Source organism: Nyctereutes procyonoides, unplaced genomic scaffold, assembly GCF_905146905.1.
Source record: "Nyctereutes procyonoides isolate TBG_1078 unplaced genomic scaffold, NYPRO_anot_genome, whole genome shotgun sequence".
Lineage (NCBI taxonomy): Eukaryota > Metazoa > Chordata > Mammalia > Carnivora > Canidae > Nyctereutes > Nyctereutes procyonoides.
In genome coordinates, this window is record NW_026575145.1 from 9,473,363 (window position 1) to 9,545,451 (window position 72,089).

General features: G+C 39.0%; 2 pseudogenes; both read right to left on the minus strand.

Annotated features, from left to right (window-relative positions):
* Nucleotides 1–16,257: 16,257 nt before the first annotated feature.
* LOC129499376 (40S ribosomal protein S6-like) lies at nt 16,258–28,786 on the minus strand (annotated as a pseudogene).
* Nucleotides 28,787–29,638: 852 nt separating this feature from the next.
* Nucleotides 29,639–30,575, minus strand: LOC129499420 (heterogeneous nuclear ribonucleoprotein A1-like; annotated as a pseudogene).
* Nucleotides 30,576–72,089: the final 41,514 nt, after the last annotated feature.

Here is a 72,089-nt window from a genome sequence, read left to right on the forward strand (position 1 = left end):
GATGGTCACTTAAATTTGAAACCATTCTTTACCCCTCTCAACCCACATTTTATATATATGGTGTCATACCTTATATCCTTGTTTTATAAATACCTTGGTTGATTTTGTTTTATAAATACCTTGGTTGATTTTATAGATATACTTATTTTTTACTGCTTTTGTGCCTAGTTTTCTTACTTCTGCTTATAGTGTTTCCTTTCCACTCAGAGTGCCCTTTAACATTTATTGTAGGACTGATTTAATGGTCATGAATTCCTTTAACTTTTGTTTGTCTGGAAAACTCCTTATCTCTCCTTATATTCTGAATGATAGTCTTGTTGGATACAAAGATCTTGGTGCAGATTTTTTCCCCTTTCAGCACTTTGAATATATCATGCTACTCTCTTCCAGCCTACACAGTTACTGGAAACTCCCTATGGAGTTTTCCCTTGTATGCGACTGCTTTCTTTTCTCTTGCTGCTTTTAAAATTCTCTTTTTATGACTACCTTTTTGCCATTTAAATTACGATGTGTCTTGGTGTGGACCTCCTTAGGTTGATTTTCTTGGTGGCTTCCTGTACCTCCTGGATCTGGATTTCTGTTTCCTGAAGATTCAGGAAGTTTTTAGTTGTTATTTCTTCAAATAAATTTTCTGTCTTCTCCTTCTCCCTCTCCCTTCCCCCTCCCCCTCGCCCTTCTCCTTCATCTTTGATGGGCCAGCTGGGAAACCGGGGCTCCAAAATGGCGGATCACCCCGCCAACCCTCTCCAAGATGGCGGACTTTCCTGACACCTTCACTGCGGCCTCCAGGTCACCATCAGGAAACTAAAACTTTCCACCTGGGAACTTCCCAATTGGGAACTGTCCATCACGGGCTTCTCCCACCCATGCCCTCCAGACCTTACCTTATCTGGACACAAGCCTATGCCCTGCTTCAACCCGATAAAAGGACCCTGCCAACTCCCTCCCAGAGCGACTTCCCCGACTCTCTCTCTCTCTCTCTCCCTCCCCCCCCCCCCGTGAGTCGTGGAACCTCGCCCAAGGGTGCTTGCAATAAAGTTCATCTCTTGGATACACTTGCCTCCTTTCTTACCACCGTCGGCGGGAGGAACTATACATTTGGTGCCGAAACCTGGGAGGTAGGTCAAGCCCTTGCCAGGCACAGAGGCTCCCTCCTCCTCACCGGCAGACTGCAATCTCCCGCTGCCCACCTCGGGAAGGCTTACTTCAGAACCGCGTGTGGAGAGTGCTCCCTGGCCCCTGATCCACTTCCGGGTTGCCCTGTCCTAGTCTGGGCAAACCCCCAGCCACCTGGTGGCCCCGTCAGTCCCAAGGAATCAGGAGACGTCGTCATTCCACGGGAACTACTGTCCCTCCGGTGACCCAGTGCACGGACGAGGGGATGCTCTCCTCTGTAATCTGAGTCGGTTGGTAAAGGGGACCATGGGAGCCTCCCAATCCAAATTCGACTCCAGAACGCCCTTGGGCTGCCTTCTGGCCAACCTCCGTACATTAGAGTTGTACCAGGACTTACATAGGCGAGGCCTTATACATTATTGTACCGTTGCCTGGCCTCAATACAAATTAGACAACCAATCGCAATGGCCTCCCGAGGACATATTTGACTATCAGGTGCTCACAGATCTCGACAATCTATGCAGGCATCAGGGCAAGTGCTCCGAAATTCCCTATGTCCAAGCTTTCTGGACCCTACGGTCTCAGCTGTCCTTGTGCTCCCAGTGTTCAACCTCTCAAGTCCTCCTTGCTCGGGCTCCTCCCCCCACTCTGCGCTCTTCCTCTACCGCACCTGCAGAACCAGACTCTCCTCTTCAGTCCTCTCCTTCTGAACCACGGGAAAACTTTTCCGTACCCCCTTCTCGAGCTCCCACCTTACCGCCTCCTCCTCCTTATCAGCTCCCTCCTCAACCCACGGCGCCCCCTGAGCCCTCCGAGAATCGGCAACCCCAGCACCGCTGCAGGCCCCAAGAGCCGTTTCCGAGGTCGAGCCTCCACCCTTGACAGGGGCCGAGTCTCTGTCGGACTTCCCATCTTCCCCTCCCATTTCGGCCTGGACGGGTTCCCAAAACCCTCCGTCCAGCTTAGTCTGCCCCTTAAGGGAGGTGGCTGGAGCCAAAGGGGTCGTTCGAGTGCACGCGCCCTTCTCCCTACAGGACCTCTCCCAAATTGAGAAACGCCTGGGTTCCTTCTCCGCCAACCCATACAATTTCATAAAAGAGTTCCAATATCTGGCCCAAACCTATGATCTTACCTGGCATGACTTACACATGGTTCAGACCACTACCCTCACCACTGAGGAGAGGGAAAGCATCCAGGCCGCCACCCGAGAACATGCCGAGCAAGTCCATCTCACCGACGCCACCTTGCGGGTAGGCGCTCAGGCGGTCCCCACTATAGAGCCCGGATGGGACTATCAGAATGGCCAAGATGGCCGCCGCCGGCGAGACCGCATGGTTCAATGCCTTATCGCCGGCATGAGGGCAGCTTCCAATAAAGCAGTTAACTATGATAAGATCAGGGAGGTTATCCAAGCCCCAGATGAAAACCCTGCCCTGTTTCTAAACCAGTTGACCGAGGCTCTAGCACAGTATACTAGATTAGACCTGGCTTCCCCGGGGGGGGGGGGGGCACAGTCCTGGTGATCCACTTCATTTCCCAATCAGCGCCGGACATCAGAAAGAACTAAAAAAGGCAGAGGAGGGCCCTCAGACCCCCATCTCTGACCTGGTGAAAATGGCCTTTAAGGTTTTCAACTCCCAAGAGGAGGCAGCTGAACTCAAACGGCAAGCCAGGCTCCAGCAGAAGGTCCAACTACAAACCCAGGCCCTGGTGGCGGCCCTGCGGGCGGCTGTTTCCAAGAAACAGCGACGAGGGGCAACCGGACGACCCCTCTGGGGGCATGCTTTAAACGTGGTGCCGAAGGGCACCGGGCCGTCAGTGTCCTAACCCAAAGGCACCCACAAAGCCGTGCCCTCAGTGTCACCTGATGGGACACTGGAAGTTGGACTGTCCTAGCCTCGGGGGATTCTCGGCGCCTCTACGCGGGGGAAACCCTGAACCGGCAAGTCCTGTTCTTCAGCTACTCGGGCTGGAGGACGACTGACGGAGCCCGGACTCGGACACCCCCCTCACCCAAGCCGAGCCCAGGGTAACGCTCCAGGTAGTGGGTAAGTCCATCTCCTTTCTGCTGGACATGGGGGCTACCTACTCAGTCCTGCCATCCTACTCGGGACCCACATATGCCTCACTGGTCGCAGCCATGGATATCCATGGTACCTCCTCTTCCCCTAGAATAACCCGACCTCTTACTTGCAGCCTGGATGGTTTTCCTTTCTCTCATTCATTCCTCATAATCCCCACCTGCCCAGTGCCTCTCTTGGGAAGAGATACCCTCCAAAAACTGCGGGCCACCATCCATCTCTCTCCTTCTCCTTCAGCCTCAGAGTGTCTTCTACTGCCACTCCTCCCTTCTCCTCCAACCCCCATCCCTACAAATCTGCCCACCGTTAATCCCCAAGTTTGGGACACATCCAAACCCACCATTGCCTCCCACCACAGTCCTGTTCATATCCAGTTAAAGAATAACTCCATATACCCTTCTAGGGCTCAGTTCCCCATCTCCCTTACCCATCGAAGGGGTCTCAAACCTATAATAGACCGCCTAAAGCAGCGGGGCCTTCTCATTCCTATCAACTCCCCCTGCAATACCCCCATCCTGCCTGTATGAAAGCCATCAGGGGCTTATCGGCTGGTACAGGACCTACGGCTCATTAATGAAGCTGTTGTCCTACTCCACCCTGTTGTCCCCAACCCCTATACCCTACTGTCTCACATCCCTCCCAGCACGTCTCATTTCATGGTTCTGACCTAAAGGATGCATTCTTTACTATTCCTCTGCATCCTGACTCCTATTTCCTGTTTGCTTTTACCTGGGAAGACCCAGACACCCGTGTTTCTGGACAACTTACCTCGACAGTCCTACCACAAGGGTTTGTTTCGTGACAGCCCTCACATTTTCGGCCAGGCCCTGGCGGCTGACCTCCAGGAATGCATCCTGGAGGCCAGTACCCTGCTGCAGTATGTAGATGACCTGCTTCTCTGTAGACCTTCCCTCGTCACCTCCCAGGAAGATACCTCTACCCTACTAAACTTCCTGGGAGCTATAGGGTATAGAGTCAACCCATCTAAGGCCCAGCTATGTATCCCATTGGTCATGTATCTAGGGATCACTCTGACCCCTACCTCTAAATCCCTTACTGGGGACCCTATTCACCTCCTCCAAGAACTGCAACCCCTCAGAGTGCAGATGAGATACTCTCCTTCCTAGGACTCGTGGGGTTTTTTAGACACTGGATTCCAAACTTCTCTATCCTGGCCTGGCCTTTATCCCTTAACTGATCTTGCCTCAATCCAGCATGGATTTTCAAGGCTCCGAGACTGCCTCATTAAGGAACCAGTTCTGGCCCTCCCGGACCATACTAAACCATTCCATCTCTTCACTGATGAACAATCTGGGTCGGCCACCGGCCTTCTAGCCCAGCCCACCAGGCCTACATATAGGGCAGTAGCCTATCTGTCCAGTTAGACCCCACCACCCGGGGTTGGCAACCCTGTCTCAGGGCGCTGGCTGCTGTGGCCTCCCTCAAAACTGTCCTTAGGACAGCCTCTTACAATCAACTCCCCCCACCGACTCACGGACCTCCTTGGCCATCAGTCTCTGGCCCAGCTGACTCCCTCCCGGGTGCAGTTATTCCATTTGTTATTCATCGAAAACCCTCAGATATTTCTGTCTGGACATGGTTAAACTTTGCGACTTTACTGCCTGCACCCTAGCCTACCCCTGACCCTTCTCACTCTTGCCCTCAACTTCTGGAGGACTTTACCCCCTCTTACCCTGGACTCTCTGATCAACCTCTGGCTAACCCTGATCGCATCCTGTTTGTAGATGGCAGCTCCCTTCTGACCTCAGATGGCCTGCACCATGCTGCCTACACCGTAGTTACCTCTGAGGTGGTTGTTGAAGCAGCCCCCCTTCCTCTTGGGACTACTTCCCATAAAGCGGAGCTGATAGCTCTAACCTGGGCGCTCCACCTGTCCAAGGGACAACGAGTCACCATTTACACTGACTCCAAATATGCTTACCTCATATCCCAAATTCATTCGGTTATTTGGCAAGAAAGGGGATTCCTGACTACCAAAGGTACCCGTATCGTAAATAGGCTGCTCATTGCCAGGCTCCTCGAGGCCTTACGCCTACCCACTGAGGTCACCATCGTCCAATGCCGGGGACACCAAACTACCCCTGACCCGGTGTTCCTAGGCAACAATAAAGCTGATACGGTGGCCAGGCAGACGGCCCTTAGCGCCACTTCTGCCCCTGTACTCTTCCTCAACACTGCACATCAACCTTGTTACACCGAGGAAGAGACACTAGCACTCCAAAAGTTGGGGGGCAAACTAGGGAACAAAGGGTGGATCCACATGCAGAACTGCATTGCCATACCTGAAAACCTGGCTCACACCCTGGTCACAGAAATTCACCAGTCGCTCCATATTGGCCCCAAGGCGTTGTTTCAATTCTTACAACCTCTCTTCTACCACCCTTCTCTGTCCAAGGTCATTGAAACTGTTCACAGGGCACGCAGTCTGTTCAGCTGTCAATGCACAAGGTGGGATCCACAGGCCAGGACCTAACCATCAATTGCGAGGCCACCAGCCAGGAGAAGACTGGCAGCTGGACTTCACCCACATGCCCCATCATAAAAACCTCCACTACCTACTAACCCTGGTTGACACGTTCACAGGTTGGATAGAGGCCTATCCCACGGCCCGCAATACGGCAGACATCTTCGCTGCAATCCTTACTGAACACATCATTCCCCGTTTCGGACTGCCCCAAACCCTCCAGTCAGATAACGGACCTGCCTTCATATCCAGCATAACCCAGCAAGTGGCTGAAAGTCTCAACATCTCCTGGAGATTGCACATCCCTTACCAACCTCAGTCCTCGAGTAAAGTAGAAAAGGCCAACGGCCTACTTAAAGCCCAACTCCCCAAACTTACCTTGGAAACCCGTCTTTCTTGGCCTACCCTCTTGCCTCTAGCCCTCACTAGGCTGAGGGTGGCCCCCCCGTGGACCCTCGGGACTAAGCCCGTTGGAACTTGTCTAGGGTCATCCCTTCCTCATAGATCACAATCTCCCTGCTGGTCCTCCACCCCTTCTCTCATATCTGCCTTACCTTACTCTGCCCTGGGCCCTCCTGAGAGCTCATGCTGACTCAGTCACCCCAGCCCCGAACAACCCCGAAGATGATGAGACTCCTCCCCGGAAACTGCTCCCGGGGGACCAGGTTCTCCTCAGGAGTCGCAACCCCCGTCCCTTACAGACGCGGTGGACTGGGCCCCATACTGTCATCCTCAGCACCCCAACTGCGGCAAAGCTATTGGGCCACCAGCCGTGGGTGCACATCAACAACCTTAAACGGGCCCCCTCTGACAGTAAGTGGGCCTCCCAGATGGTGGGCCCCACCGAACTCTGCTTGGTTAGGGCTCCTTCTCTTACTCCTCCTGAGCCCCCAGATCCAGGTGGAGTCATGTGACTGCATGAGGGGCTCAGCTACCTCACGCTATTTCTCGGCCTATACTTCTATGCACAGGTCCTGCTATCAGGGAAAAACACCTCCACTCTCCGCTACTGCACTTCCTTGGGAATCTTCCTCTCCTGCCCAAAAGGGATCTATTGCTGCCTAACTGCCAATGATTCCTTGGATTGTATTCTCATCCTTCTGTCTCCTACCACCAGCATCTACTCATCTGAACAACTCTTACCTCAACTGTCCCCTACCTCTCGGAGAAAGAGGGCTGCCTTCCTCCCCTTCTTAATAGGGGCAGGACTAACTATCGGTGTGGCAACTGGGGCGGCAGGGCTGGGAACCTCCATTAACTTCTATTATAGGCTCTCCCAGGCACTCAATGAGGACATGGAACGAATAGCAGACTCACTCACCGCCCTACAGACTCAGATCACCGCTTAGCCGCCGTCACCCTACAAAACCGACGTGCCTTAGATCTCCTCACTGCCGAAAAAGGGGGAACATGCCTTTACTTAAACGAAGAGTGCTGCTACTTCGTCAGCCAGTCGGGCATAGTCAGCTCCACGGTCAAAGAACTCAAAGACGGGATCCGAGCGAGACGCCAAGATGACTCTATTTGGGCTTAAGTCCCCAAGCCTGGGTAACTTGGCTCCTGCCCCTCGCAGGGCCCCTCTGTATACTCCTCCTGTTAATCTCAATCGCTCCCTGCCTTATACGTTGCTTACAGGGGCGCCTGCAGGAAATAACCAGGGTATCAGTCAACCAGCTCCTCCTGCAGCCCTATTCAAGCCTGCCCACATCCGATGGCCTCTACGATGACGTCCTACTGCCGGCAGGAAGTAGCCAGAATAGAGTCCACGCCCCCTGACACCAATATGAATACAAAGAGGTCGGAATGATGGGCCGGCTGGGAAAGCGGGCTCCAAAATGGCGGATCACCCCGCCAACCCTCTCCAAGATGGCGCACCTTCCCGCCACCTTCACTGCGGCCTCCAGGCCACCATCAGGAAACTGAAACTGTCCACCCGGGAACTTCCCAATTGGGAACTGTCCATCACGGGCTTCTCCCACCCATGCCCTCCAGACCTTACCTTATCTGGACACAAGCCTATGCCCTGCTTCAACCCGATAAAAGGACCCTGCCAACTCCCTCCCAGAGCGACTTCCCCGACTCACTCTCCTCCCCACCTCCACCCCGTGAATCGTGGAACCTTGCCCGAGGGCGTTTGCAATAAACTTCATCTCTTGGATCTACTTGCCTCGTCGCCTCTTTTCTTACCACCATAGGCAGGAGCAACTTTACATTCTTCTTCTTCTTTTCTTCTGGGATCTCTACAATGTGAATGTTATTATGCTTGGGGGTGTTGTTAGGTTCCCTGTCTATTTTCATTTTGTCTTAATCTTTTTTTTTTTTCCTGTTCAGCTTGATTGTTTTCCATTACTCTGTCCTCCAGATCACTAATTCATTCTTCCAATTCCTCTAAGCTATTACTCATTCTCTCTAGTGTATTTTTAATTTCAGTTATTGAGTGCTTCATCTATGTTTGGTTCTTTTTTATGTTTTCAATCTCTAAGGTCTCCCTTCTCTTCTTAAGGCCAGTGAGTAACTTTATGACTACTGCTTTAAATTCTCTATCATGCATATCACTTACCTCTGTTTCATCTAGCTCTCTTGCTGTGATTTTGTCTTATACTTTCTTTTTTTTTAGATTTTTATTTATTTGTGATAGTCACACACAGAGAGAGAGAGAGGCAGAGACACAGGCAGAGGGAGAAGCAGGCTCCATGCACCAGGAGCCTGATGTGGGATTCGATCCCGGGTCTCCAGGATCGGGCCCTGGGCCAAAGGCAGGCGCCAAACCGCTGCGCCACCCAGGGATCCCCTTTGTCTTATACTTTCATTTGGGACGTATTCCTCTGTCTCCTCATTTTGTCTAATTCTGTCTTTTCTTATGTGTTAGGAAAGTCAGCTATGTCTCCAACTCTTGAAAGTAGTGGTCTTGGGGCACCTGGCTGTCTCAGTGGTTGAACATCTGCCTTTGGCTCAGGTCATGATCCTGGGGTCCTGGGATTGAGTCCTGCATCCGACTCCCTGCAGGGAGCCCGCTTCTGCCTCTGCTTCTGTCTCTGCCTCTCAATGTGCGTCTCTGTTGAATAAATAAATAAATAATCTTTAAAGAAGAAAAAAGAAAGTAGTGGTCATACGAAGAAGAGGTCCTATAGCGCCCTGCGGTACAATGTCCTTTGTTTATCAGAAATTGGCACTTTGTATGTTGTGTGTGCCCTATTATGGCTGAGCCATGTTTGCTTTCAGTACTGTCATGTGCAATGGCTGTCTTTTCCTGTGTGGGCATTGTGTTTGGTCCTTGTGTTATTAGTGGGCCAGTCTGAGGCCTCCTTGGCCTTGATTTGAGTCAGATCAGGTGTTTTCCAGAGCTACAGTAACACTGAATTGCAAGGTACATTCCCCATGTTGTCCCCTGATAGCTTTCATTGGTGCATGGGGCCTGCAGTTAGACCAGATGTCTGCCCTCAGTCCACTAGTGGGGCTGCGGTCAGACTGGTGTGTGTGGTTATCTTCTTCTGTCCCCAGGAGTCACTTTGGAATGGCACTAGCCTCTGTCAGTGCTGCTTGTATACTGCCAGGCTGTAGCATAGCTTTGGATGGACTCCTGTTGAGGGCAGGTCTGTAGGAGAAGGTGGGGGTCAGGGTAGCTAGTGCCAGCAAGGTCTGCTGTGGTCTGCTGTGGTCTGCTGTGGGAAAGGACCTGCAGTTGCTGTAGAAAAATCCTGCCTTAGCCCTGGCTGGAGGGGGCGGTTTTCAGAAGAGCACAGGGGCAGGATACATGGTGTTAGCAAGGTTTGCTTGGGTCTGCTGTGGGAGGAAACCTGGACTGGAGGCCTGGCTAGAGGGCACCAGTCAGTGGAAGTGCACAGGGGTGGGTGGGCTGTTAGCAAGCTAAACCAAGGGTATTCCTGCTACCCTGATTGCTGTAGGCCTCTGTGTATCTAGTCTGGGGGCAAAGGAGGGAAATGATGCCCATCAGCTCTTTTGTTGTTGGAGAAATCTCTCAAAGATCCCTGCCCGTCCAGCATTGCTCATAGGTTAGTAAATAAATCTCCTTCCCACATACCCCAGGCATTTTTCAAACTGCTGCTTCTATGCTGTATCTCCATGGTGCTGTTTGTTGTGGATAGTCCTCTGGGTCAGTTTTACTCTTCAGTGAGTCTCTGCCCTTCCTTCCCACTTCAGTGTGGCCTCTTCTCTAACTTTGGGGAGTCTGTTCTGTCAGTCTTTGGGTCATTTTCTGGGTTATTTACACTGACCTGGGTGTTAATTACTTGTATCTGTAGGATGAAGTAAGTCTAGGATACTCCTACTTTGCCATCTTCCCCAGAAGTGCTTAAAACAACAACAACTACTACTACTACTACTACTACTACTACTACTACTACTTCCCCTTCTTCTTCTTCTTCTTCTTCTTCTTCTTCTTCTTCTTCTTCTTCTTCTTCAGATTTCTTTATTATGAGAGAGAGAAAGAGAGAGAGAGAGAACAAGCAAGAGAGAGCAAGGGGTAAAGGGAGAGGGAGAGAAAAAAATCCAAGTAGACTCTGCACTGAGTGGGGAGCCCAATGCAGGGCTCAATCTCACGACCCTGAGATCACGACCTGAGCTAAAACCAAGAGTCAGACACTCCACAAAGCTTCTTTAAAGAAAACTTTACATTAATTTTGAGATAACACAGGTATTTTATTATATGGTATAAATTTATTGAAATAGAAACAGTATAGGATTTCTTATTGTGTCTTATATACATTGTTTTTTTTTAATAAAGATTTTATTTATTTGAGAGAGAGACAGCATGCATGAGTTGGCAGGGGCAGTGGGCAGAGGGAGGAAGAGAAGCAGAATTCCTCACTGAGCAGGAACCCCGAATAGGGTCTCAGTCCCAGGACTCTGAAATCATGAACAGAGCTGAAGGCAAACATTTAACCAACTGAGCCACCCAGGTGCTTCTACATTGGTTTGTAAATAGAGCTTTCCTCTCAAAATTCATTTTCTATTTTGAATATCATAAATGGTACTTATTAAAAAGACTGTGTGGAGTGTGGGGTTTTAGGGACATTCAGAAGGGGTCCTGAGGTGGAGATTAGGAAATAAAACATGGTATAGGACATAGAAAAGTTCTCTAGTTATGCCTGGGTGCATTTCCTGGAGAAGGACACAGACATTTATTGCATTTCTCTCATTTGTCTTCCTTGAATCAGGAGGAAAACAGTTGCTCTTGTCCTCTAGGGCACTTTCATGTGAGAAACTTTCCAGCAATTTGAAGAAAAATGGAAAAAAAAAATAAAGACAACATAATGAGTTTTTCATAATGCTAAGTTTCTGCTTCAATTTAAACAAATTCTTTAGTTGAGAACTTCTTGTTTTGTTGTTTAAAAAATGTCCCTTTCTGAAATGACAGCAAGAGTAGATGGCAGCTGATTTTCTTTAATCTGATGACAAGGGAAACAAAAAAATGGTAAATATACACTGGCATTTAATTTTTATTTGTTCATGGAATCCAAAGCCCGAGGTCACAGACACCCATGGCAGAGATGCATCTAAAGCAAGGTTTATCCTGCAGTGTGGGAAGCCCTTGGGCTTGTGCTTGGCCAGCCTCTCTTCACTAACCCAGGTTCCCTGACGGCTGCACTTCTGAATTAAATATCCATCCCAATGAGTGGAATGAGATTTAGTTAAATTTCTCCTGATAAGCTGTCTGAGGGCCTGTGAAATGTGACTGCTTTGACTGACGCTCCCATTTTCTCTTCCTCAAAATAAGTCAGATTGACAGGATTCAAAGGGGACATGAAATTAGTTCTTATTGCCTGATTCAGCAATAAAACCAGGAAGCAGAATCTGCTAAATGAAAAATATTCTAAGACTAGAAATGAGAGATTGTAAGGCAAGCCTCAACTAGCTGAGGAAGTTTTTCTGTGCCTGCAGCTGATAAACTGCTTTTGTAACTAGATCAAATGTTGGTCCTGGTCAGGACTCCAGTGCTGCAGATACTTTCAGCCTGACTGCCATGTGGGTGAGCAGATAGCATTCAGCCAGGAGGACTTAGGAAAACATCCTTATTAAAAGAATTTTCCAAATAGCTACTGAAGCATCAGTCATGAGAGTAATCTGATGATAATTTAGTTTATAACACAATAAATACTCCCATACTTTCTTTTTTTAAATATATCACAGATTAAAAAAAACAAACATCAAGTGAGCTAGAATTTTCGGAAAGGTATGGTCCAGGTTCTTCTATTCCTTTTCCTTATGGGACTGCTGCTGTGCCAGCCCAAGTCTCTAATAATGCCAATTTCACTCCAAGGATCTACAGAGTGAGGAACTGGATGTTTTATTTGTATTAATACTTAGAATATCAAGTCACTTTTACATCCAGGAACTGATTTGGGGTGGGCAGGATGGGGGGGCCAAGAATCTGTCCTTATCTTTCCTGATGCAATTGAGCCCTTGTTCGTTAGTACATTTAGAGAACCTAGATCTGCTTACCCTGGTGGTAACTGGATGCTGATGGATAAAGTGGAAGGAAGCTTTCAGGTATTCCCAAAAGGAACTTACCTGGCATCTAGTCTGTCTTATTCCATTCCTGATTATAAACTTCTGCCCTCCTACCCCATCACCTAATGATAAAGCCAAGCAGTACATCAAAGCCTCAGACAAAAGGTCCATTAGGTATGCCTATGATTAAGGTTGATTAGCTAGAAGTCACTGGGAATTTTAGTCCAAGATCAGTGGTGAATCACATCCAATTTGCATAAACTACGAGGTACTTCATTAAGGCTAATCATTTTCCTCTGTCTTTCGGTAATAAATCATCCTTCTATGGGGTTCATTTAGATTGAGCTTGAAGATTTTGCCTTCAGAATTCGTCAACACTATTAAGATCACTTTAGCTATGCTCTTTGGCCTCATTTGCTGGGATGGTACATCCTTGGATCCCCATCTCAGAGCTACATCCTTGAAAAAGCTTCCTAGAAATGTAAGCAGTGATTCATTAGAGTCCCTGTGCCAGCAGCCAAGACCCATACAATAATGAATTGTGTATCTTTTAAAGCATTGGTAGAACAAATCATACTTGTTTCAACTGATAAAGTGCTCAGGCCACATAGTGCACTGTGTTGAGCCAACTGATGATTAAATAATTTTACATACTCTTCTTGAAATGAGTCTATTTAGATCCAGGAAAATTGACCAGGTTTAACATTCCAGAGCTTTTGTGTGGATGATTCTTTCTTTGCGATTACTTGTGAGAGTGATGAAATGCTGCTTGTGCTACCCCAAGGATTATTCCTTTCTATTGCTTGTAATTTGTGCATTTGCCCCATGTGCCTTGCACCTTCCCATCTCCTTCACAGTCCTCTTTGCTTGTGCCTATTGAATATCCTTTTATAAAAAAAATTTGGGGGAGCCACCTGGGTAGCTCAATGGTTGATTTGGTTCAGGTCATGATTCTGGGGTCCTGGGATTGAGTACCACATCAGGCTTCCCACAGGGAGCCTACTTCTTCTCTGCCTATGTCTCTGCCTCTTTCTTTGTGTCTCTCATGAATAAATAAATAAAAATTGAATGAATAAATAAGTAAATTTTTAATTTAAATTCAATTAATTAGCATATAATGTATTATTGGTTTCAGAGGTAGAAGTCAGTGATTCAAACTTTTTACTTATTTATCTCTCATGCTCCTTGAAAACAGGGATTCCATGCCCAGCTCATAGCTTACAGTAAATATGTATTGATAAATTGTTGTGAATTATGAGATAATGGCTATAATGGAATATTATAGAGCCCATGGAAAGAATGATATTAATCGCTATACATAGACATATAAAGATGCCCATCTATTTCATAATATAGTTACTAGAAGAAAGCAAGCTGAAAATCATAATGCATAGGATGATCCCATTTTTTTGTATAAAATAATGCTTATGTGTATATTCATAGAAAAGGTAAAAAGTGTAAGTACACAGGGGCTGGATATAGGGTAAAAAGGTAGGTCTTTTGCTTTTAACTTAATAAATTTCTATGTTTTAATCTGTTAGATTGAATCTGTATTACTATTATAAATTAAAAACCCAGTAAAGAGTTTTAAAAACCATAAAATTATAGATTCTGGTTGCTAAATACTATTATTTTTTTTAAAAAAAAACCTCCATTCATTTTGTAGGGCTACTATAACAAATTACCCCAAACTGAGTGGTTTAATAAAAGAGAAATGTATTCTTTCATAGTTCTGGAGGTTAGAAGTCTGAAATGAAGGTAGAGCCATGTTCCCTCCAAAGGCTCTAGGAAAGAATACTTACCTCTCTAGCAGTAATTAGTAATTTTGGCATTCCTTGGCTTGCGGACACATCATTGTAATCTCTGCCTCCATTTTCACGTGGGCTTTTCTTCTGTGCTTCTCTAGACCTTTACATATCCTTCTTATGAAGACACCAGTCATTGGATTTAGGGTCTACCCCAACCCTGTATGACCTTAACAAAACTAATTATGTCTGCAAAAACCGTATTTTCAAATAAGGTCATATTCTGAGGTTCTGGATGGAGTTGAATTCTGGGGGGACACAATTCACCCCAGTACAAATATTAACAAGGGCCCAAACCAATAAGCTCTATGTGTCAAGACTTCTTTTCTGAAGACTGTTGTCTGGGCAGGTAGGTCACCAGTACAGTTTGCTATCTCTCATTGAACAGGTGCAGGATGGAAGTTCCATGTGATAGTGCAGCTGCTGCAGGTTTGGAGAACCTAACAAGCCTTCAGTTTATCTCTCCTCCAGTCTTAGACCCAAATCCACTTGACCCTATCACTCCAGTTCTGGGATGAAACAGCTTTTAGTTCCTTTTTTAATCTCTACTTTTACTTTTGATGTGAGGTTTTGCTTAATTTACAAATTTAGTTTCTTTCCTTCCTTTTCCTTCCTTTTCTTTCTTTCTTCCTTTTCTTTCTTTCTTTCTTTCTTTCTTTCTTTCTCTCTCTCTCTTTCTTTCTCTTTCTTTCTTTCTTCCTTCCTTTCTTTCTTTCTTTCTTTCTTTCTTTCTTTCTTTCTTTCTTTCTTCTTCTTTCTTTCTTTCTTCTTTCTTTCTTATTGTCTTACTATAGATGAGGCTCTGCAAGGTACACAAAATGAATTTCCTTAATTTTGAGGATCTTGTAGTTTGGATTATGAATGTCAGTAGTGTCTTACTGATTTAAAGAGACACATTTTAACATTCCTAAAACTGGGACTTTTCTACCGTTGATGGTGTGACATAGTTTGACAGCATTAAAAATTTCCCAATGGTAAAAAAAATTACATGTCCTATAGTTAATATCTTCAGATTCAATGAGATATGGTAGCATGAGAAATTGGGCAAGTTACCTGCCATTGATAAGCATATGCTGTGAGGGATTGTGTGTTAGGAACAGGAATCTATAGTTATTTTTCTTTAAATAATTTTTAAAAATAAAAATATGTTTATAGGTTTATTATGGCTATTACTTTTTAAATTGAGGTACAAATTGACCTATAACATTACATTAGTTTCAAGTATATAATATAGTGACTCAATCTTTGTATATATTGCAAAATAATCATAAGTCTAGTTCACATTTATTAGCATACATAGTTACAAAAGATACTTTCTTGTAAAGAGAACTTTTAAAATCTATTGTTAGCAATTTGCAAATATGCAATATGATATTATTAACTATAGTCATCCATGCTGTACATTACATCCTTGTGACTTATTTTATAACTGGAATTTTGTATTTTTTTACTCCATTCTCTCATTTCACTCCACCACACTTTCTGCCTCTGGCAAACACCAATCTGTTCTCTGTATCTATGAACTTGAAGTTTTTTTTTTTGATTCCATGTATAAATGAGATCATTGTCTTTGTCTGACTTATTTCACTTAGCACAATGACCTTAAGGTCCCTCCATGTTGCAATTGGCAAGATTGCATTCTTTTTTATGCCTGAGTAATATTCTCTCTCTCTCTCTCTGTATCTACCTATCTATCATCTATCTATCTATCTATCTATCTATCTATCTATCTATCTAATCTATATATCACATTTTCTTTATTCTTTCATCCATTGGTTATTTATTTCTGTATCTTGACTATTGTAAATAATGCTACAATGAAAATGGGGATATAGTTTTTTTTTTAATGTTTTCATTTTCTTTAGATAAATACCCAGAGGTAAAATTGCTAGAACATATGGTAATTCTATTTTTACTTTTTTGAGGAACCTCCACACTATTTGCTTTAGTGGTTGCTCCAATTTACATTCCCAAGAACAGTACACATGGGCTCCCTTTTGTCCATATCCTTGCTAACACTTGCTATTTCTAATTACCTTATTGCTTAAATTTATTCTGTAAATATGATCCTACACTGCTATTTGCAAGGGATAGAGAATATCTAAATGCTCATTTAAAAAATATTAGAACTTAAATTTACTAAGCAAGATATCTGGATAGCATTAAAAATCTTACAAGGCAAAAACATTTGTGAACTAGGGCAGAAGGCAAATCCATGGTCAGTAATGCCCAAAATTATGAACATTTTACCTTTCTTATTAGTAAGTTTCTTCTAAGAAACTGGGTTTTTGAATTTATATCAATTGAACCAAGTCTTTAAGGTGGAAAATTCATTGGTATCAACTGAACTGTTTTGCTTTTTGCTAAACCTCCATTCAGTTATCAATACTGAATTCTGTTTGCGCAAAGTATCTTTTGTGTAATGCAAATTTCTGTCACTATTCCCTAGGGGATAAAATATCACATGGAAAAAGGAAGAAAATGCAAGATGAATTATGAATCTAATTCATGAGGTTTTTTTTCTTTTACATAGTATTTGTGTCAGAGTCAGAAATAAAATCTAATTGAGAATATTCACCAAATAAAACAGTTTTATGTGGCAAACCTACTGCCCCAGAAAACAAGTAATTAAAGAACCTCTTAAAATAGCAGCCATAAAATTGACATTCTGTGGGAGACCATGTGTTCATTACTGTTCTTTTTATTGAGGATCCTCCCTGGGCACTGTTCTGAGAATTGAAATCTGCTGGCAGAATGGGAACTTTAGCCAAGGACTTTGCATCCTCTTTGAGGGAAAAAGGTTAGTGCGTTTCTGGTGTACACAGGATAGTTGTATCATGTCAGGTGGAAATATGACCTTATCTTTCTTTGGATTGTGTATGACTTAAGGAGATCTGTATGGGTGCCAAATTGACAAGCCGTGGACTTGTGGTAATTAATTGTGAGTGTCAGCTTTGTTAGGTCGTGGTTACTAAATAGTCGAACATTATTTTCCATGTTTCAATGAAAGTATTTAAATTTTGTTCCTATTTGAGTATAGCTGACACAATGTTCATTAGTTTCAGGTATAAATGAAAATATTTTTTTGGTTGAGATTAATATTGAAATCTCTAGGTTTTGAGTAATATGAGTGAATTATCTAATCAATTGAAGGTCTTAATAGAAATAGAAGTGACCTCTTTGAAAAAAGAGAGAGTTCTACCCAGCAGACCACCTTTGGACTTGAAGTGCAAAATCAACTCTTCTCTGGGTCTCTAGCCTGCTAGCCCAACCTGCAGATTTTGGACTTGTCAGCCTCCACAATCATGTAACCCAGTTCCTTAAAATAAATCCTTATCTTATCCATTATCTATCTATCCATCATCTATCCATTTATACATACATACATCTTATTGTTTTTTTTCCTTTGGTGAACCTTGATGTATACAGATTATATGAGAGACAAAGCTTGTATAGGCAGAAGAGACTTTTTCCTGAGTTTAAGAACTCCAGGCATGGCAGACACTATTCCCTTACTACCTACTATTTTTCTATTTAGGCAAGGAATTACATGGAGAGTCTGTGATATTTCTTTGGCTGAAAGAACTTGGAGGAAGTTTCTACAGAAAGGCAAAAGGGTCTTCCTTTATATTTTTACTCTATTGCTGATGGAATCTCATATTTCCCCCAATTTCCCCAAATGGGAATTGGAGCTAGATGTTGGAATCATTTATTGGTGCCAGTAACGAAACTTTGGTTGTTACTACAAATTTTACATTACATTTGCTTAGATCTCCTAGTGTTTGAGAGGGAATGTGCCCTCTCCACCATGTAAATAAAGAAACAAATATGATGGCCCACATCTTCCCTTAAAGACAGGACACTACCACTTCAAGGAAGGAAGCTCCAGCTCAAGGCTGCTGGGAGAGGGAGACTGGCCAGATTCAAGTAGGTCATCTGTTTTCTCTCACAGAGTCCTCCTGTGGTCTGGCTCAAGCATTGCCTCCTTCATGAGCCTTTCTAAACTTTAATAGATTTCTTCCTACTCCAGAGTGTCCATCTCTATTCTCCTTCACAGCAAAACTTCTCGAGTCACCATCTATGCAGCCTCACTTCACTTTCTTCCATACCTGACTCCATGCAGGCATTAGTCCTCATTATGCTACAAAGACCACCCCAGTCAAGGTCCCCCTTGACCATCATGTTGCCAGATTCAAAAGTCACCTCTAGGTTCTCATCTTCTTTCACACCTCAGTGGCACTGATGATTCAGTTCTCCTCGAAACATGTTTTCTTTAGGTTTCTGTTGAGTAGAATTAAAATGAGATTTCCTCCTAGCTCGTTTCCTAATCCTTCTCAGATATCTTTGCAGATATCTCTGCTGCTTAAACTTGAAAACCTAGAATATCCAAGGGCTCAGTCCTGTACTCTATCTGCATAACCAAGCCTATGGCTTAGAATGCCATCCATATGCCTCATAAATCTACATTTCCATTTGTGGCCTTTGCCCTGACATCCAGGCTTGTATATTCCAATTTCCTACTCCAATTTCCTACTTCACATCTCTGAAAATATTCACTATATTTGTAATCCTTAATCTATTCACAGATAGTTCCTTCTTATTATTTAAATTTCAATTTATACAGTACCTGTATAAACATTATCAGCTTATATCTATTTGTCTATTTCTCATCTATCTACTGTTTATCATCACTCACTTACTTTTTTTTAATAAATTAATTTTTATTGGTGTTTAATTTACCAACATACAGAATAACACCCAGTGCTCATCCCGTCAAGTGCCCCCCCCAGTGCCCATCACCCATTCACCCCCACCCCCCACCCTCCTCCCCTTCCACCACCCCTAGTTCGTTTCCCAGAGTTAGGAGTCTTTATGTTCTGTCTCCCTTTCTGATATTTCCCACACATTTCTTCTCCCTTCCCTTATATTCCCTTTCACTATTATTTATATTCCCCAGATGAATGAGAACATATAATGTTTGTCCTTCTCCAATTGACTTACTTCACTCAGCATAATACCCTCCATTTCCATCCACGTTGAAGCAAATGGTGGGTATTTGTCATTTCTAATGGCTGAGTAATATTCCATTGTATGCATAGACCACATCTTCTTTATCCATTCATCTTTCGATGGACACCGAGGCTCCTTCCACAGTTTGGCTATTGTGGACATTGCTGCTATAAACTTCGGGGTGCAGGTGTCCTGGCGTTTCATTGCATCTGTATCTTTGGGGTAAATCCCCAGCAGTGCAATTGCTGGGTCATAGGGCAGGTCTATTTTTAACTCTTTGAGGAACCTCCACACAGTTTTCCAGAGTGGCTGCACCAGTTCACATTCCCACCAACAGTGTAAGAGTGTTCCCTTTTCTCCGCATCCTCTCCAACATTTGTGGTTTCCTGCCTTGTTAATTTTCCCCATTCTCACTGGTGTGAGGTGGTATCTCATTGTGGTTTTGATTTGTATTTCCCTGATGGCAAGTGATGCAGAGCATTTTCTCATGTGCATGTTGGCCATGTCTATGTCTTCCTCTGTGAGATTTCTCTTCATGTCTTTTGCCCATTTCATGATTGGATTGTTTGTTTCTTTGGTGTTGAGTTTAGTAAGTTCTTTATAGATCTTGGAAACTAGCCCTTTATCTGATACGTCATTTGCAAAAATCTTCTCCCATTCTGTAGGTTGTCTTTTAGTTTTGTTGACTGTATCCTTTGCTGTGCAAAAGCTTCTTATCTTGATGAAGTCCCAATAGTTCATTTTTGCTTTTGTTTCTTTTGCCTTCGCACTCACTTACTTTTAATTTTATGTATAACTTCTGCCAGTGTGTATACTTCTTTCCTTTTTTAAAAAAAAATCCTAGTTAACATACGGTGTAATATTAGTTTCAGGTGTACAATATAATGATTCAAAATCTCCATACAACACCTGGTGCTCATCACAACCCTAATCTCCATCACCTATTTTGACCATTTCCGCCCCCCTCCCCTCTGATAACCATAAACATTTTCTTTATAGTTAGGAGTCTATTTCTTGGTTTCTCTCTCCCTCTCTCTCCTCTCTCTCTCTCTCTCCCTTCCTCTTTGCTCATTTGTTTTGTTTCTTAAATTCCACACAGGAGTGAAATCCTATGATATTTGTCTTTCTCTGACTTATTTCACTTAGCATTATACTCTCTAGTTCCATCCATGTCATTTTAAATGGCAAAATTTTATTCTTTTTTAAAAGATTTTATTTATTTATTCTTGAGACACAGGAAAGACAGAGTCACAGGCAGAGGGAGAAACAGGCTCCTTGAAGTGAGCCAGAAGCAGGACTCAATCCCAGGATCCCAGGATCATGACCTGAGCTGAAGGCAGATGCTCAACCACTGAGCTACCCAGGTGTCCCAAGATTTTATTCTTTCTGATGGCTGAATAATATTCTATTGTATATGTATATCACCTCTTCTTTATACATTCATCAATCAAAGAACACTTGAGCTGTTGTAGGTAATGCTGTTATAAACATCGGGGTGCATGTATCCCTTTGAATTTGTGTTTTTGTATTTTGGGGGTAAATACACTGAGTGCAGTTGCTGGGTCATAAAGTACTTCTATTTTTAACTTTTTGAAGAACCTCCATACTGTTTTCTATTGTGGCTGTACTAGTTTGCATTCCTACTAGTAGTGCATGAGGATTCCTTTTTCTCCACATTCTCAATAATACCTGTTGTTTTCGTGTTGTTGATTTTAGCCATTCTGACGGGTATGAGGTGATATCTCATTGTAGTTTTGATCTCCATTTCCCTGATGGTAAGTGATGATGAACATCTTTTTTTAATTTTTTTAATTTATTATTTATGATAGTCACAGAGAGAGAGAGAGAGGCAGAGACACAGGCAGAGGGAGAAGCAGGCTCCATACACCGGGAGCCCGACGTGGGATTCAATCCCGGGTCTCCAGGATCGCGCCCTGGGCCAAAGGGAGGCGCCAAACCCCTGGGCCACCCAGGGATCCCGATGAACATCTTTTTATGTGTCTATTGGTCCTCCGTATGTCTTCTTTGGCGAAATACTATTGTCTTCTGCCCATTTTTGATTGGATTATTTGCTTTTGTGTATTGAGTTGTATAGGTTCTTTATATAATTTGGATAATACCCTTTTATTGGATATACCATTTGCAAATATCTTCCCCCATTCTGCTAGGTTGCCTTTCTGTTTTGTTGATTGTTTCCTTCACTGTGCAGAAGCTTTTTATTTTTATATAAACCCAATATTTTATTTTTGCTTTTGTTTCCCTTGCCTCAGGAAACACATCTAGAAAAATGTTACTTTGGCCAATGTCAAAGACATTACTGCCTGTGCTCTCTTCTAGTACTTTTATGGTATCAAGTCTCACATTTAGGTCTTTAATCTATTTTGAACTTATTTTTGTGTATGGTATAAGTAAGTGGTCCAGTTTTATTCTTTTGCATATTGCTGTCCAGTTTTCCCAGCACCATTTGTTGAAGAGACTGTCATTTTCCCATTGCATATTCTTTCCTGATTTGTCAAAGATTATTTGATTGTATAATTGTGGGTTTATTTCTGGGTTGTCTGTTCTGTTCTATTGATCTTTTTTTGTGCTAGTACCACACTGTTTTGATCACTACAGCTTTGCAGTAAACTTGAAGTTTGCAATTGTGATGCCTCCAGCTTTGCTTTTCTTTTTCAAGATTGCTTTGGCTATTCAGGTTTTTTTGTGGTTCTATACATATTTTAGAATTGTTTTTTCAAGTTCTGTGAAAAAAAATGATATTTTGATAGGGATTGCATGAAATGTGTAGATTGCTTTGTATAGTATGGACTTTTTTTTTAAAAGATTTTATTTATTCATGAGAAACACAGAGAGAGAGGCAGAGACATAGGCAGAGGGAGAAGCAGGTCCCTGCAGTGAACATGATGCGGGACTCGATCCTCAGACCCCAGGATCATGACATGAGCCAAGGGAGGGAGACACTCAACCACTGAGCCACCCAGACATCCCTACTATGGACATTTTAACAATATTTGTTCTTCTAATCCATGAGCTTGGAAAGTCTTTCCAGTTTATTTTATTGTCTCAAGTTCTTTCATTGGTGTTTCATAGTTTTCAGAGTAGAGGTCTTACACCTCTTTGGTTAAATTTATTCCTAGGTATCTTATTATTTTTGGTGTAATTATAAATGGGTTTTATTAATTTCTGTTTCTGCAGCCTCATAATTGGTATATAGAAATGCAACAAATTTCTGTACATTGATTTTGTATCCTGCAACTCTACTGAATTTGTATTTCAGTTCTAGCAAAGACTGGTGGAGTCTTTCAGGGTTTTGTTATATAGTATAATGCCATCTGCAAATAGTGAAAGTTTTACTTCTTCTGTACCGATTTGGGTGCCTTTTATTTCTTTTTGTTGTCTAATTGCTGTGATTAGGACTTCCAGCATATGCTGAATAAAAATAATGAGAGTGGACATCCATGTTTTGTTCTTTAGTGGGAAAGCTTTCAATTTTTCACTATTAAGGATGATTCAGCTGTAGGAATTTCATATATGGCCTTTATTATGTGGCACTATGTTTTAAATCATGAATGGATATTGTACTTGTCAAATACCTGTTCTTTGTCTCTTGAAATGATCATATGGTTCCTATCTTTTCTCTTATTGATATGATGTATTTCATTGATTGATCTATCAACATTTAACCCTCTTACAACCGAGGAATAAATCCCACCTGATCATGATAAATGATTTTTTAAATGTATTGTTGATCCTCTTTGCTAGTATTTTGTTGAGGAACTTTGAATCTGAGATATTGTCCATAGTTCTCTTTTTTAGTGATGTCTTTATCTGGTTTTGGTACGGGGTAATGCTGGCCTCCTAGAATGAATTTGAAAGCTTTCCGTCCTCTTCTATTTTTTTGGGGTGATTTGAGAAGAATAGTTATTAACTTTTCTTTAAAAGTTTGATAGAATTCTGTGAAATCCTCTGGTCCTGAACTTTTATTTATTGGGAGTTTTTAAATTAGTGATTCAGTTTATTTGCTGGTTATTGGTCTGCTCAAATTTTCTATTTCTTCCTATTTCAGTTTTTTTTAGTTTATGTTTCTAGGAATTCATCCATTTCTTCTAGGTTGTCCAATTAGTTGGCACATAGTTTTTCATAACATTCTCTTACAATATTTGTATTTTTGTGGTGTTGGTTGTTATTTCTTCTCTCTCATTTGTGATTTTTATTTATTTTAGCTTTTTCTCTTTTTTCTTGAAAAGTCTGGTTAGAGGATTATCAATTTTTAAAATTTTTTTTCAAAGAACCATCTCCTGGTTTCATTGATCTGTTATATTGGTTTTTGTTTTCATTTCTATATCATTTATTCCTGTTTTCATCTTATTATTTCCTTCCTTCTGCTGGTTTTAGGTTTTGTTTGTTGTTTATATCTTTCTTGTTTATTTACTTTTTTAGTGTATTTTAGTTTCTACTACTTAAACGAAAATCCCGAGATTATTAGATTACCTGACAGAATAGAAGCCTAATAAATATTTTTCAAATTACTTGATTGAGAAATTATCATTTATAGCTCACCATTTAGCATTTAAGTTTCTACTACCATAATATTTTGCTGTTTTCATGTATTTGTCTGGATAGCTATAGATTTAATATTCTATAAAGAGTGAGGTTAAGTCCAAATGGTGTTTGAAAAGTGTTCCCATTTTTAGGCAGAAACATGAGGTTTAGCAATAGAAGGTACCAGTTGCAAGTTGTATACTTAGTCTAGCATACTTGGTCTGTGCATTAACTCTCCACCCCCACAAATAATTCTCTTATTTTGATGTTCCTGTCTTAGGGACTCTTTCCTAATGTAGTCCTGATCTCTGTCACTTCCTCCTCCTGATGTTTCCAGTAAGCATGACCAGCCTCCAGGCACTTGGTTACTCCCCTTTGAGGGTAAATAAAGCTAAAAGCAACTGTGATAGCAGGAACAGTATGTATGTTTATTCTTCCTGGTATCTATCTTCATTTCTCCTTTACTTTTGAAGGATAGTTTCACTAGATATAAAATTCTAGTTTGATGGTTCCCTTCTTTTAACATGCCTTGCCTGCATAGTATCCAACAAGAAGTCCACTGTAATTCTTATCCTTGTTTTTCTGTGGGTGATGTTGTTTTGTTGTGATGGTGGTTGTCCCCTCACCTCAGCTTGCTTCAATAATGTTTTATGTGTCTTTGATTTTCTGTAGTTGGATACGGTATGTAATATACATAATATGTGGTTATATATGGTTAATAATATATATATAACCCAGCTCTTCTAAATTTTTTTTTCTTCTTCTGGCATTTCAATTATTCATACGTTTTACCTTTTGAAAGTATCCCACAGCCCTTGGATGTTGCATTCTATCCCCTTTTCCTTTTTTCATTCTCTTTTCTCTTTATAACTCAGTTTTGAAAGTTTCTGTTAACCTATCTTTAAGTTCACAGATTCTTTCCTCAGCTACATTCAGTTTACTAATGCACCTGCCAAAGGCATTGTTCATTTCTGTTAGAGTGGTTTTGATTTCTAGCATTTCCTTTTGATTCTTTACTAGAATTTCTGTCTCTGCTCATATTACCCACTTGTTCTCGTCTACCTTTTCCATTAGAGCCCTTAACATATTAATTATAGTCATTTGAAATTCGGGATCAGGCCTGATAAAACCAACACCTGTGTCATACCAGAGTATGATTCTGACACTTGCTTTGTCTCTTCAGACTGTATTTTTTCTCACCTTTTAGTATACCTTGTAATTTATTTTTGTTATTGAAAGGTGGACATGATATATTGAACTGAGGTAAATAGGCCTCTAGTGTGATGTTTATGTTAATTTGGCCAGGGCTTGGAGCATGCTTAATGTTTGCTATAGCTGTAAGTAGCAGAGACTTCGATTCCTCTAGCTATTTGTTGTTGTTGTTGTTGTTGTTAGGTGCCCTGTTATCTTTGGGTTTCCCTAAGAATTCCTTCTTAAATAGAGTCTCAGTCTTGCAGCTTTTTTAGCTGAATTTACTGGTACTACAGTGTTGGTGTGGTGGTAAGGTATGGAAGAGGGGAAGCATCCTATAATCTTATGATTAAATCTCAGTCCTTTAGTGGCCCTGAGTCTCAAGGCTGTGACCTTTACTTGTGTTTCTTAGCTTTCCTTCCCTTTCCTTTGTATGAAATCAAGGCTAGAAGGGATAGAAGGGACGGTAGTGGAAAAATGCCCCATCAGTATCTGTGATAAGGCTCTAGTGAGTAGGCCTTGGTTATGAACACTCTGGGCATATTTTACAATGGTTACACTTGCCTTCCCCTCACAGTAGCCACAAGGTGATCTTTCTTGGCTCTTAACCATTAAAACCCTCATGGTGTTCCTGGAGGTGAAATCCATGAAGGTGTGAAGGTCCTGTAACATCTGCAAGTCTCAGGATCTCTCACTGTCAAGCTAGTTCATACACAAGCTCCAGCAATTTGTCAAAATTTCCATTTAAATGTTTCTACCAAATTATGGCCCTGGTGGCTTCTGCCACAGAGAAGCAGATCTTAGCTCTAGCTCTGCAGGATTTGATTGGTGGTATGCCTTGTAATCTTAATTCTTTGATGTTTCCAGAAAAATCACCGATTTTCAGTCTGTTAAACATTTGCTTTTCCTAAGAATGAAAGTGATGATTTCCAAGCTTTTAACACATTGGACTCTGAACTGGAAGTCTAAATATCCTTTATAGGATCTAGTGCTGCATTAAACAGGCATCAACACAGCATGTCTTGGCTTGTGTTTCCAGCAGTTCTACTTGGCCCATTTCCCCACCACTTCCCACAGCTGCATGGGACATTCTTCTTGATGAAAGAAAAGAGTTGGAGCTTTGGAAAGTTGTATTTTAATGACTGCCAATCTCTGAAATATAGTCACTAACTTAGTACTTAAAGTGAGTCATGGATGACAGCCAAGATGAAGTCAGGGATTATCTTAGCTTCTTGTTTTCATGTTCCAGACATGTATACTTGCATAGTGTCCAAAAACCCTTCTCTGTTGGGCTGGAGCCTTAGCTTCCTCAGGAAAGTCCATTTTTATAGCAGCAATGTCCACAATAGCCAAACTGTGGAAGGAGCCTCGGTGTCCATCGAAAGATGAATGGATAAAGAAGATGTGGTCTATGTATACAATGGAATATTACTCAGCCATTAGAAACGACAAATACCCACCATTTGCTTGGACGTGGATGGAAATGGAGGGTATTATGCTGAGTGAAGTAAGTCAATCGGCGAAGGACAAACATTGTATGTTCTCATTCATTTGGGGAATATAAATAATAGTGAAAGGGAATATAAGGGAAGGGAGAAGAAATGTGTGGGAAATATCAGAAAGGGAGACAGAACATAAAGACTCCTAACTCTGGGAAACGAACTAGGGGTGGTGGAAGGGGAGGAGTGGTGGGGGGTGGGGGTGAATGGGTGATGGGCACTGGGGGGGGCACTTGACGGGATGAGTACTGGGTGTTATTCTGTATGTTGGCAAATTGAACATCAATAAAAAATAAATTTATTATTTAAAAAAAAAGGAAAGTCCATTTCTGACGTTTCAGATATATAAGACCTTCCCTGAGGTCTTGGTTTCTGGAAGGTAGAGAGCCTTTAGTTTTCTTATTTGTGGTTTTGTTTTTACTCAATGGCAACATGTTTCCTCTCCTTTCTATCCTTCCATCATTCATTCATTCCTTTCATCTACTCTTCCTTCCTTTCTTCCTTTTCTTTTTAACATTAGTATTTAGCATGTTTGTGTGAGGCTAAACATTTTACTCCTTAATGATAGCTTTTATCAGAATAAGATAGTTTAGCTGAAGATGGTTGCCTGGTGAAACTCTTTGATACTGATTTGAAATGCAAATTAATATAAGCAATTACCAGATACTATACATGGTCTTAAAATGGAAGACTTTAAATGATATTTCCCTGGCACTCTGTGTGAATCTCAAAGATTAGGCATTCTTTTATTCAATAAATTAAATATGCACCCAAAACCCAGTTTGAAGTTACCATCATATAGTCATTCTTATTGTAGCCAGTTCTAAAATAAAGATGATTTTACCAAATAACAGTTACCTAAAGAATCACTTCCCACTTGGGAATATATGTTTGGAAAGTGAGATGTTTTGTGTCAGGGTGGGTTCTGATGGCTTCAGAGGATGAAGACCAATGTGACATTTTTAGGGAGATGGATTTTTTTCTCCTCAGTATGAAATTAGGAAACTAACATTTATTGAGTCTTTTTTGTATCAAATTATTTCTATTCATTCAGTATTCAATGAATATTGAGTGCTACCATGTTTTGGCCATATATTTTAATTGCTATGGGTACAGTGGGATGGGACACTCAGTTCCTTCTCTCATGAATCTCATATTTTGGTTGGGAGCATAAAATGAATACAGAGAATAATATGTACCCTGATTGAGATAGAAAATGCCTGGGTGAGTGGTAAGAAGAGGGTGTACATTAGATAAGGTAGGGAATCAGGCCTTTTGGAAAGGTGACATTCTCATGAACTATTAGAGAGTCAGCCAACCACTCATTTTCTAATTTTTACAACAATGGGAGACAAAGGTAACATTTGCTCAGGTGGTACAGGCAAAGAAATAAAATAAATTACTTAACTAGATTAAGTAATTTCTCTAAAGTTACACAGACTTCCAATCTTAATCCATTTGTCTCCAAAGCTGTTCACTGTCACATCCTGCAGGTGCTTGTTTTCCAACTGCCTCAGGGATGGGCAGACACAAGCTCTTTGTTGACTCGATCTTGGACATTAGACATGGAACAGAGAATTTCTTAAGAAAACTAATGTGGAGTTACCTAATTGTTTCGGTAAAAACCTAAAAAAGAAAAGACAGCCACTTAATTTTAGATACTTTTCATAAAAAGGGATTTTTAATATCAAAAGAGTTGAAGGGGAATTTTCTGAGATTAAAGGACATGAATCCAAATTAAATGAAATTAGCTTTATGAAACATCGTCTTTATTTTACTTATTTCTTTTTTTCTGATCTTATTTATTTTATTTGTCACTCTTAGAAAATCTAATTTTTGACTGAACTCAGAAGTAGAAGCTCTCAGAGGACAGCTTCCATCTCTTGGCAATCTGTTCCTGGCATTTTTCTTTGGCCTCCTTCATTCTCTTGGCCACAGGTTTAACATATTCTGCAGCCTCTTCCTTATTTTTCTTAGTATGCTGTTTCTTCAAAGCAATACGCTGATGTTTGTGTTGGAGGACACGTGGAGGACACATGGAGTAACAAGATGCTGAATCTTAGGTGCCTTGGGTCTAGGTTTCTTACCTTTTTTTTGTTTAGGGGCTTTCTAACAACATACTGGCAGACATTGTCTTCTTTTGATAGATTAAAAAGTTTGCAGATTCTGCTGGCCCTTTTGGGCCCCAGGCGATGAGGCACAGAAATATCAGTGAGTCCAGGAATATCCTTCTTCCCTTTTTTCACAATAACCAAATTAAGAACACTGAGATTGGCATCCACAATGCAACCCCAGGTAGATTTGTGTTTCCTCTTTCCAGTCCTCCTGGGTCGGTAGCAGGAATGCCCCTTACTCAGCAGCAGGCGGACACAGCCATGGGTCAAGACACCCTGCTTCATAGGGAAGCCTTGCTTGTCATTGCCACCACTGATTTGTACTATGTAACCCTTCCATTCCTCGCCCAGAGCATCAGCAGCAATGTCTGTGGTCATATGCTTCTCATAAAAGGTACACAGTTTTTCACTGATCATCCACTTCAGTGAGTTTCTGCCAGCCCGTGGCTGGGAAAGAGATGTTCAGCTTCATCCTGAAGGAGCCAACAGCCTTGGAGGTGCGATGAAAAAGAGCCATTTTACTTATTTCACAGAGAATCACTAGAACCACAACATATGTGGATCTGTTTGAGAACCAATGGACTCAATGACCTTGGAGGTTATCTCCAACCTTGAGAATCTTAGGTTGATATAAACCTCCTAAGCTTGATGTGTGGAGGGGCAACATAGGGAAATGGTCTTCTGTGAAGACATAAATTTTCTGTTAGTTGAATCAATCCAGGAAAGTGTAGGTCATCATGACCTAAATATTTTTGGTTTGAGTCTTTTCATTTGAAATGTTTATCTATTTAAGGAAGAGGAGATGATGCATTCTCTATTCACTAAAAAGTTCAAACACAACTTAAAGCTAATTACAAAATAATTTACAAATTGTTTTTCTATAGGCAGTTGCTCATATTGCCTTGAATAATTTAAGAGATTAGATTCATTGCTTTTCCTATTAATTAAATAGAGTGTTAGAAATGACCATTTGGACTTCTCTTTTTTTTAAGACACTTATTCAGCATCATGATCAGACTATTACATTTAGCGATTAATAGCATGCATGCATGCAAACAAGAAATCTACTTTAAAACCCTTTGTTGGAATGCTTTACACTTTCCACAGAACAGAAGCTAAAATAACCCGTTATACAATTAGTCACAAATATAGTCCTTGAGTTTTCTGCCCATATACATGAGTATTGTCTAAAACATGTCTTCTTTGTAGCAGCTAGGCTCTGCTATCACTGTGCTTGGCTGAGTTCGCAAATCTTTGCAGTGTATAGCTTCCCTGTTACTTCTCTGGCTCTCCTCTCCTGCTAAGGCTTTTTTCCTGGCAGTAATTAAAACTTTCTGCCATTACCATAGCTCTTGATGCTGCTAGAACTGCCAGAGCCACCTTGGTTTTGTGGTTTGGCAGAGTACTGGCTTCACCATCACAGGGGCCAGAGTTTCTGCCTTTAAAATATTCTCCTTCATGGGTCCAAAATTTGAAGATTGCTGTAGTTGCCAAAATAGTTATAGCTTCCGCCACCTCTAAAGTTGCTTCTGTTATTACCAAATCAGTTATAGCCATCCCCACTGCCACCGTATCCACCACCATCTGGACTGCCACCAAAGCCACCTCACCCACTGAAGTTTCCTCTGTGACCAAAGTTGTAATTCCTACCAAAACCACCTCCACAACCACCAGCAAAATTTCCAGAACCACTTCAATGTCTTTGGCTGGATGAAGCAGTAGCCATCTCTTGCTTAGATTGGGCTTTCACAGTTGTGGCCATTCACAGTATGGGATTTTTAAAGGACAATCTTCTCAGTAGAGTCACGGTCATCACATGTTATAAAAGCAAAGTCTCTCTTCTTGTCAACTGCCTTGGTCAGTCATGATTTTATCACATCAATTTTCCCACACTATTCAAAATAATCTTAGATGATGTTAGATGATGTTCTTCAGTTTCTTCTTTAATGCCACCAAATAAATCTTGTTCACACCAGGTCTTTGCAAATCTTAAGACAGCTCTCTTTGGTTCCACAACTCTTCCATCCACCTTGTGTGACCTTGCATTCATGGCTGCATCTATCTCCACCACAGTGGCACACATGTCAAACCCCAAGCCTCTGGAGCACTTGGTGTTTGGATCTTTCATTACCACGCAGTCTATAAGTGTTCCATTGCTCAGAATGGCTCCTCAGACTCTCATCAGTTGTTTCAAAGCTCAAACCTCTGATAAAGAGCTTCTGCAGCTGTTCAGGCTCTTTGGGAGACTCTGGCTTCGACATAATGGCAGTGGGAGGGGAGATTTTAACGATGCCTATTCAGTGGCATCCACAGGCAGAAAGCAACCAGTTGGACTTCTATGAATAGGAATGTATGTGTGTGCATCTTTGTCATGAATATTCAAATATTGATCGATTTATGATACTGATATAATGTATCTTTTGCCTAACCATGAAACATAAACAGAACTAGAAAATGTGAAAGAATAAATCCTATTTAAAATTCTGTGAAAACATAATAAAAATTACAGAAGAAATAATTATGTGCAACAGCAGCAATAGCATCCTTGAAACCATTTCTATAGTGTTTCAAGTACCTGAATGTGTCAGTTATGCCAGAGTTCATCTCCTAGAGAGGCAGGATAAGAAGTGTTGGGCTAAAGCCTCAAGGATCTATTGAAATTTCAGTTCTGTACATAATAAAAATAGCAAAGGTACAGGCTGTTTGAGTGTCTGGCTCTTTTTTTTTTTTTTGGTCGATATAACCATTATTACCTTCACACTATTTTATCTCCTTCTTTTAGGCTTGATAGCATGAGCTAAGAGCAATTGATTTCACAAAGCAATTGAAAGGATAAAGAGAAACACAAATTATGAAAAATGTACCAGGCACAGGTGAATAAATACTACAATATTAATAAAGCTCTAAAATGCTTAGAATTAGTTTGAAGCTTTCTCTCTGATTAATGTTTAACATGTGTTTCTGTGTTTGTTTTTTTTTTTAATTTCCAAAGAAGTTAAGGATAGTATAAGGAAGAAGTGGGAAACATATAAAGAAGCTAAATCAGGGATGCCTGGGTGGCTCAGCAGTTGAGCATCTGCCTTCAGCTCAGGGAGTGATCACAGGGTCCCGGGATCCAATCCCGCACCAGGCTCCCTGCATGGAGCCTGCTTCTCCCTCTGCCTCTCTCTGTGTGTCTCACATGAATAAATAAATAAAATATTTTTTAAAAAAGAAGCTAAATCACTTGTAACCCCACTACTAGGGTCAGCACCATATTAATGTTCCCCCCAATTCCTTCTAGTCTTTAAAACATATATGTAATATATATTATGTGCATAATATATAATTCTATTTTAATTAATAAATGTATAGTCATAACAAATAGTATACTATATTTATCGTATGTAATATATTTATATATTTACTTTTTATATATTTATTAAAACATAATTATAATAATTTTCTATCCTTTCATTAAATATTATGAGGTATTATACAAACCAAGTAATTTTTTTACAAGAAATATTTTTCATACAGATGCTTTGTATGATGACCTAATATTTTTCATATAAAAATATTAAACTTTTCATAATTAGTCCCCCACTCTTAGATATTAAGGTTGTTTCCAATTTTCACTTCTTCAAAGTAATGCTACAATAAACATGATTAAATATACATCATCTGTTTGAAATTTTGAAATATTTCCTTAGGTTAGATTTCCATAAGTAGAATTGCTATGTTAAAGAATGTGAACTCTACTAAGAATCTTTACAGCAGAAAAGTAGAAACAGTCCATCAGTGTAGCCTAATAATTCCCACATTAGCTGTACCTTCACCCCTACAGGTGTTATCATTGAAAAAAAATGTGCTTGATAACTTGATAGATGAAAAAAATCTCATCATTCTATCAATTTGAATTTCTTTCCTTTTTTTTTCTTTCTTAGTGAGATTCATCCATGCCTTCATTCATTAAAATATCCACAAAACATTGTTTCGGCAGGGCTGGTTTCACTGGAATGTGACCCAGGCAGTTGCATGAGACTCCAATGCTCAGAAGAGTCTTGCACTTGTTTCAGTGCTCTGCTGTTGCCATCTTTGAATCCTTAAAAATTTTATCTTTGTATATATGTTTTGTAAGTTAAGTCTGATGGGACAATGGAATATGTGTGTGAGCAGAGGAAATAAATGCAGTATGCATGTCCACTGCATTTAGAGTATTTATGATGTTCCATGATTATGGAATTCTGGGGGACACAGGACACATGGGAGACTCAGCATGGGTATAAGATAAGCATGAAACATCAACAGTTGGATAAGTAGGGGAGGTGCTGACAGCTCTTAGTGGCCATGCTTACTTCCAATGCAGAAAGAAGGTAATAGTTTTTTAGGAAACATGAACAACCAAGGAATCCTATTATATCCTTTCTGTCATGTTACTTTCTTGTGTTAGCCAGCCACTATAATCATAATATAATGACATAGAAGGAAAGAAAAAGATAAGACAACCCATAGTTCCTTTTTTTTTCTTTTTCTTTCTTTTTAAAAAAGATTTATTTATTGAAGAGAGAGAAAGCACACAAACAGAGGAGGGGCAGAGAGAGAGAGAGAGAGAGAGAGAGAGAGAGAAAATCTCTGCTGAACATGGAGCTGGACAGGAGGCCAGATCTCACAACACATGAGATCATGACCTGAGCTGAAATCACCAGTCCAATGCCCAACTGACTGAGCCACTCAGGTGCCCCATTTCCTTTTTTTTTTTCCTTTTTTCTCTTTAGTCTTTTCTTGCTCATGATATTGTTAATGAAATCTTACCATTGCAACAACATGGATGGAACTAGAGTGTATTATGCTAAGCAAAATAAGTCAGAGAAAGACAATTATTATATGATTTCACTCATATGTGGAATTTAAGAAACAAAGCAGAGGATTGTAAAGGAAGAGAAGGAAAAAAATAAGATGAAATCATAGAGGGAGACAAATCATAAGAAACTCAACTAAAAGAAACAAACTGAGGGTTGCTTGAGGGGAGGTTCGTGGGAGGATGGGGTAACTGGGCTATGGGCATTAAAGAGAGCATATGATGTAATGAGCACTGAGTGTTATTTACAATTGATTAATCACTGAACTCTACCTCTGAAACTAATATTACACTATATGTTAATTTAATTTAAATAAAATAAAAATTCTTCAATTCATATGGGGTTATTCAAATAATATGAAAAAACTGGATGGCTCTTTGATGGAAAGTCTGGGGAAATCACTACTTTGTGTTTTGGCTACAGTATTGCAGGGCCTTCCTCAAAGGGAACAGGCTCTTTTTTTCTGTAGGGGAGTTCATGGCCAGAGAGCTGGTTTAGGTCTGGAGATGGGACAAGGGATTGTGACTTTTCATGGATGCCAGATCTCAGCCCTTGGCTCATCCTTTCTTGATTTTTTTTTTTGATTATGTGTGCAATACTTTTGTTGTACTATGTTGGCTATCCAACATCTTGCCTTTAGAAATATGTTAGAAGGGTGTGTGAATCATGTATAAATCATTTTGAATCAGGATCTCCTGACTGCCATTCCGATTTGTTCTTCATTTTAAATAATTGTGTCCACCTCATCTATGAGGGTTAAGTACTGCCTTTTGGCTTTTCCTCGTTTGGATTCCTATTATCCCTATTGCTGTTGAGGAGCCCTATTGCTATTAAGTGTCTTTGACTCTCAGTACTGGTGGGCAGAGAACCACCACACTTGAGCTTTTTGAACTTTTCACTGAGCATTCCTTATTGCCTTGGCAAGGGAGTGTTTTCTGGCTGTCTCTAGAAACATAGTCAGCTGGTGGGTTTTTTGATTATATGATAGTTCTGATCGAGCATGCCTACTTCTCTGAGCCTGTTGATTTCTTCCTCCATAGCTTGTCACAGCAATTCTGGCATACCATATGTGTAATGTGGGTTTATAAGTTTCACTTTCTTCAATCTTTTAAGAACCATCCCATCAGCATATTTAAACCAACTTGAGAATCTCTTTCATATTATTAAATTGAGGAACATGGAAAGGGTCCACTATTAAAAATTTCTCCCTCATGCAACTTTACATTCTTTATCCCCATTAGGTCTACTTCTAGTACCAACTGTCTTAGGTTAAGTTTCTAGAAGCATAAGATCCTTGTGCAAATTATTTACAGAGGGAGTATTCTCGAGAGAAATTTGTAAGGGAGTAAGGGAAGCATAATAGAGCAGAGGAAGCCAAGCAAAGGTGTGTTTCAGGAGAAGTATAATGGCTTAATCCCACAGGAGCTCTGGAGTGTGAATATATAGAAATTGTCCTTCCCAAAGACAAAGGGCCTGTTACATCCTTATATCAGCCACCCATCCTGACCCTAAGGGGGGGCAGGTAACGTCCCAATCATCTTAAGGCAAAGTGAGTCTCACCAGGTGAGGACAACTCTGCTGAGGAGGGTGCCAACAGAGGGGGAATGGGTACACTGACCCAGTAAAGTGCTTCCAGCTGGCACATCAAATATAGAGTCAGTTCTTATGAATATTCTCTGTGTGTCTGGAGAGAACCTCTATACTGTTTCAGTACTACCTACAATACATCCATTTGTGATTTAAGAATAGGCATTTAAGAGGAATTTCTTTTAATATTTTCCACTTTAGTTTATAAGGCGTTTCATTGGATGTATAAGGACCAAAATGAATTTGGCCTGCTTTGTAAATAGCTGAGCCACATGAGAGGAGACCCATTATGCAGATTTGTGAGGCTAGTGATAATTTTGTGCATCATAAAAATGCATTGATTCAAAGATGTCTCTTGTCCTAGATTTTTAAAATAAGATGTTGAATTGCACAAACATTAAGTATTATATGTATTTTATTACTGCACAGTTTGAGGGTAAAACATCTAAGCTCTAAAAAAGCCCAAGGATTATTTTATTATCATGCTTATAGATTAATCCATGCTTTTTGCATATAACTCTAATCCATTCATTTTCCTTGCTGTGCGTATTCTATTGTATGGGGATGTCAGTTTATTTATTCTTTCATAAGTGAACATTTGAGTCATTTCCAATTTTAGGTTAATATAAATAATACTGCTGTGAATGTACATATACATACATACTACATACATACATACATACATACATATATGTGTGTGTGTATACACACGTACCTTGGTGCTTTTATCTTTATCTAAGGTATATTATATGTATGAGAGGGATTGTTGAGACATGGGAGAAAGTATTTTTGGTTTTGCCAGATAATACCAAATTGTTTTACAAAGTAGTGCCTATTCCTCAACAACACTTAGTTTTGTCATAATTTTTAAATTTTTCTACTTTTGGTATATAGTGACATCAGATTTTTAAAATTCGTTGATATAAAATATGTTTATTAGCCATTTGGATTTTTTCTTTCATGAAGTGTCTGTTTAAATGAATCTACTTTATTAGCCAAGTAGATTCAAATAAGAATAGGGGAGGATAAATTTTCCCTTCTTTCTTTCTAGGTTCTTTGGCTGGTCTATTAATGAAATTGAAATAATACAAATTAACAGGAGAAAAACAAATTTAATTTTGTATTTATGGGAGCTTCACATAGCTATGAGAGGGTCAAAGACAGACATTTGAGACTTACAAGCCGTGAGGAGCTAAGGAGGAAGGGTAGGGGTCTGGGTTTTCAAATGGAAGGAATACAATTCACAGGAAGATGGGAAGAACAAATGTTTCATAGACAAATATTTGCCATGCCATATGGAAAGTCTTTCTTGTGTAAAAAAAAGTTATATTTAATAATAGCTCTCTTTCAGGTAAGGTCTCCCTATCTAAATTATTTCAGGTAATTAAGGGGGAGCTAAAAAGGTCTTCTTGAGTCTGTCAGGACTTGATTGCCTTTAACTCAAATAATCCACATGTCAAAATAGCACATTCTGGAACAGCCCACCCCAATCCCCATCACAAACCATGTCTCAGTTTCCTCATCTAAGAATGGGGTAATAACATCTGATATCTTAACAAAATAGTACCAACTGAGCATCTCTTCCTTTGTTCAAGGTGTAGGACTACATCTGCCTGAATCACGTCTCCTGCATGGTTCCAAGTTACTGGGAATCAAAAGAGAAACTCACATGGAATTTGAAAGGCAGAAGTGAAGTAGAGATATTTTGGAAGATTGAGAGAGACAAAGATAGTGATGGACAGACCACAAAGGTGTTTGGTGAGTATCAGGGTGTTGTTCTCCTCCTGTTTTACATTCAGCTCATTTTCCTGGCTACTGGCCCAGCTGATCAGCAATGGTCCCAAGCCTCCTACAAGGCACTAGGTTCTAGGCCCACAAGTATGATTTCCACAGAGGCAGGAAACTTCCCTAAAATGGACATTTCCACAGAAGAGGTAGATTGTAAAATCTGTATAGTTGTTGAATTTCCCAAAAGTTCCTTCCTGTCTACATGAGCTGGCACTTCTGGCTGACATGATTAGTGATTATTCTACTCAATCCTCTTATTTCCTACTTCCAGACCTTCATTTGCCAGCTCCTATCACTTCTGTGTAGACTTTCATTCCTATATAAAACTTATTTCTGTATAACTTGTAGCTCTCATATCCTGATTTAACTCTGCTATAATAGTTTTGACAGTGAAATAAAATAAATATGCAAAAGTTCTTTCAAAGGTCTAAATTGCTATTTGAATATAATTATTGGGTTGAGCTAAATAATGCATTGCTGAGCTTCTTACATAGAAAAACAGATTAGGTGACATTCAAAATGGGAAGGAAAGCAAGCCAGCATAGACTGTTATGGGCAGCATGGCTCATGAAAATATTTTATTCTGTTATTTGTGTGATGATTGTATTTGTTTGTTATCACATTGATGACAAAGTATTCCATCTAGCCTTCCTTTCCAGCCAGATTGCTTGTTAAGAAAGAGGTTGCAAAATAGACCTTGAAGACTTACAGAAGCTCTGAAACATGTCAGGTATCCACAATTAATAAAGTGTAGAATATAGTCAAATATCCAGAGACACATATCAAGAACACCTGAAAAGATAAAAGTATAAAGTAAAAGTGAATTTTAAAAATATGTAAAAGTATTCTATTGTAAATTGCCCATTTTTGGTTGTTTGTGTCACATATTAAGATTGACCTTGCAATGAGTCATTTTCAAAGTTTGTCAAAGACTCAGACATTTTGGTTATTTGTGATGGTTTTCTTGAACTTACAGCTTTATGAAGATAGTAGTTTTCTGGTTATTAGATCAATAATTGATTAGCCAAATAGTGGATTTCAGCATTTGTTTTCATTACTTAATGGCCAGCATAACAGTAACAGGGCTATTCAACCACTCAAGATTTCAAAATTGACACTTCTATGATCATGATGTACCTTAGGGACATATAGAGAAGATTGTGAGCAGAATTATTACTTTCAAAACATAACCCCACTCCTCCTTTTTTTAAGATTTATTTATTTGAGAGAGAGAGAGAGAGAGAGAGAGAGAGAGAGAGCACACGCACACACAAGCAGGAGGGGGAGAGAGAATCTCAAGCAGACTCCATGCTGAGCCTGGAGCCCAACATGAGACTCAATCTCATGACCCTGAGATCACAGCCTGAGACCAAACCAAGACTTACACCCAGGTGCCCCATAGCATCACTCTTCTAAATAGACTCTGTTAATAAAAATCTTTCAGGATAACTTACATCTGCTTGTATCTTCAGTTTCTTTTTCCCCCTAATGATGTACATCTCAGTTAATTTAATATTCTATGTGCATGACCCTGATCTTTTCCCTGTGGGTGATTCCAGAATGATTTCTATCACTAAAAAGCTTATGGCAGTGTAGGAGAATAAAGATCTACATGATTGTAAGAACTTATAAAAGGAAACACAGGTGATAAGAATGCAGATGAACAAAGCAGGAAAAGGATTTAGAGATAGAATGACATGATTTAGACACAAATTGAATGTTGAGGACAAAGGAGTCCAAAGTGGCTTTGAACTTTCTCATTTGCTTTATTTAGAAGAAAATATTTGCCACCAATGGAGTTATATTACTCAGGAAATGAGAAATGAGTTTTGAAGTACAGATGGCAAGTCTGACTTTGGGCATGCTAAAGTTTTAATTAATATTTGCTCAAGGAGTAATTTTGGAATGTCTAAGGAGTTGCAAAAGTATGCACCAAATTCAGGAGAAAGGACAAGGTCTTAAAGGATAACTACCCAGGTGATTGGTTTTTATATAGAATCTGTACTTATCATCAGTACCAGGACTGGTATTAATAGAAAATATTTCATGATGGATCAGATAATAACTTTAATGTATACAAAAATACAGGTGTGAGCCTTCATTTTGTACCTCAATAATTTGATACCCCTTTGATATGAAGAACAAAAAAATAAGTACTGTCTTATGGATTGTGAGAAGATTTAGAAAGCTGAAGAAATTGCAAATAGGTGGAAACTAATTACATTGATTGTAGTAATTAGAAAACATTTCCAAGAGCAAGTGGAAAAAAATTACCTGAGGAGTGGAAGGTCAAGAGAGAAAGACAACAGAGGAAATACTTAAGTGACTCAACCTCAAGACATTGGTTTAGAAAGTATTCCTGTAGTTAATGCATCAGTTTTCAGAATTATTTTCAGAAGTATTCTAAGCAATACTGTTATCCTATGTTCATTTTCTCTACTCTTGTGTTATGGGTAGAGAACTGTGTCCCCTAGAAGTTAGGATATATTAAAGTCCTAACTCCTGCTACTTGTGAATGTGACCTTGGAATTAGGGTCTGTGTAGAAATAATTGAATGAAGTGATCAAGATGGGCCCTGATCCAGTGTAACTGGCATCCTTAAAAGAAGAAGAAAATGCCATGTGAAAACAGAGACATACAAGAAATAAGACTATATGGCGTTGGAGGTAGAGACTAGAGGGAGGTAGCTGCAAGCCTAGGGACATCAAGGTTTGATGAGCACCAGCAGAAGCTATAAAGGGGCTACCTAGGGTCTCAGAGAAAGCATGGCTCTGCTGACACTATGATTTTGAACTTCCAGTCCCTAGAACTGGGAGAGAATAAATTTCTGTTGTTTGAAGCTACCCATTTGTGATTCTTTGTTAGGGTAGCATTAGGAAATTAATACCTCTCTTATAGCATCTCTTTACCTAATCAGCAAATATTCATTGAACATCTATTCTACTCAGGTCATTCTGTTTCTCCGTACGTCAGCTTTCTCAATTGCCCTCTTAAGACAACATTTGGCATTTGGAAGATTAATAATTAAGAAGGCACAGCATAGTGCAGGCTACTTTGCTTGATCTTTTTTTCCTCAGTTCTATCGAAGATGTTCCCACTGGTGTCATCTTTGACAAAGAATAATACATATAGATGAATATTTTCCAGCATTTATGGGTTTTTGGCTCCAAAGGTGTGCTAAAAGTGTCAGGTTGCTACAAAACCCTTAGATAAATGATATGCCTGGTACTAAGCCCGGAAGGCTTGTTTCTACAGAAAGTGGTAAGTCCAACACTGGAAATTATCAGTAACTTGAGATTAGAGTTGGATGGCATAAAAGACTTCTCAGGGGAATGATAAAATCTGAGAAGACCTCAAATCCTATTTTTTGTTTGTTTTGTTTTTAATTCTTTTTTTAAAAAAAGATTTTATTTATTTATTCATGAAAGACACAGACAGAGAGGCAGAGGACTGGCAGAGGGAGAAGCAGGCCCCATGCAGGGAACCTGATGTGGGACTTGATCCTGGACTCCAGGATCACGACCTGGGCCAAAGGTGGCACTAAACCACTGAGCCACCCAGGGATCCCCTTGTTTTTAATTCTTATAGGTGCATTATACCTGTGCTAGAATGAGTAATGTACCACTGCTAGACAATGAGTATGCCAGCTGGATGAATAACAGATGAATAACAAAGGCTGTGCAGTTGGTGAGTAAGTAGTAAAGATATACTCCACTTACTGTTTGTTAGTTTTTTTGCATTAGCATGTCAAAAGTTCTAGCTACAAATTTCTCTAGTAACTTAATTCTTATCTTGAATTTGTTGTCCATGAGCATGCCCTATCTTAGGACTGAAAAAAAAAAAGGTTAGAATATTGGAAAATACTATGTTGAAGTTATTTCCCCTAAAATCCAAAAGTGACAGGAATCAGTCTCCATAAGTGACTTCATACAGAATCAATCAGGAAATTTAGGAATGAATTAAATGTGTGTTTTGGTTAGGCTTTCTGTGTCACATAGTACCCTTATTTTTTTTTTAATTTATAACAACAATAGATCAATGATTTTGGCATTAGAAGGATTGAGAGCCAAGGGAACACAGATATCATTTCCCAGGCATCAGCACACCAAATGATATAAGACTTGTGTTTGTAAATTACTTTGTTGAAAGCCTCCTTGTTATCTACTCAACTCTTCCTATAGTTGGACAGTTCAATAATATGCTAGGTCCATTTCCTCTGACAGCGTTTTGATGAGTCCAGTCTACCCAGCACAATTTATTTAGACACGTGTCTTCTCAGACTGAAAATTACAAAGATATGCACCAGGACTTCATTACATGGAAAGAAACAGGGACTGGAATGTGGAAGCATTTTTCACATTTCTGATTTCTAAGTCTATTGTATTTCCTTGGAGTCAAATGCTGCTGCAATAGTTTGGCAAAACAAACCAGATGGCACTAAATGTATCTTTTAAGAGAAGGTAGAAGATGTCAGACTTGAATGTGAATGAAAAATTCTGAGTTCTTTTTCAAAAAAAGTCAAGCCATGATCAATTTAATATACTTAAAACAACTAATTTAATTTCTGAACAGAAACCCTTAAAAATAGTTCTAGTTAGAACATAGTGAAATCTAAAATCTGGAAATGACAAATTATAAATCACAGCAAATAAATCAGATCTCTTTTGTGTTAGGTACTGACAGATAAATATGTTCCAAAGATTTGTCTGGACTATCTTCTCAGTGGTGACCCTAAGTCAGCCCAGACAATATAGCATTAGGGCATGGCCATTGGCCAGAATGGTGTAGTAAAGGGACAACTAGTACAAAGGTTTTTTTTTTTTTAATATATAGAAAGTAAAATATTAAGTAATAGACACATGAGGGACACTTTGGGATTTCTAAAACCAGTGTTTGCTATTTAGGTAATCCTCTTTCTGGTATATCTTGATCCTGGTATTGACCATGACCTTGGAGAGAAGCATCTGATTTAAGAGATGAAGTAGAAAAGCCCTAATGAGGGAGGAGGCTGGAAAAGATATTGGGGGTGGGGAGTAGGTGTAAGCCAAGGTCATGTGCCAGCAAAAATCAGCAATGAAATTTCCAGGGTCAGTAGTTTCAAGTGATCCAAAGGTCCTGGCTAACTAGCTAGTCTCCAGTGTGCTAAGGATCACCAGAAGTCTAACATAACTGGATTTGAAATGACATATCTAGTACCTAGATTGGAGATTTGACTGTTGAAAACTTGTAAGTGTAGAGGACATTTGGTAGAATGAGGCAATACAGATAAGCATAATGGAGGCATTGTATCCAAGGCAGATGTCATTTATCAGTCTTGAAAATCTTTCTTAGTGAACCTGGCATGCCTTCATACACTTATGCTACCAACATACTAGAGTTGGCACATATGATTTTATATCCTGTCTTAAGTTGTTCATAGGCTATACATGCATGGGGGAAGGCATGAAGAACTTCACAGAGGAGATCATACTTTGGTGCAGGACAATTCTATTCTTAATGAACCAAACTGGAGTAAGACTGACATCATTTCTGGTTGATGTTTCTTTTCTTTCTTTTCTTTTCTTTTTTTTTTTTCTTTTTATGATAGTCATACACAGAGAGACAGAGGGAGGGAGAGACATAGGCAGAGGGAGAAGCAGGCTCCACGCACCGGGAGCCCGACGTGGGATTCGATCCCGGGTCTCCAGGATCGCGCCCTGGGCCAAAGGCAGGCGCCAAACCGCTGCGCCACCCAGGGATCCCTGGTTGATGTTTCTTTACCAATGAGCTGAGCTTTGTTATTAGTCAGAATCCTGTCAAGAAAGAGATGCCGTGTTCGAAGTGTTGATTGAAGAAAGAGTATAGGGACAAAAATGTGGCTAGATGAAAACAACAACAACAACAACAACAACAACAACAACTAAGTAACAAAGAATGGTAACATATCTAGCAACTAGCAACAGGATTCCATCTTGAGGCCTAATGGGGCCTAAAGAAGAGGAATGGCTACTGGACTGTGGAAAGAGCCATAGTCCTGGGAAAGGGACCACCTGAAATACGCGATAAGCAAAGGAACCAAGCCACTACTAAAATCATAGCTGGGCAATGAGGGTGTGAAGGATATAAATACCTACATTTTCTTTACCCCTGCTTTCTCATCTTCTGGTGTCTTGGCTGGAGCCATCCAGAAGTCAGAAGGCAAGAAAGTCTAGGAATATACTCCATAGAATTAGCATCCTGGGGCAGAAGTCACAGTAAGGATGGACAGAAATTGGAGCTGGATGGGACAAATAGAGAGCAAGTAGCACAGACTCCATTTTAGGTGTCTCAGACTACCAAGCTACTCATAGCTACCACTGGACTTTAGCATGTTCAAATTAGGATTGAATGAGAAGTAGATTAAAGCTCAGCACTCAAGTGAAGCATTTGAGGTTCTTTGCAATTGACTCTCTATATTTCTTTCTAATTCTATTTGCTACTATAACCCATATAAATCTTACTTTGATCAGGTGAGTCCACTCCCAACCATCCTCAGGGCCTGTTCTATACATTCCTGCCTCCATGTCTTTGTTGCCATTCTTACTACCTGAAACATTCTCCCTCATTCTCTCTAGCTAAATTCAAGTTATTTTTTGAGGTCACTTAGTTGAGGTTTTAAATCCTTCAGAAAGATTTCTTTTTCCATCCACAGTGGTCTCTTCTTCCTTTGAAATTTTATGGCATTTAATGTCTGTATCATTCATTTAGAGTACATCTCATACTGTCTCTTGGTTGTTCTCTTTAATATCTATTCATTTCTCCATTTGGATTATCACTGGCAAATAAGTTTCATTTTTCATGCTAGTTTCAGTCACTGAGAAGGATTCTGAGGTCAACTTGGAGATCAGAAAGTTTTGTATTCAAATTGACCAGAGATGTGAAGACTGGCCCAAGAGAAAAGAATGATGGCTTGTGTGCCACAAATTTGACATTCTTGAGTTGGGATATAAGAAATTAGAGGGGTAAGAATGTGCTTTATTTATTCATCTTTGTGCCTTCTGTAGTTAGCACAGTGCCCAGAATAAAGCTGATGCTTAATAAATGTGTGTTGATTGGATTTGGGGGGGGGGGGAGTATCTAACAACTTATGCAAATGAAGGAACTAGTGTCAGTGAAAAATGTTGACCACTTAAAAGAATTTTTATTCCTTTGGCTTTCTTCTTTGAGAACATTCTTTGACATTATAGGGCAAAATCAGAGTTGGAGAATGTGCAGCTAAAGGTTGAATCTGCTTTCAAAATATCATCTTTGTAGTAGTAAAATAGAGCATTGATACTGAGGTCAGAAGAGCAAAGTAAAATAAAATGATGGCTGAGAAGTACTAAGGGAGATGGCTGTGAGTGGCTCATTATCATAGGCTGCTTCTAAAAGCTGGCTCATTGATTTAATGATCATGCCATATACTGAGCTGCTGAATGTTCACTGCAGTTAAAAAGAGATTTGTCCTCATCAAAGAAATGGGGAAATGCAATTCCAGCATACAGTTTGTAAGCCAAATTTTAAGTTGTAAAATTCAAAGTGATTTATTATTTATGTCCTCATGCTTTTGTCCTACTCTTTCCTTAAAATGTAAGCCCCATGTATTCTTTTTAGAACTCTCTTTTTTTTTTTTTTGTTCTGTATTCAATCTTATCTCCCTTTTGCACGAATTACTCGGTAGAATTTAGCTTCTTCCAGAATCCTGCTAAGACTTTTTGGTTCTTGGAATGTTATTAAGAGTGATATTTTGTGGTCAACAATAATTACTATCTGTGAGTATTTTATTAATAGGTCCTGCCTAAAGCCAGATATTTTATTGTTTTTGTTTTTGTTTGTTGTCGTTATTGATGTTGGTGTTGGAGTGGGAGGTGAGTACCTAAGGGATTTGCATATTTAGTTCTTGACCAAGGAAATGACATAAAATTGTTTCAGTGGATTCAAAGGAGAATGTAATCTCAGTCTATTTCGTGGAGAGCAGGCGTCCAGGGCCAAAGCACATTGCTAAAGGATTAAGAATGTTGTTTATGTCACACTGACATTTGCTGTGTTTTTAATGCTTTCCCCAAATGATTTCTTCTTAAGTAAAAAATGCCGAGAAAAATTCAGAAGGTTTGAATATCAAAGTGCCTGAGGGAAAGTTCAAAACACCACCACAGTCTCCCCTGTGTGTGTGTGTGTGTGTGTGTGTGTACATATACATGTGCATTCCAGGTTAGCTTTTGCTATTAATGACTAACATGGGGCTGGGCTATTTGCCACAATCAAAATTGAAAACTTAGAACTCTTGACATTTCTCATCAATTTGATCTTTCCAATTTCCTTAAGCTAATGAGGGTGGTGGTTTTATTTGACACTAAAATATTTAGGAAATGTCTTTATCTAACAATGTGACAAGATAAATTGAGTTTAAGATAGGAAATGAATGTGGTCCTTTAATGGAAGCAAATGTATTTCTCAGACAACCAAACACAGTCCATCTCGTTCCCCTATGTATTTATGTCTGGATGCCCTGTAATAATTAATATTTAAGAGGATAAAGGTAAGAAAAATTGAACTCTTAACCCTTGAGGAATTTTGTTTCTGTGAAATATTTTCTTATGCTACTCATCTCTTGATTTGAATGTGAAATCGAGTGAGGAATTTCAATTCTCTAAACCAAGGTGCTTGCTAGCCTCACTAGGGTGAACTAAACATAAAAACCATAAGCTATGCAATTTGCAACTTTGTGAATATCTGTGCAATGAATCTATAACATTCCCATATGTTACTATCATCTAATTATCATTTGGTGGGCAAGACCCAATGTTTGTCCTTAGGAATGAACTTGTATAAACTTGGCTAGGTTTGTAGACCTAGATCTTGAGTATTCATACTTAGCTGAGACAACAATTCAAGATATTTTCTTTTGGGAGATAAGAATGTATATTAGTTTCTTTGGCAGGTTTGAGGCAAGAACATCTTCTAAAGAGTGAGCTATTAATCCTAAATAATGATTCCTAGACTATTCCTGACTTTGGTCAGAAATATAATACTCTAAATAACAGTTAGACTTTTGAACATGTACAGTTAAAATGTTGCTTGATAGCTGTTGGATGACTTTGAAAATAAAATAAATTGCTTGTAGCAGCTTTTTTAGTCTTTTTTTTTTCAACATGGAGAGCACTTTACATTTAAAATTTTAAATAGTGTTTTATAAACTATTCATTCATTTATTTATTTTTCAAATATTTATTCAGGGCCTACCTCACACAAGTTATTATGAGCCATTATAGAAAAATAAGTTATATTACTTCCTTTATAAATCTCATTTTTAACTGATAGAGAAATAAAGATACACATGTATTCATACATGAGAGCAAAAGTAATGAGACAACATACTATAGTTATAAAAAGAAGAGTTAATCATGTATAGCTTTGACAGATATTTATTAAAATATGACCATATGTTGCTATTTGTCCTTTAGCTCCCTGAGATAACCAGATCTTTTAATGATTCTTTACCTTGGTGAACTCCTAGTATAGGGCTGGCTATTGGGTACTTGCCTACTGGCTTTCTTTGTGCTAAAGCATGAGCTCATTTAAGAGATAAGTGTGTGTCGATGAGAAAAGAATGAGTATTTTCTTTGTAATAAAAATAAGCAGTTGGATGTTGGAGTAGGAGAGAGTCTGGGAAGCTGGGCCACATGTGATATGAATCCCTCCAGGGATTGGTAGGCTCTTAGAAGGAATATCTGTGTGTGTGATTTACTTGAGAAGAAGGAGCCCAAGTACTGAGCTTCTGACTTTGGTAAGGATTACTAGATTCTATACAGGCACAGAGACAGAACCATCTGATCCATGGAAACTGTATGGAGCCTGTGTGAACCAATGACATCAATGGAGGAGTTTCCCTGGCCCCATATCCTTGAAACAACCAAGGCTGGGGAGTTCCAGCAATATTTGAGAGAAATGGGGTCTGGATTGAAATTAAAGGAAATGAAATGATAGAATTGATTGGATTTATTTTTTTTAATTTTTTTAAAATTTATTTATGATAATCACACACACACAGAGAGAGAGAGGCAGAGACATAGGCAGAGGGAGAAGCAGGCTCCATACACCGGGAGCCCGACGTGGGACTCGATTCCGGGTCTCCAGGATCGCACACTGGGCCAAAGGCAGGCGCCAAACCGCTGCGCCACCCAGGGTTCCCGAATTGATTGGATTTAAAGGAAAGAAAATGAAATGTTATTTCTTGTTCATGTGAGTTTGTGAACTAAATTTTATATCTGCTACATAGAGATTTACTAGGCTTAACTATCAATCCCTGCACAGCCCATATCTGCTCCATGGACTGATTGTAGTTTGTCACAATAGGACCAACATATTTTCATACAATTGCTGAAAACTTGATTGTTATTCAGGGAAGATTGTGGGCTCTCAGAAGTTACTGATTTGGGGTAAACCACTCTATTGCAATGGAAATGACTTTGAAAACTTTTGGCAAGTTATAAACTCTTGACAAGGAGAAGGAAAAGAGGGAAAATACAATTTCTAATGCCATGTTGATAGGATTTGTATCTCTTTTATTCACAAAATAATAATTTGAACAGGAGGATCACAAAAGATGGACTTTAAATTCCTTATGTTGATTTTGATTTTCTTTTTTTTTTAAATAAATTAATTTTTATTGGTGTTCAATTTACCAACATACAGAATAACACCCAGTGCTCATCCCGTCAAGTGTCCCCCTCCGTGATTTTGATTTTCTAAGGAAGGAAATGGTACCTGGTAGCCACAGTTGCTGAACCCCATAGTAGAAAAACACTTACACAGAACACCTACACATGGCACCTGAGCCACAGACTAATGGAATGGGACAGATGGTAGGGAAGGCTATTTTATTGAAGAAGGCAATTACAAAATTTCAGAGGTAGAATTTCTGGGCATGAAAATGACACTTAGAAGAAACCTTTGAATTCTGGATCATACTTGGGAGGTACTGCAGCAATGACAGGTGGGATTCAGGTCTGAATCCGAGTAATTGTCTTCAGAAAGCCAGATGGATAGGAGAAAGGATCAGGGAATATTACCAAAATTGCATGCTTTCTAATCAGCTACCTAATATGGTACCCCAAGACTGAGAGAATGGGACTTGAAATTGGACATAAGACTCCAAAAGGAAACTTAGAATATGGTTCCTTAGTCTTAAAAGGTGAATATTTCCAAGATAGTTAGCTTCCAAAAGTTTAGGAAGGCCCAACAAACCCCTCTTTTTGTTTTGCTTGTAGGGAAGATGGATATTTCATGGTAGACCATGACTGAGGAGTTATTTCTAATAGCATGGGAGTTAAGGTATGCTCAGAGTGTCATGGGAGACCAAAGAAGTACCAAGACTGGAGCCAAACACCAAAACTAGAAGAGTAAAGAGAGAGAAAAAAGAGGATGAAGCACTCACCAGTCTGCCCATGGAACCCCAGGTGGGGAAAGCCTGGGTGCTTACATAGCAGAAACCCTCCTACTTTATCTTCTAAAATAGATGTCTAAAAATTGGAGCCAAGAGCTTGGGGAATGACTCATATGGTGACTTAAGTCCTAGCTTTCTCAGGACATTCTCAGTTTATGCCGATTGCCCAGCATAATTATTTATAGCCTTAACGTTCATTCTTCCAAGTGTCTGAATTTGAAAAAGTTAATATGGGCATTCTACCAAGTGATGACCCAGAGAAAGTCAAAGCTATGGCTGGGGCCTGAATAGAAGGACCATCCTCATAATTTTCCAGAATTGGGTTGCCATACAGTTGCTCTTGGCTAATCACATAGTAATATAAGACCCATAGGTTAACAGCCTTTTCTAGGCTTGGGGGATATTCTGTGGTCAAAATTGGGAAAGCAGGAGACTCTTCAAGGAGGGTCAAGAAAATTGTTCATTTCACAGACTCACCAACTTATCCCCTGGAGAAACTGGGATACCATCCACACAGTTATTATTCTGTGTGTTAGAACAATGAATGTGAAAATCCTACTCACAACATAGAGCCCCATCCAACTGGTGAATGAAAATACTGCAGGGTAACTATACTTTCATTTTTCTTATTCTTCAGACCTTTCAGTGTCTAAGTTAGGGGGCCCAGAGCAGAGGTGATTATGAAATGTGTGTCTTTCCAGCTCTGCTTTCTTAAAGCCTGGATTTATTGAAATCATGCCAAGGACTTCTGAGGACAATGCAAACAGGGTTGAGGGATGGTAGGGGTGACTTAATTAAGACCAATAAAAATTTGGGGGAAAAAGAGGGTTCAGAAAGAAAGGATACCCCAGATCAGCTGATAAAAATTCCCTAAGGAAATTGATGAACCTTAGAGAAAATGTCTGAATGGTATGCGTAGGAGGTCTGGACTTCCATGAGTTTCTAGATTTCTGAGGTGCAGGAGCTGAACTGCTCTGAGGAACAATGTGGTCAAGGTAATAAACAGAAGCCACTGGGGACTGAGGACCAGAGAAGCCCCTTCCTACCTTGATGTGCCCAGTTTTAAGGAAAATGGATTGGTTAGATGGAGAACATAGCACATGAAGTTGACTTCTCAGGATAAATCATATTTAGAAATACAGAGAGAGAGGAGAGAAAAGGGTGTGCAAAAGTCCAAAGCAGGAAATTTCATTGATATAAAAATAAAATGGTCGGGGCAGCCCCAGTGGCCCAGCGGTTTAGTGACACCTGCAGCCCGGGTTGTAATCCTGGAGACCCTGGATCGAGTCCCACCTCGGACTCTCTGCACGGAGCCTGCTTCTCCTTCTGCCTGTGTCTCTGCCTCTCATTCTCTCTCTGTGTCTCTATGAACAAATAAATAAAATCTTTAAAAAAATAAATAAAATGGTCAAATACTTAAATTATTTCACAAATCCTACATGATTTGGCCCTTGACTAATTCTTCAGATTTAATTGCTGATACTGCTCAACTATATACTAATCTACCACATTTCTTTTTCCCTTTTTACTTTCACCTAACTAAACCCTCTGAACCTTATAGTCAGGATTATACATAATTTTCATAAAGTTTCATGTCTAGAGACTTTGGAAGAAGCTCTGTTGTTATACACTGTCATTGCATACTTTATATTTGTGTTGTGCTTATCACAACTGTATTTAAAATTTCAAGTAACTTATTTTCTTAATATCTGACTCCTTTGCTAGATTCTAAGTCCCACCAGCTCAGGTACTGTGCCTGGTCATCACTGGGTCCTTAGTACCTAGTATCAGAGTAGGTGTAACTGGATCTTAGAGGAATGAATGAATAAATGAATGAATGAGGCTGAAACATGAAGTATGCCATAGGAAGTTCTGGAGATAAGATTCAAAAGAGCCTGAAATAAAATTTTTGTGTTCTGAATAGAAGCAAGGGGGAGTTTGGCCTTCTAGGTTCTGAGGGACTTTTGAAAATATTCAGAGCACAAGGTATCCTATTCAATTCAAACAGTTGGTAGGAGAGTTGCTTTTGGTAAACCATTTCAAATTGTGTATAAAATATGCAAGGGATATTGGTAAACATATGTTTATAAGAAGGAAGACATTGACTTTTATAGAGTCACATTTCTTTACCTCAAGCAACACATAAAGAAAAAAAAGGAAAGAAAAAAATGTCTATGGAGAGTTTCTGTGAAAGAACTATTATGTCTGAAGTTAACTCAATCTAAAACTGACAAATTTCAGCAAAATAGAAAAAATGTAGCAGATAATTTCCTGTAGCAATGGCTCGGCTTTTAGTACAGCATATGGAATAGAAGGTTACTCTGGTCTTTTTGAGCAGGTAGTGATTCTGTGTCCTCAATGCCTGCACAGTCTAGTTTCAGTTCTTTTGACCTTATCTGCTGGTGGCTTTCAGTATGCTAATATCTCATTAACAAGATACTGACAGTGCTCTCCATGCATGAATTACTATGACCTAATTATTGCAAGTACCTCATCCAGTGACTTTTGTGGTAGTACTTACGTGGTTCTATAGCCCCAGATTAAAGCACGGGAAAGCTCTGCTTTTTTTTTTTTGTGACTGAAGTCTAACCCTGAGTGTCATATCTTTTCAATCCTATTGGTATGAACGGCCTCAAAGAAATTGATAGAGAAATGTGGAGAGCAAGGAAAAGTGAGTTATGGCCATTGTCCCACAGCCAAGTATGCCTTGGTCTCACTCATATCTTTTGGAAACTGTCTCCAGACCTTTCAAAGTTGCACAGAATAAAAAAAAGAAGAAGTGGTGGTAATAAAAATAAGACAAATAATAATACAGCTGTTACTGAGTGCTTATTGTGCAGTGACTGATACTTCAAATATCTTTTATAGATTTTCCATTGATCCTCAATAATTATATGAGTTGGGTGCTGTTATTAGCATATAATTACCTGAGGTGGGCACAAGTTCCATTTCACATATGATGAAGCTATAGTTCAGAGAAGTTATTAGGCCTTGCTTGCAGCAGACCTAGGCCTCTTTAGCTCATAACTTTGTGAATGGAAGAGGGAGAAGAAAGGGTGGAGTGTATGGCCCTTGAACACTGGTAATCTTTAAGGAAGATCAGGGATATGATTAAGAGAACAACTTTTGAGATCCCCAAATACAACTTAAACTCTGAGAAACTTTGCCAGAGTTACAAATCTAATGTCCAGTATTATTGAGCCTGAGACATTATGTGTGTCCAAGTGGGTGGAAAAGAGGAAACACAGTATCTGCTTTCCACAGGGGTTGGGATCAGAGACAAGAAGAGAACTACAGGACAAAATAAATATGTCTGGCCGGGGTGGAAGGGACAGGCACTGAGGTGGCAAAGTTACTAAGTAGAGGAGTTGGGTTTTCAATGTGAGGCTAAAGAATTTGGGATATATACAGGAAATTACCTGAGTGGCTAAGATAATTTAAGCAAGGAAGTAAGTGATGAAGGAAATGTGCTTGGAAGAATAATTGGCAGTGCAGGTTGAAATGGGCTGTGGGACTTAGGGAAACAAAGGAGCTAGCTCTTGTAGCCATCCAGGAGCCAAGAGGAGAAAGAATGGAATAAGATGCTGACAGAGGAAATGAAAAGGAAGGGAGGGTGGAAGAGATGTTATGAATCATTTCTTTAGCTTGAGAATTCTGCAAATATTATATAATTACCACCTTAAATTAATGCTAGGGAACTAGGTAACATGGATAGAAATAACACCTTTGATTTGCCAAGTAAATTTTTCAAATTGTTACTTTCTTTAACAAAAATCAGTATTTAACTTTTATAAGCTGCAGTGTGCTAAAAAGTTTCTAGGCACTCCACAAATCATACAATTCAACGTGATTGCTACTTGCATGGATTGCAAATGAGCCAAGCTTTTTGTTCTGTATTTTGTATTCTTTACTCTCAATCAATAAACCTTTGAGAGAGATAAATTTATCTGGAGGACTCATGTCTTCCATTACTTAGAGACTTATGATGATGAAAAAAAAAAGAATCAAGGTCTAAATGATCATTTAAAAATAAAATTGCATTCTCTGGTTAAATGATTTATTGAGAAGTATGCTGGTATTACTTGAAGCTGGTACAAGTAGCTGTATCACCATTTGCATCGTTTCTTGTGCAAAAAGCTATGGTTCAAATTCTGGTTTAAATAGCAGCCTAGAGAAACATGTTTAATTTATTAAATGTAAACAAAGGCCAAATTATAGGGAAGCTTAAAGGAAAATAATAAGCTCAACTAGAACACATGTAGACCCTAGAGAGGATGAAACTGTCTGTTTCAGCAAATCTGGTCAGGGATATCTTAGGAAGGGGCAGTGGCTGAATCACCTCAGAATTCGTTTTTTCTGCTTATTCTTTAAGCAGTGTGAGCACCCCTTTCCATTGCACACATTGACCTGAAGTCCCTCTGAATTTTCACAAACCCTACTTTTTTTAAACTAAGTGTTCATTTATTCAATGGAAATTTTTGAGGTCTCTCCTATTTGTAGAGCTCTATTATGTATAGGCAATGGATGGATATATGAGGAATAGGAGAAACCATTCCCATGTATAGGAAACTCCAAGAAAGCAGATATTAAAAAAAAAAGCCTTAAAAGAGTAAAATGAAAATAGCATGCACCATGAGACAATAATAAGTAAGGACACAAGGAACCAAAGGGATACAGAGTGCTTGATGAGGAGTTGGGAATCCATATCCTCCCTAGTATGGGTTGTGACTTGAGATAAGATGCTCATACTAGCTGGGCCTTAAAAATATCATCTAAAATACTACATAATCTTGAACCTCCTATCTAACCCCATGTTTTGTAAAATTATCAATTTGTGTTAATATTCAACATAGACATTTTTAATTAACATAATTACTTTCTGAAGATCGTGAAAATTCATGAGTTAGCATTATTTAAAGAACCCTCAAAGATTTTGCATTGTTCATCCAAACAACGAAGTTTAGTATTGTTTTTTCACTTTCTCCTATTGCAGCAGAGGCTGGAAATGAATATGTATTATATATATACATTATAAACCCCGTAATGCAATATTATAATTTTGTTTTAAATAGTCATGTATAATTTAAATAAATTAAAACAAAAATACTCTATTATATTTACCCATCTATTTATAATTTACAAAATTCTTCATTCATTTTTAGAGATTCAAGCTTCCTTTTGTATCATTTGTCTTCAGCTTGATGAATTTCCATTAGTATTTTCTGTAGTGTATTTCTGGTGGCAATGAATTCCTGCTTTCATTCACTTAAAGTGTATTTATTTTGCCTTTATTTCTACATATTTTTGTTGGATATGGAATTTTAGGGCGACCATTCTTTGTCTTCTATCAGTCATCTTGAAAAATTGATATTTATAGAACTCTAAATGAAACCAACAACTGCAGAACTCACATTATTTTTAAGCTCATATGGTAACAGTCATCAAAATAAACTAAATGCTGGTGTGTAAAATAAATCTAAATATATTTTAGATGATAAAACTAATGCAGATTATGTTTCCAGATGATAAAAAATAAAAACAACAAGCTCTCCACGAAATCATGAATGTCTTTGAAAGTTGAACAACACAAATCTAAATTCATCTATCAGAGAATTAAACAAAGAAAATTAGAAAACATTTTAAATTAAATGATGATAAAAATATAACCCATAAAAATTTGAGGAATGATGAAAAAATAGTGGTTAGAGGGAAATTTAATTTATTTTAAATGCCTAAATTAGAAAAGACTAGAATTCTAAAATTAGTGAGCTAATGTTTCATCTGAAAACATCGGAAATAGGAGGCTCAAAATAAACAAAAGTAGGGAAATAATAAAGGTAAGAACAAAAATCATTAAAGTAGATAACAAACAGTAGAGAAAATCGACAATGCCAAGAGATAGTTCTCTTAGATCCATCAGAGAATCGAGATTGTAGAGCAAACCCATGTCCCTCAATTTGGAGAGACAGGTTGAGAGATACAGAAATCCTCAGCTTACCAGAGCAGAAGCCCAACAATGAACAATTGGAATTTGAAATTAAAAGCACAAGAGAATAAGTACAAAGTCTATATGAAGAAAACTACAAAACTCTGATGGAAAAAAATAAAAGAAAATCTAAATATATGGAGAGATATTCTATATGAAGATGGATAAAAGGACTATTATCTGGATGTCAGTTCTTTTCAAATTGCTCTATTGATTCTCTGTAATGCTAATAAAACATCCAAGAAGTCTTTTTGTGGATGTCAACATGATTCTGAAGTTTATATGGAAAAGTAAAGGAATAAAAATATTCAACACATATTGAAAGGGAAGAACAAAGTCATAGTACTGACAATCCCCAGCTTTGAGACATAATTTGAACCTATGATAATCAAGACAGGGTTGTATTGGTAAAAGAATGGACAACTATATCAATGGAACAGAACAGAGAGCACTGATGAATACAGTTAATTGTTCTCTGACAGGAGCAAAGGCAATTCAATGGAGAAAGGATAATAATTTCAATAAATAGTGCTAGAATAACTGGACATCCATGTGCCAAAAAATGAATCTAGACCAGACCTTATACCGTTCACAAAAACTAACTCAAAATGTAAAATGTAGAACTATAAAACTCCTAAAAGATACTATAGGAAAAAATCTAGGTGTCCTTGGGTCTGACAGTGACTTTAGATACAATACCAAAAGTATGATCCATGAAAGGAAGATGCGATAAACTGAGCTTCACTAAAATAAAAAAAAAATTTCCTCTGCAAAAGACACTGTTAAGAGAATGAAAAGACAAGCCACAGACTGGAAGAAAACACCAAACACATATTTGATAAAGGACTGGTATCCAAAATATAAAAACAGCTCTTAAAGCTCAGCAAGAAGAAAACGAACAACTCAATTTAAAATGAGCAAAATATCTTAACAGATATGTCACAAAAGAAGATATACATATATATGACAAATAAGCATATGAAAAGATGCTCAATATTATATGTCATAAAGGAATTACAAATTAAAACAACAGTGGGATACCACCTCACACCCATTAAAAATGACTAAAATTCAAAACATTGACAATATTAAATGCTGGTGAGGATGTGGAACTATATGAACTCATTCATTGCTGGTAGAAATGCAAATGGTATAGTCACTTTAGAAGACTATAGTAAGTTTAGAAGTTTAGTAGTTAATTACAATACTAAACATACTATTAAAAATGATGCAGCAGTTATGTTACTTGGTATTTACCTAAGTGAGATGGAAACTTAAGTCCACACAAAAACCTGCACATGGATGTTTATAGCAAGTTTATTCACAATTACCCAAATTGGAAGCAACCAAGATATTCTTCAATGGGTAAGTAAACCATGGTTACATCAATACGATGGAATATTAATGAGCAATAAAAAAGGAGCTATTAAGCCATGAAAAGATGTGAAGGAAGCTTAAATTCATAGTGCCAAGTAAAAGAAACCAAGTTTAAAAGGTTACATACTGTATGATATTCTGGAAAAAGCAAAAACTATAGAGATAGTAAAAAGATCAGTGGTTGCTAGCAATTTGGGGAGTTGGAAGGGGGAATGAATAGGTGGGGCACAGGAGAATTCTAGGGCTTTGGAACTATTCTGTATGATACAGTAATGTTGGATATATGTTACTATACATTTATCAAAACCCATAGACTATACAACAGATAATGAACCCAAATATAAGCTATACAATTCAGTTAATAATAATGTATATATATTGGCTCATCAGCTGCAGCAAATATACACTAATGTGAGATGTTATAATAGAGGAAACTAAGGATGGGAGTCTAGGGAATTCTGTGCTTTCTGCTCACTTTTCTGTAAACCTAAAACTGCTCTATAAAAATCCTAAAACTGCTTTAAAAAACTAAGTCTCTTATAAAATAGAAATGGAAATATCCCTAACAAACATTACTGAGACAAAGAAGAAAGAATATAAATCAAAGTATCAGTAATAGGGATCCCTGGGTGGCGCAGCGGTTTGGCGCCTGCCTTTGACCCAGGGCGCGATCCTGGAGACCCGGGATCGAATCCCACGTTGGGCTCCCGGTGCATGGAGCCTGCTTCTCCCTCTGCCTGTGTCTCTGCCCCTCTCTCTCTCTCTCTGTGACTGTCATAAATAAATAAATAAAAATAAAAAATAAAAAAAAAGAATTTAAAAAAAAAAAAACAAAGTATCAGTAATAAAAGATGGGTGATCAATACAGATTCTAAATATATTAAAAGGATAATGAAAGTATGAATAGCATTATGCTAACAGATTTAACAACCATGATGAAATGGAAAAATCCCTCAAACAACACAAACTAGCAAAGCTCACTCACGAAGAAACAGATATCCAGAAAGGACCAATATCTAACAAGGAAATTAAATTTTTATTATAAACTTTTCCAGGAAGAGAATTCCAGGCCAAATGATTTCCTTGTTAAATTCAAAATTCTATTAAACATTTAAAGAAGAAATAACATCATGAAATATTTCTCAAAAAATCTTTCAAAAGCAACCAAGATATTCTTCAATGGGTAAATAAACCATGGTTACATCAAAAAATCTTTCAAAAAGTGACAGAGGAGGGAATATTTATCAAATAATCTTATGAGGTTAGAGTTACTATAATACTCAAAATAGACATTGGTATTAAAGGAAAAACTAACTCTTATGAACTTACACACAGAGATTCCTAATACTTAAAGATTGAACCCAGCTGTATATAAAAAGGATAATACATCATGACCAAATGGTGTTTATTCAAAGAATGCAAAGTTGGTTTAGCATTCAAAAATAAGTAAGAATACAAAAATGGGGAAATTCAGATGATTATGTCAATAGATGAAGAACAAACACTATACAAAATTCAACCTCTATTCATTATTTTAAAATGAGATAACTCTAAACAAAAGTGGAACACCAGGAAACTACTTAAATCTTCAAAACGGCATCTATGGAAAAATCTGCAGCTAGTATTATACTAAGTTAAATATTAAGTGCTTTCCCCTTAAATTCAATGGGTAGGTCTACTCTTGCTACTTATTTCAAAATTGCATTTGAGATTGTAGCTATTTCAATAAGGAAATTTTTTAAAAAGGCATGGACATGAATAGAAGAAGTTTCTATTGGCAGATGACAACACTGTTTATGTAAAAAATCCTCAGAAATCCATAAAACAATTATTAAAACTAATGAATGAAGTTATCAGGCTTGTAGGATTAAAGGTTAGTAAAAGAAATTCAATTGCATTTTATCATGTGATAGCAAACAATTGGAAAGTGAGATTTTTGAAAATAAAAGTGATTAATATAGTAATACCAATAGATAAATTGAACTAAATCCATCTACGACTTTTACATCAAACCCCACAAAATATTGCATAGAGATATTATAGAACCTCTAACTAAATAGAGCAATATACTATGCTTTTGTACTGAAAAACTCCATAATGTTGATATCCATCTCCCCAAACTGATCTATCAGTTCTATGCAATTCTAATAAAGTATAGAAAGATTTTTAGAAATTGGTAACTTATCAATTCTCAACTTATGAAAATTCAAATGATCAAGAATAGTCACAATAATTTTTTAAAGGGCAAATTTGGAGGTCTTATATTTCCTGATCTAAAGACCTATGGTAAACTATGGCAATTAGGACATTGAGGTAATGTCAAAAGGATAGATACATGCATCAAATAACATAATAGAGAGTATAGAAATAGTGTACACATGCACGGTCAATTGATTATCTTTTTTTGAAACTAAGTTTTTTTTTTTTAATTCCAGCATAGTTAACACAGTATTATATTAATTTCAGGTGTACAATATAATGATTCAACAATTCTATGCATTACTCAGGGCTAATCGTAAGTGTATTTTTTTATATTTTATTTTATTTTATTTTTTAGTGTATTTTTTAGTGTATTTTTAAAAAAAGATTTTATTTACTTATTCATGAGAGACAGAGAGAGAGAGAGAGGCAGAGACACAGGCAGAGGGAGAAGCAGGCTCTATGCAGGGAGCTGGATCTGGGACTGGATCCCGGGTCTCCAGGATCAGGCTCTGGGATGAAGGTGGCGCTAAACCGCTGAGCCACCCAGGCTGCTCTCATAAGTGTATTCTTAACCACTTTCACTTATTTCACCCATCCCCTCCACCCACGTCACCTCTGGTAACCATCAGTTTGTTCTGTATTTTTGTTTTTTTTTTTTTTGTATACATTTTTTCTGGAGTTCAATTTGTCAACATATAGTATAACACCCAGTGCTCATCCCATCAAGGGCCCTTTTCAGTACCCGTCACCCAGTCACCCCATCCTCCTGCCCATCTCCCCTCCACTACCCCTTGTTCATTTCCCAGAGTTAGGAGTCTCTCATGTTCTGTCCCCCTCTGTGATTTTTCCCACTCATTTTCTCTCCTTTGCCCTATGATCCCTTTCACTATTTTTTATATTCCCCATGTGAGTGGAACCATATGATGATTGTCCTTTTCCACTTGCCTTACTTCACTAAGCATAATACCCTCCAGTTCCAACCACATGGAAGCAAATGGGTATTCATCATTTCTAATGGCTAATATTACATTGTATATATAGACCACATCATCTTCTTTCCATTCATTTTTTGATGGACACTGAGGCTCCTTCCACAGTTTGGCTATTGTGGACATTGCTGCTATAAACATTGGGGTGCAGGTGTCCTGCCATTCCACTACATCTGTATATTTGGAGTAAATCCCCAGCAGTGCAATTGCAGGGTTGTAGGGTAGTTCTGTTTTTAACACTTTGAGGAACCTCCACACAGTTTCCCAGAGTGGCTGCACCAGTTCACATTCCCACAAACAGTGCAAGAGGGTTCCCCTTTATCCACATCCTCTCCAACATTTGTTGTTGCCTGCCTTGTTAATTTTCACCATTCTCACTGGTGTGAGGTGGTATCTCATTGTGGTTTTGATTTGTATTTCCCTGATGGTAAGTGATGCGGAGCATTTTCTCACGTGCTTGTTGGCCATGTCTGTGTCTTCCTCTGTAAGATTTCTGATCATGTCTTTTGCCCATTTCATGATTGGATTGTTTGTTTCATTGCTGTTCAGTTTAATAAGCTCTTCATATATCTTGGATTCCATCCCTTTATCTGATATGTCATTTGCAAATATTTTATCCCATTGTGTAGATTGTCTTTTAGTTTTGTTGACTTTTTTTTTTTTTTGCTGTGCAGAAACTTCTTATCTTGATGAAGTCCCAAAGATTCATTTGTGCTTTTGTTTCTCTTGCCTTCAGAGATGTATCTTGCAAGAAGTTGCTGTGGCCAAGTTCAACAAGGGTGTTGCCTGTGTTCTCCTCTAGGATTTTGATGGAATCTTGTCTCACATTTAGATCTTTCATCCATTTTGAGTTTATCTTTGTGTATGGTGTAAGAGAATGGTCCAGGTTCATTCTTCTGCATGTGGATGTCCAATTTTCCCAGCATCATTTATTGAAGAGACTGTCCTTTTTCCAGTGGATAGACTTTCCTGCTTTGTTGAATATTAGTTGACCAGAGAGTTGAGAGCCCATTTCAGTGTTCTCTATTCTGCTCCACTGATCTATGTGTCTGTTTTTGTGCCAGTACCACACTGTCTTGATGATCACAGCTTTGCAGTACAACCTGAAATCCGGCATCGTGATGTCCCCATCTCTGATTTTCTTTTTCAATATTCCCCTAGCTATTCGGGGTCTTTTCTGATTCCACACAAATCTTAAGATGATTTGTTCCAACTCTCTGAAGAAAGTCCATGGTATTTTGATAGGGATTGCATTGAACGTGTAAATTGCCCTGGTAACATTGACATTTTCACAATGTCAGTTCTTCCAGTCCATGAGCATGGAATATTTTTCTATCTCTTTGTGTCTTCCTCAATTTCTTTCAGAAGTGTTCTGTAGCTTTTAGGGTACAGATCCTTTATCTCTTTGGTTAGGTTTTTTCCTAGGTATCTTATGCTTTTGGGTACAATTGTAAATTGTACCCAATTACAATTTCTTAATTTCTCTTTCTTCAGTCTCATTGTTAGTGTATAGAAATGCCATTGATTTCTGGGCATTGATTTTGTATCCTGCCACTTTGCCGAATTGCTGTATGAGTTCTAGCAATTGGTGGAGTCTTTTGGGTTTTCTAAGTACAGTATCATGTCATCTGAGAAGAGGGAGAGTTTTACTTCTTTGCCCATTTGAACGCCTTTTATTTCTTTTTGTTGTCTGATTGCTGAGGCTGGGACTTTTAGTATTATGTTGAATAGCAGTGATGAGAGTGGACATCCCTGTCATGTTCTTGATCTTAGGGGAAAGGCTCCCAGTGTTTTCCCATTGAGAATGATATTTGCTGTGGGCTTTCGTAGATGGCTTTTAAGATGCTGAGGAATGTTCCCTCTATCCCCATACTCTGAAGAGTTTTGATCAGGAATGGATGCTGTATTTTGTCAAATGCTTTCACTGCATCTATTGAGAAGATCCTATGGTTCTTGTTTTTTCTCTTGTTGATATGATCTATCATGTTGATTGCTTTACAAGTGTTGAACCAGCCTTGCATACTGGGGATAAATCCCACTTGGTCATGGTGAATAATCTTCTTAATGTACTGTTGGATCCTATTGGCTAGAAGAATTTTTGCATCTGTGTTCATCAGGGATATTTGTCTATAATTCTCCTTTTTGGTGGAGTCATTGTCTGATTTTGGAATTAAGGTGATGCTGGCCTCATAGAACGAGTTTGGAAGTATTCTGTTCTTTTCTATCCTTTGGAACAGCTTTAGTGGAATAGGTATTATTTCATCTTTCAACGTTTGATGGAATTCCCCTGGGAAGCCATCTTGCCCTGGACTTTTGTGTCTTGGAAGGTTTTTTTTTTTTTTTAAAGATTTTTTAAAAAAATTATTAATGAGAGATAGAGAGAGAGGGAGACAGAGACACAGGCAGAGGGAGAAGCAGGCTCCATGCAGAGAGCCCAATGTGGGACTTGATCCGAGGTCTCCAGAAACAGGCCCTGGGCTGAAGGCTGCGCTAAACCACTGAGCCACCGGGGCTGCCCATCTTGGGAGGTTTTTGATAACTGCTTCAATTTCCTCCCTGGGTATTGGCCTGTTCAGGTTTTCTGTTTCTTCCTGTTCCAGTTTTGGTAATTTGTGGTTTTCCAGAAATGTGTCCATTTCCTCTAGATTGCCTAATTTACTGGCGTATAGCTGCTCACAATATGTTTTTAAAATCATTTGTAGGGCAGCCCCGGTGGCTCAGCGGTTTAGCGCTGCCTTCAGCCCGGGGCATAATCATGGAGACCCGGGATCGGCCCCACATCGGGTTTCCTGCATGGAGCCTGTTTCTCCCTCTGCCTGTGTCTGTGCCCCTCTCTCTCTCTCTCTCTCTCTCTCTCTGTCTCTTGTGAATAAATAAATAAAAATCTTTAAAAAAATAAAATAAAATCATTTATATTTCCTTGATATTGGTTGTGATCTCTTCTTTTTCATTCATGATTTATTAACTAGAGTCTTTTCTCTTTTGTTTCTAATAAGGATGGCTAATAGTTTATCTATCTTATTAATTCTTTCAAAGAACCAGCTCCTGGTTTTGTTGATCTGTTCTACATTTTTTCTGGTCTGTTTCATTGAGTTCTACTCCAATCTTTACTATCTCTCTTCTTCTGCTTGGTGTAGGTTATATTTACTGTTCTTTCTCCAGTTTCTTTAGGTGCAAGTTAACTTGTGTATTTGATTTTTTTCCAGTTTTTTGAGGGATGCTTGTATTGCAATATATTTCCCTCTCAGGACTGCTTTTGCTGTATCCCAAAGATTTTGAACCGTTGTATCTTCATTCTCATTAGTTTCCATGAATCTTTTTAATTCTTCTCTAATTTCCTGGTTGACCCATTCATCTTTTAGTAGGATGTTCTTTAACCTCCATGTGTTTAAATTTCTTCCAAATTTTTTCTTGTGATTGAGTTCTAGTTTCAAAGCATTGTGGTCTGAAAATATGCAGAGGACAATCCCAATCTTTTGGTATCAGTTGAGACCTGATTTGTGACCCAGTATGTGGTCTATTCTGGAGAAAGTTTTATGTGCACTTGAGAAGAATGTGTATTCAGCTGCATTGGGATTGGAAGTTCTATATATATCTGTGAAATCCATCTGGTCCAGTGTATCATTTAAAGCTCTTGTTTCTTTGGTGATGTGCTTAGAAGATCTGTCATTTGCAGAAAGTACTGTGCTGAAGTCTCCTACTATTAGTGTATTATTATCTAAGTATCTTTACTTCGGTTATTAATTAATTGATATACTTGGCAGCTCCCACATTAGGGGCATAAATATTCATGATTGTTAGGTTTTCTTGTTGGATAGACCCTTTAAGTATGATATAGTGCCCTCTTCATCTCCTACTACAGTCTTTGGGATAAACTTTAATTTGTCTGAAATGAGGATTGCTACCCCAGCTTTCTTTTGAGGACCATTTGAATGGTAAATGGTTCTCCAACCTTTGATTTTCAGGCTGGAGGTGTCCTTAGGTGTAAAATGAGTCTCTTATAGACAGCAAATAGATGGGTCTTGCTTTTTTTATCCAGTCTGAAACCCTGCGCCTTTTGATGGGGTCATTAAGCCCATTCATGTTCAGAGTTACTATTGAAAGATATGAATTTAGTGTCATCATAATACCTATTCAGTCCCTATTTTGTGGATTATTTCTTTGGGCTTCCTCTTTCTTTTCCAGGGTCCCCCTTAATATTTCTTGCAGAGCTGGTTTGGTGGTCACATATTCTTTCAGTTTCTTCCTATCTTGGAAGCTCTTTATCTCTCTTTCTATTCTGAATGAGACCCTTGCTGGATAAAGTATTCTTGGATCATGTTCTTCTCATTTAGAACCCTGAATATTTCCTGCCAGCCCTTTCTGGCCTGCCAGGTTTCTGGAGAGGTTTTCTTTTAATCCAATAATTCTCCCCATGTAAGTTAAGAATCTCTTGTCTCTCACTGCTTTAAGGATTTTCTCTTTATTTTGGAATTTACTAGTTTCACTATTAAATGTCGAGGTGTTGAACAGTTTTTTATTTTGGGGGGGGGGCTCTCTTTATCTCCTGGATCTCAATGCCTGTTTCCCTCCCCAAATTAGGGAAGTTCTCAGCTATAATTTGTTCAAATATGCTTTCTGGCCCTCTGTCCCCTTCGGCACTTTCTGGAACCCCAATTATACATAGATTTTTCCTTCTGAGGCTATCATTTATTTACCTTAACCTTTCCTCATGGTTTTTAATTGTTTTTATCTTTTTTCCTCAGCTTCCTTCTTTGCCATCAACTTGTGTTCTATGTCGCTCACTCTTTCTTCCACTCATTAACCCTCATTGTTAGGACCTCCAGTTTCGATTGTATCTCATTTAATTAATTTTTAATTTCAGCCTGATTAGATCTAAATTCTGCAGTCATGAAGTCTCTTGAATCCTTTATTCCAGAGCTACCAGTAAGTTTATAACTGTGCTTTGCAATTGGGTTTCTGACATCAAATTGTAATCCAAATTCTGTAACTCTGTGGCAGAGAGTACTGTTTCTGATTCTTTCTTTGTGGTGAGTTCTTCCTTCTAGTCATTTTGCTCAGTGCAGAGTGGCTGTATGAGCTGGCTGAGTCAAGAATATCAACCATGACCTAAGAGAATTTCACCCTAGGTGATTCTTATGAAGTCAGAGACCAGAAATTGAAAACAAAGATCAGAACGAACTAAAACAAAAGGACCACTAAGTGAAAAACAATTTTTAAAACAAAGTAGTAAAAAATAAAAGGCCAAGAATCCCAAAGAAGAAGAAAAAAAGAAAAGAGAAAAAAAAGAAGAGAAAAAAGCAAAAGTGAAGAGGAAAAAAAGAAAAAGAAAAAAAAGGGGGGGGGTACTGGGAGATGGTGGTGGTGGTGAAGAATTTGTAGTGGATGGAGAATGTAGTCTACCCGAGGGGTCCTAGAGGGTGATCCTTTTGGTTCTGAGTGTATTAAGTTCTGTATGTTAGAATATGCTTAGTCCCAAATTTATATAAACCAGCAATACATGTAGAGACCCCCAACACTGACCATCAAAACATAAATGAGATAAAAGAGTGGGGCATAATGGGAATGAAGAGAGCATATAATCTCACAGAATGAACCAGCACGGTATATCATTTGGTTCTGGGTACATGCTGGTCATGTTTTAGAAGGTATTAACTGTCGCCATTGTAGAACAAAATGAGGCAGAGAAAACAAAAAAAAAACATATCTCATATATCTCTCAAAATTAAATTGAGTATGTGAAGGGAATCTAGAAGTGGAAAATATATCTAAGACCTGTAATTGTGGAAATATGAAAGTCAAAAAGGAAGAAACTTAAAAATGAAGAGGTGCTAAAATATTGTCATTAAAGTGGGAAAAGAGAAAAAATATTGGAAATTTTTAGTCTATAAAAATGAGTTGTACTGGTAAAAGGCAATAATAAGGAGGGATAGGTACCCTCTATTCTATATACTGTAAATCCCTCGACTTCCTCTGTAGCTTTCCAGAGCTGCTGGGTTAGGACTTGCTCTTCCCTTGTCCTTCCAGCTGATCTTCTGGGGGAGGGGCCTGCTGTGCTCTCAGGTGTGTGCACCAGGGGGAGCTGCCCCTCCACCTGCCAGGTGCACGGCTCACTGGAAGCTTTTTATCCTGTGAGGCCCCTCTTCGCTGGCGGTTCTGCTCCTCCTGGGCACAGGGTAACACCAGGAGGAACAACACCACTGGCAGCGGCTAGCTCCCCAGCCCTGGAGTCGGATTCCGCAGTAACTACTGCAGCTCTCAGTCCGCAGGGGCCTGGATGCTCCCGGGGCGGGGATCCGGATCTGCACAGCTCGGGATGCCCAGGGCAGGAGTGTCCTCGCTGTCCCGTGCCCTCCCCACCTCCGCCTGTCCCGGGGGGAGCGCAGGATCCTGGGCTGTGTCCCCCAGCACCCTGGGATCCGGGGCCTGTGCCGCTGGAATTGCGCTCCCTGGGGTGCGGCTCCCAAAGGCAACAGGGCGCAGCCCCCTCCGCCCGGAGCCCCCGCCTGACCCACCGGCTTCTCCTCGAGGCCCCACCAGGTACGTGCTCCAGCCCTTTACCGAGATCCGCCTGCGGTGTGCGTTGCGCTCTCCCCCAGGTGCACCTCCTCTGTTAGTGACCCGGGTAACCTGGGGGCTCCACTGTCCCTCCTGCGGTTCTACCCGAGTTCCCTGCTGAGCCCCTTTCCCTCCGGGAAGAATCCAGTGCAGATTTATAAAGTTCCCGCTTCTCCGGAGCTGGGCTCTCCTGTCTGGAGGCTCTCACTGCTGGGCCTTAGCCCGGCTCCTCGTGGGGCCCCTCCCTCCCTGGATTCTTTTTTATTTTTTTCCACCTTCCTCCCTTGTTAGAAGTGCAAACTCCTCTCTGAAGTGTTCCAGCTGTTCCAATTCATAGGTTTTCAGGATGATTTGAAAGTTTTCTAGGTAAGTGGGTGGGGACAGGTGAGGTGAGGACCCTACTCCTCCTACTCCAATCCAGTTTGTTCTCTATAATGAAGAGACTATTTCTTGGTTTCTCTCTTTCTTTGTCTCTTACTCATTTATTTTGTTTCTTAAATTCCACATATGAGTGAAATCGTATGATATTTGCCTTTTTCTGAGTGGCTTATTTTGCTTAGCATTGTACTCTAGAGAGCTCCATCCATGTTGCTGCAAATGGCAAGATTTCATTCTTTTTAGAGCTGAATAATATTCCAGTGTATATGTATACCACCTCTTCTTTATCCATTCATTGAAAGCACTTGCCTGCTTCCATAATCTGGCCATTGTAAATAATGCCACAATAAACATTGGGGTGCATGTAGCCCTTTGATTTTTTTTTTTTTTTTTTTTTTTTGTATTCTTTGGATAAATAGCCTGTAGTTCAATTGCGGGATCATAAGGTACTTTTCTTTTTCTTTTTTTAACTTTTTGAGGAACTTCCATGTGTTTTCCACAGTGGCTGCATCAGTTTTCATTCCTACCAACAGTGCATGAGGGTTCCTTTTTCTCCATATCCTCTCCAACACTTGCTTCTTGTTTTGTTGATTTTAGCCATTCTGACAGATGTGAGGTGATCTTTCATTGAAGCTTTGATTTGCATTTTCCTGATGAGTGATGTTGAGCATCTTTTCATGTGTCTGTTAGCTATCTATATATCTTATTTGGAGAAATGTCTGTTCATGTCTTCTGACCATTTTTAATTGGATTATTTGTTTTTTCAGTGTTATTTGTAAAAGTTCTTTATATATTTTGGATACTAATCCTTTATTAGAGATATCATTTGCAATATCTCCCCCCCATTCTATAGGTTGCCTTTAAGTTTTGCTGATTGTTTCCTCCATTGTGCTGAAACTTTTTGTTTTGATGTAGTCCCAATAGTTTATTTGCTTTTGTTTCTCTTGTCTCAGAAGAGATATATCTAGAAAAAAGTTACTATGGCTGATGTCAGAAAGATTACTGCCTGTGCACTCTTCAATGATGTTTATGTTTTTAAGGCCTCATATATATGTCTTTAATCCATTTTGATTTTATTTTTGTGTATGTTATGAGAAAGTGATCTAGTTCCATTCCTTTGCATATAGCTGTCCAGCTTTCCCAATACCATTTGTTGAAGAGGCTTTTTCCCATTGTATATTCTTCCCTCTTTTGTCAAAGATTAATTGACTGTCTACACGTGAGCTCATTTATGAGCTTTCTATTCTATTATATTGATCTATGTGTTTATTTTTGTGCCAGTACCATAACTGTTTTGATTACTATAGCTTTTTTGTATAACTTGAAATCTGGAATTCTGATACCTCTGGCTTCGTTTTTATTTTTCAAGATTGTCTTTGCTTTTGAGGTGTCTTTTGTGGTTCCATACAAATGTTATGATTGTTTGTTCTAGTACTGTGAAAATACTTTTGGAATTGCATTAAATATGTAGATTGCTTTGGGTAGTATAGACATTTTAACAGTATTTGCTCTTCCAACCCATGGGTATGAAATGCCTTTCTAGTTGTTTGTGTCATCTTCAATAACTTCCATCAATGTTTTATAGTTTTCAAAGTACAGATCTTTCACCTCCTTGGTTAAGTTTATTCCTAGGTATTTTATTATTTTATTATCTTTGGTATAATTGTAGGTGGGATTGCTTTTTTAATTTTTTGCTTCATTATTAGTATATAAAAATGTCACAGATTTTGGTACATTGATTTTGTATCTAGCAACCATACTAAATTCATTGATGAGTTCTTGTATTTTTTTGTGGTGCAGTATTGAAGTATTTTTTATATATAGTAGCATGTCATCTGCTAATAGCAAAAGTTTTACTTCTTTCTTACCAATTTGGATGACTTTTATTTCTTCCTCTTGTCTGATTTCTGTGGTGAGGCCTTCTAGTACTATGTTAAGTAATAGCGGTGAGAGTGGATATCCCTGTCTTTTTTCTGACCTTACAGGAAACAGTTTTTCACCATTGAGTATGATGTTAGCTGTGAGTTTTTCATATATGGTCTTTATTATGTTGAGATATGTTTCCTCTAATTCTACTTTGTTGACAGTTTTTATTATAGATGGTCAATTGATTTTCAACAAAAATGTCAAGACAATTCAATGGGGGAAAGAAAGTCTTTAACCAAATGGTGTTGGAAAAATTAGAGACATACTTTTTAGAAAAGGAGCATTTGCCCTTACTTCACTCCATATATAATAATTAATTCTAACAGAGTAATAAGTCTAAATATAAACCTAGTAGTATAAAACTTTTTAAAAAGTAGGAAAAATCTTTATAAAAATGAAAAAAATGATAAATTTGACTTTATAAAGATTTAAAACTTTTGCTCCTTAGAAGATATACTTAAGAAAATTAAAAGGCAAGACTTGGAATGGAAAAATGTTCCAATATGTATATTTGACAAAGGACTTGTATCCAGAAAAAAGAACAATTATAACTCACAAGAAGAAAAGCAACCCAATAGAAAATCTGACAAAACTACTTGAATTTGATTTCAAACTAAAATATACAAATTGTCAATTTATGTATCTTTTATATCCTGTTGATGGAAATTTAAAATTGCAAATTACTTTGGAAAAATTATAGGTGTCTTAAAAAGTTAAATATACACAAACTATTTGACCCAACAAGTTTGATTTTATGTATTTATATCAATGAGAAATGAAAATATATGTCCATTCAAAGACATTGGCTAGATTGCCAATACTCCAAAATTGCCAATAGTTAGACCAAAATGTCTAACAAATGATAAATGATAAAATGTGGTGTGTCCATACATTAGAACACTACTTAGCAATAAAAAGAACTGCTCATGTATATAGCAATACAAATGAATCTCAAAAATGTTATGCCAAGTGAAAGAAGACAGACACAAAAGAGTACATACTATATGGGTTGTTAATGTAAAATGCAAATTTATCTAAGTGAAAAAAAGGCAGATTAATAGTCGACTCAGGGGGAAGGTAGAGAGGGAGAGATGAATTACAAAAGAACATGAGGAATCTTCTGGGGATGTTGGAAATGTTTTGTATCTTGAGTGTGGCCTTGGTTTTACATGTGTATACAGCTATCAAAACTCATGGATTTATATTCTCTGATTTAGTTTATTGTAAGTAAATTATTTTTTGAAAAATAAGTTGATAAGAAAAGAAAGGACATAAACATTTCATTAATAGATCACTTCTTAAATAGAAATGGGAAAGTAGGGGGCTAGAGGAACATGAGTGAGTTTTTGAAGAAATCATTTGGAGGTAGACAGTAGTGATTATTAATGTCAGGGTTATTCAGACCTTTCAGATCTGAAATGCCATCTTGAACACTGTATAAATCCATAATCCCTTAGCCACAAATTACAAAATCTCCAAATCAATAGAACCAAGAGATTTTTGTTAAGTTGGGTGTAAACTCATTTGGCAGCAAATCCTGACCTGAAATGATTTGAAGCTATTACAGTCTTTACTTCTCCCACTTAATATATGTTTTACAGTAGACATATAAATGTACTTGTTTACAGGATACTCCTCTTGGCACTGCTGCAATATATCACCTAAAATATATGCACTGGATTCTTTCTTAAATCTAAAATACATCTAATCCTATGGATGTCAGACAAAGGATGTGGAATTCTAATAACTGGTCAAGAGTTTTCTCCTGCTGTGCTATGAATTCAGTTGAGAATTCAGCTTTCTGTTTCTTATAGATGGATGATATGCAAATCCATAGACTTTTTAGGTAAACCTAAGCAACAGTAACTAGTAAAATAAATGTATTATAAAGGATTAATTAGTAATTAATATTTAAATGAATGTTGTCATATTATTAAATAAACTAATTAAAGTACTCCATTAATGCATGTTACTGTTTGGCAAGTTCCATCATACAAGCATACAAACAGATAGATGCAGTTTCTGAAATTTTAGGAAAGAATGCTTTGTGCAGCAGTAAATCATCAGTGTTACCTTGACTTGTTTAATTTTTGATTGTGCTCCTCTTTCTAACAAATTACCATTGTTTTGTCTTCATTATTATCAACACATTTCACAATAGATTATTTGGTTAGTCCTATGGTGAATAATGAAGCACATTTTAGGGCTATAATCTCTTAGTATTTGACTTTTTAAAAAAATATTTTATTTATTTATTCATGAGAGACACACACACACAGAGAGAGAGAGAGAGAGAGGGAGAGGCAGAGACATAGGCAGAGGGAGAAGCAGGCTCCATGCAGGGAGCCTGATGTGGGACTTGGTCCCAGGACTTCAGGATCACTCCCTGGGCCAGAGGCAGGCATCAAACTGCTGAACCACCCAGGGATTCCAATATTTGACTTTAAAACACGTATACATGACAATTCAAGCATGAATTACCCATATTCCTCTACTAAAGCCGATATGTGAATATAAACCTTAAAAAATCTTACACTTCATTGATCTTTCATTGTGTTTTTTTCCTGCCAGAAAGTGGGGACCAATAGAGGAAGTAGGTCATGCTATTTTCCCTACCCACAAAATCTTTGTGGTAAAGCAAAATAAATAAATTTTAAGAACATTGCTTTGGAGATGTCAAATGCTAACATTAGGTTAGAACTTAGAATTAAGTTTCACCAAAGGGCAGAACCAGCCTTAGCAACTTGGTAAGAGCTATGGGGCACCAATCTGAATAGGACTGAGGGGTTTCTAGGGTTCCAAGTTATGGAAGTTCCTCAGAGCACTGGTGAAAGAGATGGTGACGTGCCAGTGCAGAGAGGTCTGACACAGCGAAAGATCTCTGGAGGCGAGAGTGGGAAAGGTCTGGAAAAGGTCTATCTTGGGAAAGGCAAGAATGAAGGATTGAGGTATGGTGGGAGATGAGGTGTAGGTGGGCATTAAGGCTAGTAATAAATTATATGAAGCTCAGATGAGTATATTCAGAAAAATTCTTATATGTATGTAGGAAAAAACAAACAAACCAAAGACTAACCCTACAGGTTTACATTAGGGGACAGTCAGGGAATAAATTGGGAAGCAGGTGAAGGTAAGGCCAAGATTTCCTTCATTTCAAATCTAGTTTCAGTGCCAGTGTGAGCAGCTTAAACTGATATTAAGAACCATAAAAAAGACTTCAAGAATTATGTAGTAGAGATTTCAGGTACTTTTTTCAGAAAGGAGTCAGGAACTTGAGCCCAGGAATAATGGCTAAGAGAACAATAAACACATCTTTATACCCTGTGAGAGAATGGCAGTTATGACTTGAAGATGAAGAGACAACAGGGATGTGAGACACGGGTGGGAGAGAGTGCTGGGGGTGGCGGTGCAGAAGGCAGTGTCTGTGATGGCCCTTAGTGGTCTTGCTTCCAGGTATTCACACCCATATGTACTCCCCTTTGCTGGATTTGTGACTTGGTTCTCGGAAAGGGAATACAATAGAAGTGATGAGATGTCACTTCCAAGATTATAACAAAGCTGTGGCTTCTGACGTGGGGCCTCTCTCTCAGATCCCCCTTCTGGAAGAAGCGAGCTGTCATATCATCAGAAGGTCCTGTGCAGAGGTCTTTGTGGCAGGGGACCTAGACTTGCCAACAAATGTGAGTGAACTTGGTAGCAGAACCTCCCACTTCCTCTACCCCTGGTCAAGCCTCTTCATAGAACTGTAGGCCTGGCTGACAGCCTGACTACAATCTCGTGAGAGACTTTGAGCCAGGGGCACCCAAGTAAACCATGCCTAGATTCATGACCTCCAGAGACTCTGAGATAATGTTTGTTTTAAAATGCTAAGTTTCAGAGTAATTGGTTGTGCAGAAATTAATAATACAGCCAACTTTAGGGCTTTTTTTAAAGCTCTATGATAAATATGAGTGCAGGACTTTATGACCTTGGTGTGGAGATCATGGACAGGGTAGTTTAGTTAGGAATGAGGACTGAGTTTAGGTATCGATATATTCAGTATAGAAATTAGATAATAGTGGACTACAGTGTTAATGTACTGGAGTCAGATCAAAATTTGAATATTCCTCAATGTTTTATCTGTCAGATGGGCATGTGTTTAAATTAAATGCAATTAAAAGTATTTTCATAATGCCTGGCTTCCAAGTACTCAAGAAATCATGACTCTTATTATAATGGCACAGTAAACCAAACCTGCTTATTTCTGGTTCTAAAATTAAATTTGTAGTGTCCAGCTAAAGGTGAACTGAGACAGAAATCCTCTAGAACCCTGATTATTAAACTTAGGTATAAGTTGTCACATATTGACCATAATGGTATCTGGAGAGGTGCTGGAGGATGTCATTGAGAGGACATGACCACCTGCTGATCTTCAAGCTTGATCATGGCAAGCAGACCTTCACTCCCTTCCCTGTTCTTGGAATGTGTACTCTGCTTACCTTTCCCATGTTAGCAGCTGTCCCAAGAACACAGCTTTGAGATACTGATGTCTTGTTAAGATCATCTGAATAGTATATGTGTTTGAACACTGTAAGGCCTCTATATAAATTTTAGGCTTTTGGCAGGTAGGTACAGAGATCTAATCTTCTGCAACATGCAAGACAATCCTGGTAAGTAAGTTCCCTTGCTTTTTAAACCTGTCACCTACCAGTATGGAGTAGGCT